Source organism: Astatotilapia calliptera, chromosome 23 (genome assembly GCF_964374335.1).
Source record: "Astatotilapia calliptera chromosome 23, fAstCal68.1, whole genome shotgun sequence".
Taxonomy (NCBI): domain Eukaryota; kingdom Metazoa; phylum Chordata; class Actinopteri; order Cichliformes; family Cichlidae; genus Astatotilapia; species Astatotilapia calliptera.
In genome coordinates this window covers 20,970,939-21,043,027 of record NC_137443.1, presented here as the reverse complement: position 1 = coordinate 21,043,027, position 72,089 = coordinate 20,970,939, and the positions used below count along the sequence as shown (strand labels likewise).

The window sequence follows — 72,089 nt, the reverse complement described above, 5'->3', positions numbered from 1 at the left end:
TCAGTCTCTGGAAAGATAATTAAAGCCTCATTATACTGACTAATACCAAATTTAAAAAGTTCCTGATCAAAACCTCCAAAAGTTTATTTTGTTCATCTGGATGTAGCGTTTTCAGTGGGAGAAACGTTTCAACATTTTCAAACCCCAAAACACGCTGCACCAAAAATATGCAAATTATATGTTGCATGGTTGGATGTTAAGAAGAAAAATTTTTTTGATCATGCAATTTATTGAAAACAACACTTCCTGCATATTTCAGAGTGGCCTTTTATTGTGGGCAGTCTAAGGCACACCTGTGCAATATTCATGCTTTCTAATCAGCACCTTGACATGCCACACCTGTGAGGTGTGATGGATTATCTCGGCAAATGAGAAGTTCTCACTAACACAGATTTAGACAGATTTGTGAACAATATTTGATAATAATGGGTCCTTTGTGTATGTAGAAAATGTTTCAGATCTTTAAGTTCAGCTCATGAAAAATGGGAGCAAAAATAAAAGTGTTGCGTTTATATTTTTGTTTAGTGTATGTTGTGTAATAAGATTATCATTTGGTTGCCTTAAGTTTAGTTATGTTTCACGTATGTCTTCCTTATTAGTCTGTCATGTTTCTTGTCTTCTTGTCCATGTTGTCATGTCTGCGTTCCATGCCGTTTCCTGTTTTATTGTGTTTTGCTTCCCCTTGTCTTGTTAGATCTGATTTGTTCCAGCTGTGTTCCCACCTATTCCCCATCCCCCCATTATCTGATTGCGTACTAGCCTTCTGTCTTCCTTTGTTCAGTGTCAGGCCATCTTTTGTCTTTTGTGCCATATTTCTATGTTCCAGGTATCTTTGTATCCATGCCAAGTTTCATGTTTTTTTTCATGTTTTTGTTTTTTATGTTTATCTTTAGTTTCCTCGGTTTAGGTTATTGTTTATTCTTGTCTTTGTTTGCCTTATATATTACTTTCTTCATTTCTTCATCAGCCACATTAAACGGCTCGCTTTTTGTTAATACTCAAATTTTGGTTCCACGTTCCTCTGTGTCTGCATTTTGGGTCCACTCTTCATAAATTCAAACAGTCTGCTTCGGCTCACTGTGACAAATGAATTATAAATATTATATCGATATTGGTCTACTTAATCATAAAGTAATAGAAAAAAAAATATTGCCATTATAAAAAAAAGCTACACAGAGAACTTTCAATCCTTGTTTGTGCAAAACAATCAAATAAAAATCCTAATGTGATATTAAATAAACCACTCTAGCCTCAAGCACAGCAGTGTGTGGTACTAAAAGTAAAAAAACAAAACAAACAAACAAACAAACAAACAAACCAGTGTTCATTTATTTAACATTCACACAAATGTAAGACTTGTTTTTCTTTTATATGGCTTGGAGCAAAAATTTATATATATAAAAAAAAAAAAGCTCCTTGATGAGTGAAGAAATTTCTCCTATTTCCTCGAGTGTCTCTTTCTCCATTGCCAGGCACTTTGGCTGCCAAAGGCCACTTCATACCTGAGTATGTCCAGTTGGAGCTGCTTCAGCAGCTTCACCCCTGCCTCTCCTGGATCATTGTAGCTCAGGTCGAGCTCTCTCAGGGTGGAATGGTTGGAGTTCAGCACTGAGATAAGAACAGTACAACCTTCTTCTGTGATCAAGCAGCCTGACAATCTGCAGACAGCACATGTGACAGATACTATAAGAGAACAGTGACGCAGTCAAATAGCGAGAAACAATACCTCCATTTAACAAATATGTGATCGATTGAAGCGCAGAGTTAGCTTTAACAGAGATATTTTGAGCTAAAAGTTTATTTGTTCAATTAATGAAACTATTAAAGTAAGAATTAGGACAAGCCCTACACAAAGTAGAACTGATGCTCATATGAGTGTCATTAGTTTTGTAGGGATTTAAGCACTACTTAAAAAGTTGACCAGATAATTACTCTCAATGAAAAAGCCTGGTGTGAATTACTAGTTGATTCTGAGGAAAATGTGAACATCTGTAATAAATTACATCAAATTACAAACAACAAATCGACGCTACACAGTCTGTGTGAAAAGAAATCCTGTTATTAGATAAAGTTTTAATAATATAGCAGAATATAGCAGAATAAATCAACAATAGTCCTGGTTAGCCATGGTTAGCCACATAGGTTAGCATTGAATATGATTTAAATGGACTTTATATGAAAAGTTTGAAGAATCCTGACCTGAATATTTCCAGTTTACAGTATGGACTCTCTAGTCCACCACACAGTGTTTTCACTCCCGAGTCCTTCAGGTCATTATTATTCAGGTCCAGCTCTATCAGACTAGAGGAGTGGGAGCTGAGAACTGAGGATAGAGTGTCACAGATTCTGTCCGAGAGGTTACAACCACTTAGTCTGTTGAGACAACAAGAGGTAAAAAAACCCAAACAAACACACAAACCAAAATAAACAAACAAACAAACAAAAAAACGTTAAAATGTGCAGTCTATACTGATTATTAACTGTGCACATGCTAAATCCTTGCTGGTCTATTCCAAATATCCTTAAGACATTTTATTATTTATACACTTTGTGCATTATTTGTACAAAATAAAATTTATATTTTTTAACATCCGACTAAATCACAGTGACGTATTTATGGTCATTTTATACTTTATACTTCATTTTTATTACAATAATATTAGCCCTCTGGGGTCCAGGGTATAACTGGCCGTTTTTGACTACTTTTGATTTTACCTCTATATTTCACCTTTAAAAACTGTTTATCTTGCCTTATTTTGTATCATTATTTTCAGCACAACCTCAAATATTTGAAATTTGAGTTATTTTTTCATTTTGGCATACTATATTAGCACAATTGATCTAAATTCAGACAAAAAAAAATTATCTGAGTAGAAAAAAGTTATATTTTTTACTGTAAAACCCACAAACATGTTTAACGAATCATTTTCATAACTTGAAATGCAAATAGAAATTGTACATTTCTAAAAAATATGCACAAGTTTTGCAAACAACAAAGTTATATGGTACTTTTTACCTAAAAATGCAGCCAAGGCCTCAGGCGTTTTTTATATAACCATTTAAATCTATTTACAGAACAATCATGTGTGCTGCATCAGATGAGAAGGCACACAAATTATTTGTGCGAGTCCAAAAAACTAGTTTGTGTTCAGTATAAAACAGAGGAGAACACCACAGGCCTAAACCCTGCAGGTCTGACAGCAGGAGGTGTATCAGTCCTGTTTTCCATGTGGGAACAGCGTTTACACTGGAATCTGCATTTGATGGCTTTTTTGGAGCAAATGTGACATTCAGCAGTATAACTGACACACAATACAAAACAATAACTACACAACACACTAACTCTAGCCTCCAAACACGCTAAACGTCACTAATGTCTCACATATGAAAACTCGCTCTCTCTCTTTCTTTTGCTCGCCCGCTTTCCGTCGCGGGTGTCACTCCTAAAACTTCCCCTTCTCCCTAAACAACCAAGTGCCGCATGGTAAACTCTAACACCAATAGGGAAGGGGTGTTTTTTCCTTTTTTTCACTCACAAGTGGCGAGTGTTTGCTAGCGCTGTCTGTAGAAAACACAGTTTTTACTGTTCTTCCCGCTGTAAACACCACTGTTTTGTTCAGAAAAAACATTGCGTGTATTTTTTATCATAACCCTGGCTTTACGTGGCCCATTGACACAATTCAAAAACTGGTATATCGTTTGAAGTCCGTACTCTCGACCCAAATTGAAATGGAGACTGAGTCGCAGCATCTTGTAGCTGTGTCGTCTTAAATTGGTCATGTGATTTTGATGCGCCGGTGCGTCCGTCGACTCCAGAGGGTGAATACAATAATAATCAATTGATTGTAATTTAATTGCAATAAATTGTTTTACCTGTATAACAAAGTTAAAGTCTAAAGTTGAGAACTGAAATACAAATTATTTGCATGCACTAAGGCTGGGCGATTGGAGGAATATATCGACTATTGACAATAGGCTCAATCGTTTTTACAAGGGTGATTTATTTATTTATTTGCTAATAATGTTGGCTGAAGCTAACAGAAGCAGTCAACAGAAACAAATAATAGTACTGTTTTAACGTCACCCTCCTTCAGCTGTGAGCAAATGCACCCTCCTTAGAGTGCTGGAGCGATTTACTCAAATAAGAGAAAGAAAGAACAGCAGTAGCCTATGTTAAAAAAAAACAAAAGCATTTTATCAAATAAAAAAACCCACTATGGTGGGGAAGGAAACAAAGAGAAACTGGCTTATTTTTTCCACTATAACCGTGTTTACAGGCATTTCCAGTGTTTATCTGTTTTACACACTCGACCAAACAACTCTTCACTGAGGTAACAGTCTATTTCTATCTGTGCCTTTTCCTCCAGTGTGCAATTTGGCAATTACTTTGTCCATGTTTGGACTTCATCTGTGTTCTAAACGCGCAAATCAATATGTGCATCATTACATTGCTCCGCCCATCAAAAAGTCTGTGCATACGTGAATATATCACCTGCATCGGTTGGAAGTTTTTTTACATATCGCCCAACCTAAGCATGTTCTTTGGAAATAGTGGTTCAAAGTAATGCAGTCCACTTTCAATCCTCCTTGTCCATATCATTAAAAGCAGCCAAATATAGTAATAAAACATTAGCAGCTTAGTCATTTGTAAAGTAGTAAACCAGTACAAAAAACAACAAAAAACAACAACAAAACAAACCCCTCCCAAAACACTTGGCATGGCTTGTTATCCAGAGGTGGTGGGGAACATAGGAATCCTCAAAACATACCCTCTGCTTATTCGGTTCGCATTTATATTCATAAGCATATGGACAAATAGGCTGCGTGAGACTACGAAGCTACAGATTCACAAACCCTTCACTTATTTCTTGTTCACGTTCAAGTAGAATTCCTATAATGAGCTAAATGAAAAAGGCTACTTTATGTGTGACTGTAAGAAAAACTTTCAAGATCATCTTCCTCTATCAGACACTGTGGCTGCAAACAGCCTCTGCACACCTGAGTGTGTCCAGTCGGAGCTGCTTCAGCATCTTCACCCCTGCCTCTCCTGGATTATTGTAGCTCAGGTCGAGCTCTCTCAGGTGGTAATGGTTGGAGTTCAGTGCTGATGTCAGAGCACTACAACCTTCTTCTGTGACTGAGCAACTTGACAATCTGCAGACAGCATACATGACAGAAACTATTAAACAATTAGAAAAAATTGAACTGGTGCTCACGTGGTAAATGGTAAATGTACTGGTTCTTAGATAGCGCTTGTCTACTCTACCTGAACTCTCAAAGTGCTTCATGAGTGTCATTTCTTTAATTAAAGAGAAAAAAAAGATCCTAAACAGACCACATGAAAAGAAAGTAGTGAGAAAGTCCTGATAATTTAATATGTAATATCTAGGATCTCAACTAGAACAATTTTACACATATCATGAAAGATTTGAAGAATCATAACCTAAGTTTTTCCAGTTTAGAGTGTGGACCCTCAAGTCCCCCAGACAGTACTTTCACTCCGGAGTCTTTCAGGTTGTTGTTACTCAGGTCCAGCTCTCTCAGACAAGAGGAACGGGAGCTGAGTAGTGAGGATAGAGTTTCACAGATTCTGTCTGAGAGGTTACATCCACCAAGTCTGAGGAGACAACAATGGACAAGAAAATAATAATATGTGACTGCACAGCATGAACTTTTGATTATACATGGACTATATAAATCATCAACTTAGCACATGCTAAATCGTTACCAGTTTACCCTAAGAAACCCGATGACATAATGAGCTTATACATTAAGTGCAGCTTCTAATTGGCACATAAATCTTACATCAAACTAGACAGCACACAACTGTGCTAAACAGAATAATAAAAACAGTGTGTTTAAATCATGAAAACTTTATGACTTACAGCGCTATGCTGGAGCATTTAATCACTGGCAGGAGCCTGAGGAAAGCCTTCTCTGAAGCAGAGTATTTCTTCAGGTCAAACACAAACAGATCTTTTTCTGATGATAATAAGATAAAGACCAGAGCTGACCACTGAGCAGGAGACAGTTTATCAGCAGCGAGACTTCCTGATCTCAGGGACTGTTGGATCTCCTCCAATATAGAATGTTCATTTAGTTCATTAAGACAGTGAAACAGGTTGATGCTTTTCTCTGCAGATAGATTTCCACTGAGCCTCTCCTTTATGTGTTGAACTGTTTCCAGATTGGTCTGTGAGCTACATCCTGTCTGTTCTAGCAGCCCATGTAAAAGACTTTGATTGGTCTGAAGTGAAAGACCCAGGAGGAAGCGGAGGAACAAGTCCAGTTTTCCGTTTGAACTCTGTAAAGCCTTATTCACAGCACCCTTGTACAAGCAAGTGTCTGCAGATTCTTCTTCTTGCAAATTCTGGGTGGTTTCCTGTTGCTTTTCCAGTAAATTCACTCCAGAGTTGATGAAAGTCAGATGGACATGAAGAGCAGCCAGAAACTCCTGAACACTCAGATGGATGAAGCAGAACACCTTGTCCTTGTACAGCCCTCTCTCCTCTTTAAAGATCTGTGTAAACACTCCTGAGTACACTGAGGCGGCGCTGATATCGATGCCACAGTCTGTCAGGTCTGATTCATAGAAGATCAGGTTGTCTCCTTGCAGCTGCTCAAAAGCCAGTTTTCCCAGAGACTCAACCATCTGTTTGCTCTCTGGACTCCAGGGTGGATCTGTCTCCATTCCTCCATCATACTTGACCTTCTTCACTTTTGCCTGAACCACCAAGAAGTGGATGTACATCTCAGTCAGGGTTGTAGGTAGTGCTGTCCTTGTTTCCTCTTTTCTCTTCTTCCCCACATCCTCCAGAACTGTAGCAGCGATCCAGCAGAAGACTGGGATGTGACACATGATGTGAAGGCTTTGTGATGTCTTGATGTGGGAGATGATCCTGCTGGCTTGCTCCTCATCTCTGAATCTCTTCCTGAAGTACTCCTCCTTCTGTGGGTCAGTGAACCCCCTCACCTCTGTTACCATGTCAATATACCCAGGTGGGATTTGATTGGCTGCTGCAGGTCGTGTGGTTATCCAGAGGTGAGCAGAGGGAAGCAGGTTCCCTCTGATGAGGTTAGTTAGCAGCACATCTACTGAGGTGGACTTAGTGGGGTCTGTCAGGATTTTAGTTTTGTGGAAGTCCAGAGGAAGTCGACACTCATCGAGGCCATCAAAAATTAAGACAACCTGGAAGTCTTCAAAGCTGCAGATTCCTACTTCTTTAGTTTTGGTAAAGAAGTGATGAACAAGTTCCAGCAGGCTAAAGTTTTTCTCTTTCAGCACATTCAGCTCTCTGAAAGTGAATGGAAATATGAACTTGATGTCCTGGTTAGTTTTGCTTTCAGCCCAATCTAGAGTGAACTTCTGTGTTAGGACTGTTTTCCCAATGCCAGCCACTCCCTTTGTCAACACTGTTCTGATTGGTTCATCTCTTCCAGGTGAGGCTTTAAAGATGTCTTCTTGTCTGATTGTTGTTTCTGGTCCATCTGGTTTTCGTCTCCTGGATGTTGTTTCAATCTGTCTGACCTCATGCTCATCATTGACTTCTGCAGTCCCTTCTGTGATGTAGAGCTCTGTGTAGATCTGATTCAGAATGGTTGGATTTCCTGCTTTAGCGATCCCCTCAAACAGACACTGGAACTTCTTCTTCAGTTGAGATTTAAGATTATGTTGACAAACTGGAGCAAATCTGCCTGAAAACAGACAATATGTTACCTGATTAAGTTATATATTAAATATCCCACCATTTAATTCTTCTAAAGAATGAGTGTTTACATATGTGCTGGTGTAATCCTTCAGACATTAGTAAATGTCTTAGTATAACCAGCAGCTTCTATGTTTAGAAAAATCCTCTTACTGCTCAGCAGACGGTCAGCCAGCTCATACTGCTTCATTCCTCTCAGAAACTGCAGTGTGATCTTTATAAATGCCTCTCTGTTGGTACGCCTTTGCTCTTCATCCTCACACTCCAAAATCTCCTTATCCTCCGTCTGGCAGTTTAAGCATTCTGAATAATCTGGATACAGAACTGTCTGGATCTTCTTTAACTCATTCTTCACAAAAGTGATGATTTTCTCCTCCAGGAGCTGGAACAGAAATTTATATGAATGACTCAATAAATCTGAAATCATAGATACAAACATCAGAACCATGTTGAAAACAATTACAATCCAGCTGGAATTAAAATCTGTTTTATTTATACATCATTCCAGGGCTTCGTGTGGTGTCAGTTTGCTGTTTTTAGATCCCCCTTAAAAGCTGAATAAATTAACTTTAGACCTTGGTGATGGAGGAAAATGTCTCAGGGAATGTTAAGATTCCTGCTGAGCACTGCAGGTCTGCATACACCATTTCTTTTGTTTTGCACTCAATGCTGCATTTATGTGGGCATTCACACCCATCAATCTGGGAAGAGTTTTAAAGCAAGTTGAAAACAATTTGAAGGCCATCATCCTAAAGATTATTCACAAGTGGAAAATAATAAGTCAGTTGCTAGTCTTCCAAGGTGTGGATGTCGCGGCAAACCTGGTTAGACTGTACAATTCTCAAAGAAACAGCAAAAAAAAAACACAAGAGCTAAAGAGTTGAAGTTTATGACAGTACATTTAGAAAAAGGAGAAACAAATATTGCAAGTTTAGAAGGGTTGTCAGGAGAAAGCTCTCCTTTCTGAGAAGAAAACAGCACAGCTTAGGTTTGTAAAGCTGCATCCAAACAAACCACAAGACTCTGAATGGATGACACCAAAGTGGAGACCTTTGGTCATACCACACAATTTTGTGAAAAAACACAGGATCAGCACTAAGGAGCCGAACCCCAACCCTGAAAAACAAACAAATCCCATAATCAAACCTCCACTAAACTTTACATTTGGCACAGTGCAGTCAGACTTTCATTTCCAGTTGCTTCCACTTTATTATAATACAACTTTCTGTAACGATTTAAAAGTATTTTTTAAATAAAACTAACAAGTGGTTTAGAAATATTAGAGCTTGAAATACAATGTAAATACCATACAGTTATATTTTTGCTGCTGCACCATCTGAATTTTGAAGCTATTTTCAAAAATAGTCACGCTTTTTGCTTCTGTGTTTGGTTGTAAGAACATGCATAAAATTTTTAAGAAATGACTGTGAACAGATGTAAAGTACTGTTTGTATATTTACAGACCATAAATATGGAGTCCAGGTGTGCTTGATGCTCCTGGGGAGGCTGATCACTGGGAACCTCTGAGGTATTCTTGTTCTCTCTGTAGAGATGAATAAATAAGAGAGAAAAAAAGACTTCTCAGAAAAACTATTTTACAATCCCACCTTCCTAATTAAGAGGAAAGGAAAACCATGTAATCATGTTTTACCAGTGTTAGAATTTTTTACAGTGATGATTTGAATTGTTGAATGATTTGTTTTAGCTTGATTACCAGCAGCTAAGACAGATGTTCATATAAGATAGAATCACGGCACTGATGGACTTCTTTGAGACATTAATAATTGATTTGTGGCTACTAGGTGCAAAATAGTCTCTTGGACTTTACCTAAGCCATCAAGAAAGAAACCTATAAGTGATTTGTGGCTTAGATTTTAACTTCAAAGGCTTCTAAAACAAAGGCTGCCAGTAAAATGGCAAAAGCCCCATAGCCCTTTGTTCGGTGGCTAAATGGTGGGGCAATTAGGAGCAGCTGGTTAAAAAAAAAAGAGTCTCTATTGACATCCAATTCTTAATAGCAGTAAGGGCTGCCTCCACTTAGCAAGACCTGATGCCACTCGACTGGTTGTTACCAACATTGTTTTCTGAGCCAAAGTACAAAGTTTACACCTGCTGGACCAGCTTTCTGACAGAAAAGCCTCTTACATCAGTGGTTAGGTTTTTGAAAGTTTACTGAAAAAATAAAAATATATACAGATATAGATTACCTTTCCACAGCAGAGTTTTGTCCTTTAAAATTAGCACCAATACTCTTTGACCAGTCACTCTTTAAGGACACACAGCTGGGTTCAGGTCCAGGTTGGTTCCTGTGAATAATGATGGAGCAGTGATGTGAGTGCTGAGCTGTGTGAGAATAGATTATCGTATTATCGCAGTAGTTGGGATTTAGTTGTTGAACCATGGTAAAGCATTATATTCATTATTCATTTAAGTAGGTCATAGGTCAAGTTACTAAACATTCACAGATCGAGCACACACATAGAATTGGAAGAATAGGTCAGAGATGTATGTGAGAAGCAGGAGCGACAGAAAGCTGCCATTAGTGGGATAAGGAGTTGGTAAGCCAAACTCAGGAGAATATAGTGTGCGAAGAAGTGGGCAGCAAGGACACAAGATGTTGAGAAAAGACAGGAATGGAATATTACACTGTTTCATGATACCTTATATTGCTGATTTATAAAGAAATACTGTTTGCATAGAATCACGGCCCGCTTTGTCTGATTAGGGAGAACAAAACATGCTGAAAGCCAAGGTCATAACTGAAGCTCACTAAGGCTACGTCCACACTAGCACGGAGATATTCGAAAACGGCGTTTTCATACGAAAATGCTCCGTGTCCACACTAGCGTTTTCAGTCATTTTGACAGAGTTGCCCAAAATGCAGGCGCTCAGACTCAAGGTGTCAACTCAAAGTCACAGCTTTATTGGCTGGCAGGGAAAAAAAAAAAATACAAACTAAACTAGGAAACACCAACCTAAAACGCACAGTGAGACACAGGGAGCTCCACACAGCATGAGGGACAACACGACACTGACTCAGAGAAACACAGGGCTTAAATACACTGGGAAGTAACGAGGGGAATGAGACACAGAAGGAGAGCACAGCTGGGGGAAATAAGAACTGACGAGACAAGGAAGCGTAAACTGAACACATTCACATAAGACACGGACCTTCAACGTAAAACAGGAAGTATGACACAGAGACGCGAACTAGACTAGGGGAGACAGAGCAACTAAGAAACACAGACAACACCAACAACAAAGAGACACAGAGGGCAGCTACTAAATACTCAGAGAACTAAACAGAATACAAGAAAACGAAACTAAGACACTACATTAAAGAATAAGCTGGGACAACAAAGAGAACTAAGAACATAATACAAAAAACTCAGAGGCGCAAGAAACTCAAAACACTGGGTCACTGACCCAGGACCGTGACAAAAATGCCGTCTCAATGTGGACAGGAGGCCAAAACGGAGAGAAAATGATGGACATAGCCTGAGAGGGAGAGAAAGAATGTGAATGTTTAGGTTTTATGACTCGGGTGGGGGTCGAGGCTATAAGAGTGTGTGTAACTGTCAGACACTTCAAGATCTGCAGGACCTCCTCCTCTGCACATCTCCCGTCCAGATGATTGTATTGCTCAAAGAGTTTGTATGGAATAAAGAGAATTGTATTGATTAAAGAGATTGTTGAGTGGGCATTAAAACACCGAGTGTTGTTCTTCCTTCAGCCCGAAGATCAAAGAATTGTTTTTTTTAACAGTGTTTGAAAGTTTACTGAAAAAATAAAAATATATACAGATATAGATTACCTTTCCACAGCAGAGTTTTGTCCTTTAAAATTAGCACCAATACTCTTTGACCAGTCACTCTTTAAGGACACACAGCTGGGTTCAGGTCCAGATTGGTTCCTGTGAATAATGATGGAGCAGTGATGTGAGTGCTGAGCTTTGACATGGATTAGAGTCGTGGACAGTTAGAGATGGTCATCTCACCTCTGAGCTTTGGTCTGGCTCTCATGTTCCCCACACAGAGTGGTTTTAGAGGGAGAGACTCCCTCCTCTCTGTCCTCACACTGATCCATGCTGCTGAATTCACATCCACAACAGCTCACACACACTTTCTACCTTCACCTGCAGAGGAAACACAAATCATTCGTGTGCACATCAACTGAAATCCTCCTGTCATGAAGCACAGCACACATGATACATTCAGCTTAACTGGAACCTCCAGTCCATTTTCAAACATTTCAGTTGATAACTGAAAGTATGTATCACTCTTTTTTTTTCTTTTGAAGGACATGCTGCAAACCATGCTGAGTGAAAACCTTATATTATGTCATTTTATTTAATAGACTAAATTACAGAAATGAGAACAAATTGTTTCTTTATCTTAACAAAATACCCAAAAATACAATTTAAATTTAATTTAATTTAAACTGGTTCTTTGCCAAGTTGATCTAACCCAAGGGTTAGATGCCTTTTTATGCTTGAATGATTCGTACGTCAGTCTACAGTGGCTTAGCAAAAAAACGATAAAAAGAAATTCTTCTGAAGGCTCAGGTATAAGAACTGGACTGAAAATGAGTAAAAAGTAGCTAACGTGTAAAGAAGAGCTTTCAAAAGACCTTTGGAAAGCCTGGAGAGCTATTTCTCAAGAACACTTTAAAAAAGTTGATTCTGTTCATCTGGACGCAGCATTTTCAGTGGGAGAAACATTTAGTCACTCATCCAAGTGACTTCTTCAGACTCAGCTGACTGCAGGTTTCCCCAATCTCATAAACAATACATTTGCATAAGGACTGAAACCAGCCCACTGAATGAACAATCGGCTGTGAGGTCAAACCAACAAACACGAAAACACCAGACATTATAATACAGGCTTATAATTCGATGTTTTTTCGAAATTCTGTACATGAAAAGTGAGCGCGAGAGCCCTCGGTGCACCTGCTCGCTGCTGAAGTCAAAGTAAAACTTTATTGTCATCTCCGCTATATAAGTACAGTATATAGAGAGACGAGAGGACGAGGCTCCAGTTACAGCAGTGGAAGTAAACAAACAATATATCCTCCTGAGACCCAGGAAAAAAAAGTATTTTGATTTTGATTTTTTTAATATAAATCAAGTATTGGCTTGGTAAAAAACACATTGCAAAAACAATTTTGTTTTTAACAGATTTTATTTAAATTTTACAACATGTGCACTCCAGTGCACAAGGGGAGTTCATTGATCCCGAATGTGAAACTAACAAAATTCAAGAGCTGATTAAAAAAATTAAATGCTGCACTGAAATCTTTGTAAGCAGGATTTTAAAACATATTTACATAAAAACATCACAAAACAGTAGATCATGGGTCAACTTAGAAGTCACTGACATTTCACTGGCTGTAGGCCATTCGTCTAGGAACAACTGATTGCACTGGGTTTTTTTTATTTATTTCACAAAAGTCCATTCATTTATGATATCTAAGAAAGCACTGTGATTTTTTGGATACACAGAGGAACATTTGGCACTTCACACATCTCACATATGTTTTACTGTTGCACCCAAGCATTCTGCACCTGAAAGGCCTTGGGCTGTTAACCATTTCAGGCAAGTGGAGTGCACCATATTTTCTTACACTCTCATCTGGTTGGGGCTTCCTTTTCTTGATTTCTGGAGAGAACTCTTCATCACTGGTATTATTTAGGTCTTGTTCCCATGTTTGTCCCTTGTTTATCAGTTCTTCAGCCAAGAGGAGCTTGAACTCCAGGTACTGTGTATTCTTTTCAGCTTGTTGCATGGCCTCGCTGTCTTGTCGATATTGAAGCCATGAGTTGGTGATGGCCAGATCAATGAAATGAAGTATGGTGCGAACAGTCCACTTCTTGGTCCGGCTAGATATTCTGTAGAAGCTGAGCATGCGATCACATAGGTCAACCCCTCCCATGTTGATATTATATTCTGCAACCACTGCAGGTCTTGGGACTTGGATTTGTCTCTGTTCTTTCTTTGACCATCTGGAACAGGTATCCTGGGGCTCAATTCCATGAGCAGTTGATGCCATGACAACAGGCTTGTTGTCCATCCACTTGGTGACTGCTATTTCATGAGGTCTCCGTACAATCATTTCTGACGAACCTCTTGGTTTTGAGCTCAGGATGTTGTCAGCAGTGAAGTGGCACTCTTTTGGGATTCGATTCTTTTGAATTGTTCCTGTACCTAGAAGGCCCCTTTCTTTAAGAGCATCTAGAAGACTGATGGTGGTAAAATACCGGTCAAAGTAGACTAGTGATCCTCTAGGAAGTGTCTCTGTTAAACGCAAGACTGCATTTCCACTTATTCCCATCTGTTGGACTTGAGTGAAGGTGTTCTTTCCCATGTAGGTTTCAAAATCAAGCACTAAACCACCTGGACTTGCAAGAACAAACACTTTTAATCCTGTTGGATTTGGCTTTCCAGGTACAAACTGACGAACTGGACATTGGCCAGTGAATGGAACGATCTGTTCATCAATACAGACCTTTGTTGGCCTGGGCAGATTGAGGCAACCTTGGAGGACCCTCTTTAGAACTGGTCCGACTTTCCACAGGGGATCCTTTTTCTTTTCGCTTTCTGGCACACTGAGATCGTCAACCATTTTCAGCGAGGACCTGATCTTGTAGAAACGATCACGTGTCATGGAATCAGCTATAATTGCGACTCTTGTTTTGGCAGCCCAGTACATTCTAATTCTCGGATATCCAAGGCATGCCATGTACACAGAGATTCCTAAAAAGGTATTGATCTCCTCTGGTGTTGTGTTTAAACTACACCCTGAATCCCGTACCATACGCTGGTTGGTGAAGAAGGACAAGTCCTGAATTAGTTTTTTATCAATGTACTGCTGGAAATACTGCTGTGGGCTCCAATCATTACGTGTCATTAGTGTGCCATCATCTCGAATTCTGCATTCTTCCAACACAGGCATGAACCTAAGATAAAGAAAAATTACTTAGCAAAACAAAAGTCAGAAAAATTATTTATACTCAAATATCCGATATAGTTCACTTAAAACACTTTTACACTATCTTTACAAGTTAAATTAATTTACTGTAAAACATTTCTGTATGTTACTGGTACTTTTGTACTCAAAATCAAAAATTCCAGATTCTCCTACATGTTGGTTTTGGACCAGATAGGACGACGGCAGATTTCAGCTGGCCCTGTGTCTTTCTCCATTACATCTGGCCCTGCATCTTGGTCATCTTCGTCTGGTCCCTCATCTGGGTTCTCACCCTCTCCTGTCTGGCTCACATGACTCTCATCTTCTGAAAGATCTATGTCTGAATCTCCCTCAATGATTCTGTTAAGAATTCTCTCTGCCTCTGTCAAAGAGCTGTCTACTAGAAAAATGTGAAATAAAAATAAGTACAAAGTCCTGACGTGCACTGGAGTACACATTAATAAATTAGTCATTTGCTCTGTGAAATTAAATAAGCTTAGTTCTGAAAACTTCCTCAAATTACTTACTAGATGTTTATTTTTGAAAATTTATCAAAATATGAGTTGCAAAAACACTTTAAATGTAAATATCATGCTTACCTTTCCTTCTTCCATAAAATGTGCTTGTAGGGATGCCAGCCATTTTGAAAAGGAGGGAAAAGGATAGTTGGCAAGGCCACACCCCACACATGTGACATCATTTTAAAGGTACACTTGTCCTCTCTAAGAAACAACAGGACTTAGCAGAGTGGCATGTAGAGTATGAGAGATACAAGCAAAAACTAAATGTGTACTACAGTGCACAAAAATGAACTGCTGGGTCTCAGGAGAATATATAAGAAGAGTAAGAAAATAAATATACACTTTAGGACTAGGGGTAAAGGGATCAATCACAATGTAAAATTTACAGTTTGATGATTTAAAGTCTCACACACAAGCCGTCGAAAGGACTGGAGGGGGCCCTGCTGCTTCCAAATAGAGTCCATTTCATTTATAATGTTGTAAATCCAAGTCCATTATGTATTCATGATTTGAATGAGGGATGGGTGTTCATACTGGAGTGCAAAATTAAAACCAATGGAAGATGGACAAGAAAAGTTCAAAGCCACCAGGTCCTCAGTTTAGAAAAAAAGAGAAAAGAAAAGGAGGAGAAACGAGCAAAAGATTACCCATATGGAAAAGATATATATAAATCTTATAAAGTTTGTATCTGTCTTGTGTGAAACTTGTATGAAAAGCATATAAGTGTGAAAACAGATATAAGATCCCTTGAAAAATTATATAATGAAACTTGTATGTTTTGGATACTTACTAAAACAATGTATGAAAGTAATGCGAAAGTGGCCACTTTCATGAGTAAATCATGTAAGCCTTATATGATTTACTCATGAAAGTGGCCACTTTCATGAGTAAATCATGTAAGCCTTATATGATTTACTCATGAAAGTGGCCACTTTCATGAGTAATCACATATAAGTTTTTACTATTTCTTTTCTGTATGGGTAGGGCTGCTTGATTATGGCAAAAATGATAATCACGATTATTTTCACTGAAATTGAGATCTCGATTATTTGACGATATTTATTTAACCCTTTAAGACCTACCATAGAACCAAGTCCGCCAGAGCTTATATTATTTTTTTACATGTTGTAGTGCCATTTGTGGGAGCATTTCAAGTTGCTATACATCAATACAACTGTTATAGCCCATATTTTAATAATATGTATGCATTAAGTCCATAGTAACTACATTAATGTTATGTTTTTATGTTAATGTACAATCCTTAATATGTTTTGTGTGTGTGTGTGTGTGTGTGTGTGGGGGGGGGGCAGAGGGAGTGTTCGCCCAGGGCGCCAAACAGGCTAGGACCGCCACCACCTACTACATTTGTCAGTGACTGCAGGGAGGAGGGACTTGCCACTCTTCAGTTTCTACAGGACTTGAACGCATGATAAGGCAGGCTGGGACTTGCTGGGAGTCCCCTCCCTCCTTTTCAAATAAACTTTACTGAGACCCACAAAATGCGAAACATGCCCCATACAGATAAAAAACTACAGACACAGCACAGACATTTCTCCTGTTTGCTCACAGACAGACGCGGATACGTCGTTATGTTAAGGAGCGGCTGCAGGGATTTATTAATCAAATCTGTCTGCGTCAGCCTTGGCTTGTCCTTGTACTTCCTGTTCAGATCATAAGGATAAAATAAATAAAGAGACGTTAAGTCTTGTAAATCGTTATCATAACTACCGCGAGTTACAAACGCAGAAAAGGTTTTAAGCTTCCGAAGTTTTAATAAAAGCAGTCCGAGGTTCTCCAGCGGCCAGCCAGCTTCTTCCCGTCTTCCCAGTTGCAGCTTTCAGTCCGTTAACGCCAACTGCGCAAACTGACGTGAGCTATCGAGGAAATCACGAAAGACTGATCCCTTACCTCCTACAGGAGACACATTTCTGTTCAATGAGCTCCATCGAAATGAAAAGAACCAATCAAAGAGGCGTTTGGGGGCAAACCCCGAACCATTCACTCGATCAAAGCCGCGCGCCCTGTCCAGTACGGTAGCGCGCGCGTTGTCCGATGCAACCAACCGAGTGGGTGTGCTACGACGTCTCCCTTTAGATTTCACAATTAATTTTACAGACTGTAGCCTTTAAACTTTCACCTGTAGCATTCATATTTTTTTAAATCATCCAAACGTTTAAAGAAATACAGAGAAGATTGATATGTGTGCAATAGCTAGATAAAAATATATGTTAACAAGATAATATGCAATGCAGAATTTGTTTTCTTCCAATCGGTACCAAAAAAAGAAAAAAAAAACCCAGTACAGAATATGTTAATTTTTATATTTAACAGCATTCTCAATACCATTAATCATAAACAGAGTTCTTATCACTTTTCATAAAATTTACAATGAGCTGCCATGGTATAATGAATTAATAATGTTAATAACCAACCATAAACAGCTGGTATAACAGAGCTCACGTCCACAGTTTAGCTAACAGGTTTTGTAGAATTCTTATTGTATTAGCTTGTTATTTACTTTTGAACTTAGAATATCACCTGCTTTCATTTAAAGTAACCCAGCATTACAGATATATTAGGGCATTTTTTAACCACTAGATGAAAGCAGAGACAGGGAGCAGGTCGTTTAATCCTAAAACAACTACAACACTACACCTGTTTTAACATAACAGTCGAGTCAGTCATTGCTTCTCAAGCTATGTGAGGTGCACACATCATGCACACATTCATATCAGGTGGATCTGACTCACTTTGACAACAGAAGCTTCACATTAGATTAAACCTATATAGATTTCTTCTTACAGAGGTGGATGGTGGCTATTGACAGACAATAGTGACATACTTAAGTGCAATCTGATTTCTTTTGCTTGTAAACAATTTTAAATGGTAAATGGCCTGTATTTATATAGCGCTTTACTAGTTCCTAAGGACCCCAAAACGCTTTACACATCCAGTCATTCACACACACGTGATGGCAAGCTACATTGTAGCCACAGCCACCCTGGGGCGCACTGACAGAGGCGAGGCTGCCGGACACTGGCCCCACCGGGCCCTCTGACCACCACCAGCAGGCAACGGGTGAAGTGTCTTGCCCAAGGACACGACCGAGACTGCCCGAGCCGGGGCTCGAACCGGCAACCTTCCGGTTCACAAGGCGAACTCCCAACTCTTGAGCCACGATCGCCCCTTTTTATACTATTTTTACAGTGTTAGTAAAATAGCAGACAACTTTTTACACAAGTGACCAATGTTCCCTCTAATTTTTCATGTGTCTGAGCGAACACACAAACTCCCTGAGCGATCCCTTGGACCACTGTGAGCGACATCAGACGTGTGCACTGTGGTCACACCAGCATCAAATCCATCCAAGTTACATGGTTTATTAAAATAATCAAATTACAATAATTTTATATACTGTTTTGTTTGTTTGTTAATTAGTCTGTTTGTTTGCTTGTTTTAATCAATTTTAAATCATGCTTTTTTATTTGTTTTTGTTTCTAATGTCTCTGTAAAGCACTTTGAATCACCTTGTTGTTGAATTGTGCTATACAAATAAACTTGCCTTGCCTTGCCTACAGCATTTACATTTATGTTAGACTATTTTTAATTAACTGTTTTAGCCCACTTACAATGAAAATTTAAAAAATCTTGTTCATGACCTGTGTAGTATGTTAACACTATTGGAAGTAAGAATAACTTGAACTCCAATTTTGAAAACACAACTTTTTTATTTATTTATTTTTATAAAGCTCTGACTTGTATTATGAGTATGAGTCTGTGGTCTGGGAGAGAGTCCTGTAACTCTGTCTGCAAAATATAGTATATAATGACCAATGTTGGGCAATTAATTATATAGTTACTTCTTCAAAAAAGTTTTGCAAACAAAGTTTTTGCAGCTGTTTACCTAAAAATGCAGCCAAGGCGTTTTTTTAAAATAAACATTTCAAACTATTTACAGAACAATCAGCTGTTCTGCATCACATTTGATGCCACACAAATTATTTGTGCCACTCCAAAAATAATTTCTGTCCACTATGAGATAAAGGAGAAAAACAGCCTGATACCTGCAGGCCTATGTTCTGTCTGATATTAGGCTGCTGTTGTGTTGCTTTGAACGTGTATTTTTTGGGGTTAAAAAATGTGGTTTATTTGTTTAATAAATAATTTTGACCAGTAAACTTTCCCTGTTTAAACATGCACCATGGTTTGGTCTTTCTTTGCTTGTGACTTCTTGATGTTGGTAAATACAATAATTGAAAAATACCACGTCACATATAACAAACATATAATAATGCACATTATAGAGTATGCTTCTGCTGTGAGGTCCTGCCTCCATGTACTTGTGCAATTAATCGCTAGACGGGTATATTTATAAATAATATTATATATGGGAAATTTTCCTATACATATTTTTGACCTGGGGGCAGAATTGATTGTGAAATGGAAAGGGAAAATGCTTATGAACTTGCAGATGCATTTAAGGTAACCCTTTTTCATTTTTATTTAAGAAGAGAATTTGTTCCACTGTACGAAGAGGATTGAGTGCAGAAAAAGTGGTAGAGATGCAGTTATACAGTCTACCTGGGCCCCACGAACTATCAGCTAAAGAGAATAAATAAATTAAATTGCTGCACATTTTGTAGACTAAAATTTTAAGATTATTTTAAAAATAAAATATATCTTTTTATAACATTAAATGTTACGAGTCAAATGGAAGTCTTTCTAAAGTTATTTAATGATATTTATATTATGAAAAGCAGATTTTTTGACATTTTAAGTTTTTCCCGTTTCCAGATAAAATGAACACGCACAAAACACAAGCAAACAGCCAGAACACAAAGCTGGAAAACCCACCCCATCGACCAAAATCAACTCAAAATACTCCCACACAACAGAACCTCCTATCCCTCGCTGGCTCCAAATCTCTCAGTGGAATGATCAGTGGTTCGCTATCTGTCACCATCAAAACACTCCACAAATCCCGCGAATGATTCACCTGCTTATAAACCGTTGAATCAGATACCGAAGCAGTTAGGTTCTAAATGAAGCTTCGGACGTCACTGATCACGTGATTCTGGCCAAACGAATCAAGCTTCGACACAGTGCTTCTGGAGCAGTGTGTTGATTTTTTTGACACAAGCACCGGAGCTTCAGCTTCAAGCGGGCCATCACTATTCAGGAGGAAAACAAAACATTGCATATATTTTTTATCACAACTCTGGTTTTACTGAATCTGCGCTAGTATAGTCTATGTCACGAGTTAGGGAGGACTCAGGCGCAGATGGGATTACATCCAATAAAGCGGTTTATTTACAGGTCACCAAAGTGCAAGCTATATACAAGTGAAGAGGGAAACCTCAGGGTCCAAAAAGCCAATTGGGGAAGGGGAAATCCTCTCACACTCTCCCACACGCTGTCACACTTGTACTCCACACAGGAAAGGCAGTTGGTCCGGGGAAACTGTTCACAAAAAGGATTAATCACTAACGCGAAACTCTCAAATTGGAAATTAGCTCGTAAGACGAGAAGTAATACTGACTTGTCTCACTTAATGATCCAGTGAAGACCCGTTCTGCTTCCCAGCCTTAAATATCAGAGACTCCTCAGCTGAGTAATTGAGAACAGACAGACAAGGCTGGGACTTGCTGAAGGCTCTTCCCAGGCAGAGTGTCGAGAGAGGGAGAGAGAGACAGGCACAAAACAAAAACAACAACCAATGAAGCCCTGTGGGGCCAGCGAGGCAGACACAGGGACCATGACATACTAAAAGTTCTCTTTAAAAACTAAACTAATATTTTCCACAAACTCCAACAAAGGTCCATCATTATCCAGGGTACCTCTCTTTCCACCCTATTCACTTATCCTTCAACGTGTCATCAGGTCCCTCTATGACCATTTCCATGAATAACAAGTAAAAGTCATTGTTTTCCTGCAGTTAATCATTTTAAGCTAAATGCAGAAAATCTTTCTCTCTCATGAAATTGATTGTTTTGGATTTCCATCTGCTTGTTGCCCTTTTGTTTCTGCCTGTTTGAGTTTCATAATTTCATCAAATACACCAGCCATTCCTGTTTCTGTGTCTGGTTATCGAAGGGTATCTTCACCTCTCATTATCAGTTCATCTTCAACATCAGGCTCACCTTCAACTACTTTTGGGCCATTCTACAATAACAAGATTTTGTCTCATCCATAATTTTTTTTAAAAATACAATTCAGCTCTCAGGAAGCACTCAAAGCTGAATTTTCACATGTCCGTACTTATTGAAAAAATAAGCTATCAATCCAATTTTTTGTTTTGATTTCATTAATATGAACTTCTAGTAATTGTGAAATAGCTCAACTGAATGGAAAAATGAACTGGATGTAGCTTTGTGAAATAGCTCAACATATTTTAGAGAACAGTAACCATGCACTGCAAGTTGTTCCCTACAAGATATGTACATCCCTGTTATTGAAACCTAATTAGCCTGGAAAATTAAAACAAAAGTGAGTGAAAAACAGAAAGGAGTGAGCGAGTCACATACTAACATGATGGGTTAACCATCATGTTAACCATAGCAGAGTGTCGAGAGAGGGAGAGAGAGACAGGCACAAAACAAAAACAAACCAATGAAGCCCTGTGGGGCCAGCGAGGCAGACACAGGGACCATGACTTACGTGCTAACACTGAGATATTTTTCAGACTAGACTGAGTGTGTCATTCTAATAATGCAACCCTGTTATCCATATTTCCAAAATAAAATAAAAAATAATGGCAAAGTACTTTTCCTTTCTCAATAGGAGTACATTTATTTTTTATTTTCACAGAAAATTATTTAACACATCTAGCATCTGTTTCTGAATAAACATTAATACTGATGTGCTACTATGTTACTTTTACTTACAGTCCTGTTGTCATACATATAAAACATTACAGACATATGAAATATTATTTAAATCACATTTCTTGTGTAAATCCCCTCTTGCTAGGAGCTAACTTCCTGTCTTGCTTCCATTAGAGCTGCCAAAAATGACTGAAACATCATATGGAGGGGAAAAGTACATTAAACACTTGAGAATTTAAAAAAACAACGACATTTCTTTGACCAAAAATAAAAAAAAACCCCAAACAAACCAACAAAAACAAACCAATGAAATAAACAGAAATAAAACATTTGGATTAATTTAATGAGCTCAGACTTGTTTGAGATGCAGATGAACTGGTTCAAAACTGAGCTCTGGTGAAACACAACATATTGATATCCACTGTGAAGCTTTAACAAGAAATATGCACAAAAATCTGGAATAATCGTTATAATGAACTTCAACTGATTGACCTGATGAATCTGAATACGTTTCTGAGTGATAGAGACAGAAATATACAGTGTTAATCTAACAGGAGGACACTCCTTAGGCTGAAGTACACAGACTTATTGAGGAACCAGAAAATAAAAGTCTAAATCCAGGATAAAGAGGTTCAGTGAATGTGGTGTTGAAGGTGTGGAGGTGGATCAGAGTGTCATCAGAGGAGACTCTGTAGAAGGACAGAGTGCCAGCAGGACAGTCCACATACACTGCTGCTCTGTTAGACACAGAGGAGGAGGAGATCGATGACAAGAGAGTGAGTTTTCTGTTATTGTGCCAGACATAACGAGGACCATCATCAAAGCAGCTCAGACTCCAGGATTGTTCATTCCTCCCAAACAAACAGTCGTTAATGTTTCCTCTTCTTGTGATTCCTCTGTAACTCACTGATATATGAGCTTCTCCACTCCACTCAACCTCCCAGTAACAGTGACCAGTCAGACCATCTCTACACAGCAGCTGAGGCCAGCGATCAAATCTGTCAGGATGATCAGGATATGGCTGATCCTCTTCCACATGTGTCACCTTCTTATTGTTATCAGATAGTTTAAGTTCTCTGTGTACTGTGTTTGCGTCGATTGTGAGTTGACAAGAATCTGATGGAGAGAACAAACACAATCCAGCTGCAGTTATTGATCCGTCATCTGTTCATTGATTGACACTTTGATGACGACTCCTGACATCAGAGATGTGAATAAGTGATGTGACAGTTTGAAGATGGTTGAATGTGTGCTGCTTTGTTTTCATGAATCACATTAAAAACACACTTACACTTCCTCAGACCTGGTCTCAACCATCGGACTCCAGCAGGCTCCACCCTGAAAGGAGGAGGGGGGTCAGACCAGCACAGTCTCTTTCAGCATGCACACATGGACATTACATTACTCTCATACACATACTGTTAGACACTGATAAAGGAACAGTCAAACATTTTGACTCATTCAAAATGGGACAATATGCTTCAGTTTTAATGTTCCTGTATAAGACACTTTTTCATTGTTTATGTTGACCCCTGACTGCTTTGTTCTCTATCACATTTGTGGTACATTTATATTTTTTCATCTGTCATTTTTACCTGCATGCGTTATGAATTTATGTAGCGATGCTGATATTGCTGATGTGTATATATATATATATATATATCGGTTTCAAGCATCCTGACCAGCTTCCTCAGGTAACCCCCTATGTTCATCCCTGGTGATATGCCCTATACTATACTATGTGGTGTTAGACTTGTTGTCATGATCCTGGAGCTTTGATCAAGAGTTTTTAGAGGTTTTCGTTTTAAGAAAATTATTATTTTTTATTTAATGTTTTTTTGGCTTAATTATTGTTTTAGTTAATTCATGTATTTTGATTCGATTTATATTGTGGTTAGAGCTTATTTAGTATAAGTGCTTATGTTATTTTATGTTATTTTTTATTATATGCAAGCTTTTCCTAGTATTTGACTTCCTGTTTTATTTTGAAAGTTGTCTTCTTTGACTAGCACTCCCCTCCTCCTTGCAAAGAGGAAACTTAGGTCTGGAAATTCATCACTGTGGTAGACCTTAGCTGACAATTCTCTCGACCTCTCTGCTTTTTTTTCTTCTGCTACTCTTTGGACGACCTCTGAAGAGGTCCTTCTTCTCTACTTTGACTACAGCAGGGTTTCTCCTCCAGTACTGGTTCCACATTCTGTCTCTGGAAAAGTCCCCCAGCACTGATCCACCTTATGGACTGTCATTGTCTTCTCTCTAGCCTCAGGCTACCTAGGCTATTTTCTTCTAAAATGTCACCTACAATCCTTCACTATTTGTGGTTTTCTTTTGGTAATTTTCAGTGTAAGTTTTTTTTAATTTTTTTTTATTATAACTTCTCTTTATTAGCTACAATTGTTACTGGTTATTTAAAAAAATTACTTAACAACACTTTTTCTGACCTGACAATTGTACAATTTGGATTCTTAAGCATCTTCACTCCAGAGTCCTCCAGGTTGTTGTTACTCAGATCCAGCTCTTTCAGAGTACAGGATTGGGAGCTGAGAACTGAGGACAGAGTTTCACAGCTTCTCTTTGAGAGGTTACAGCTACTCAGTCTGCGAAGACAATAATGGACAGAAAAATAAAATGTTAAAATATCTGGTCTGAACTCTTGAGGTCCAATATTTTCTATATAAAATATCTATACATAGTGAATTATTGTTGTTCTTTTCTAAATAAAAACACAAAAAAAACTTATTTATTTTCACTGCAAAAAGGCACTATGTGAATCTAAACTGTGAAAAAACAATTCTATATGGAATAGCTTTAATTCACAAGTTCACAAATTCAGGCAAACAGATCATACATCAAACTACAAAGAACATAATCCAACCTGAGTGTTTCCATTTTACAGTCTGGACTTTCCAGTCCAGTCAATAGTAGCTTCACTCCAGAGTCTTTCAGGTCATTGTCACTTAGGTCTAGCTCTCTCAGACTAGAAGACTGCGAAGTCAGGACTGATGAGAGAACTTCACAGCTTTTCTCTGAGAGGTTACAGACATTTAGTCTGAAAAAAAAAAAGAACAAGTACATAAGTAATACTGGTATTAAAACAAACAATTTGGGGTCACGACTAGATTTAGCAATATTTAATCTCATTTCAGGACTTGCTGGAATTTTAATGTAAATATTTTAAACTGATTCAGAGAAATATTTAATATAAATTAATGCATGTGGAAGATTTTTTATTTATTATTTATTTAACTTTATCTGACCTGAGAGTTTCCAGTGTACCGAGTGAACTCTCCAGTGCAGCAGATAGAAGCTTTATTCCAACATCAGTCAGGTTATTGTTACTCAGGTCCAATACTCTCAGACTAGAGGGCTGGGAACTGAGCATGGAGGACAGAGTTTCACAACTTCTTTCTGACAGACTACAGTCACTTAGTCTAGAATGACAAATAACCAAGTGGAAAGAGATTAATGTTTTTCTTGAAAGATATCAGTGTATGATAAATGATATATACAACTTTCAGTATACTTACAGAACTTTGTTGGAAGCCTTGACCACAGGCAGCAGCCTCAGAAGAGCTTCCTCTGAAGCAGAGTATTTCTTCAGGTCAAACACATCCAGATCTTTTTCTGATGACAGTAAGATAAAGACCAGAGCTGACCATTGAGCAGGAGACAGTTTATCTGTAGAGAGACTTCCTGAACTCAGAGACTGTTGAATCTCCTCCACTAGAGAATGGTCATTCAGTTCATTCAGACAGTGGAACAGGCTAATGCTTTTCTCTGCAGACAGATTCTCACTGAGCTTCGTCTTGATGTACTGAACTGTTTCCTGATTTGTCTGTGAGCAGCTTCCTGTCTGTGTCAGCAGACCACGTAGGAGACTCTGATTTGTCTGTAGAGAAAAACCCAGCAGGAAACGAAGAAATAAGTCCAGGTGTCCGTTTGAACTCTGCAATGCCTTATCCACAGCACTCTGGTGGAGAAACTGTAGTTTAGGTTTATTAAATAATTTAGACCACTTGGAGATTGTATTTCGATCATCCAGCAGATTAACTCCAGAGTTAATAAATGTCAGGTGGACATGAAGAGCAGCCAGAAACTCCTGAACACTTAAATGGACAAAGCAGAACACATTGTCCTGGTACAGTCCTCTCTCCTCTTTAAAGATCTGTGTAAACACTCCTGAGTACACTGAGGCGGCTCTGATATCAATACCACATTCTGTCAGGTCTGATTCATAGAAGATCAGGTTTCCTTTCTGCAGCTGCTCAAAAGAAAGTCTTCCCAGAGACTCAACCATCTTCCTACTCTTTTTATTCCAGTGTGGATCTGTTTCAGTTCCTCCATCATACTTGACCTTCTTCACTTTGGCCTGAACCACCAAGAAGTGGATGTACATCTCAGTCAGGGTCTTGGGCAGCTCTCCTCCCTCTATGGTTTTCAGGACATCCTCCAGAACTGTAGCAGTGATCCAGCAGAAGACTGGGATGTGACACATGATGTGGAGGCTTCTTGATGTCTTTATGTGAGAGATGATCCTGCTGGCCTGCTCCTCATCTCTGAATCTCTTCCTAAAGTATTCCTCCTTCTGTGGGTCAGTGAACCCCCTCACCTCTGTCACCATGTCAACATACCTAGGAAGAATCTGATTGGCTGCTGCAGGTCGCGTGGTTATCCAGAGACGAGAGGAGGGAAGCAGGTTCCCTCTGATTAGATTCGTCAGTAACACATCCACAGAGGTGGACTCTGTAGGGTCAGTTAGGTTTTTAGTTTTGTGGAAGTCCAGAGAAGGTCGACACTCATCCAGACCATCAAAGATGAACATAACCTGGAAGTCTTCAAAGTTGCAGATTCCTGCTTCTTTAGTTTCAGTAAAGAAGTGATGAACGAGTTCCACCAAGCTCATCTTTTCATCTTTCAACACGTTCAGCTCCCTGAAACTGAATGGAAAAATGAACTGGATGTCCTGGTTGGTTTTGTCTTCAGCCCAGTCCAGAATAAACTTCTGTGTTAAGATTGTTTTCCCAATGCCAGCCACTCCCTTTGTCAACACTGTTCTGATTGGTTCATCTCTTCCAGGTGAGGCATTAAAGATGTCTTCTTGTCTGATTGTTGTTTCTGGTCTGTCTGATTTCCTGGATGCTGTTTCAATCTGCCTGACTTCATGTTCATCATTGAGCTCTGCAGTCCCTCCCTCTGTCATGTGGAGCTCTGTGTAGATCTGATTTAGAAGGGTTGGGTTTCCTGCTTTAGCGATCCCCTCAAATACACACTGGAACTTCTTCTTCAGTTGAGATTTAAGATTATGTTGACAAACTGGAGCAAACATGTCTGAAAAGACACAGTAAATAAGTTACATAAGTCAGTATTAATTTATTTGAAATGTTAGATAAAACGTCTTATAACTTTTTATCTTTTAGGAGGCAGAGCCTTGGGCTTTCAGACCCCTCTTCTGTGGAACAAACTCCCAGTTTGGATTTGGGAGACAGACACTATTGAATTCTCTACTTTTAAGATTAGGTTTATAAAGCATATAGTTAGGGCTGGATCAGGTGACCCTGAATCCTCTCTTAGTTATGCTGCGATAAACCCACTGGCGTTTTTTCTTCACTCACCTTTCACTATGTTGTCATACCTCCCTTTGCATTTAATCATTAGTTTTTATTAATGCCCGGCCCGTTGCACAGCTTGTCTTTTGTGCCGTCTTTTTCCCCTCACCCCTAAGCAGTCGTGGAAAATGGCTTTCTGTCTCTGAGCCTAGTTCTACCAAAGGTTTCTTCCTGTTAGAATTGATCTTTTTCCTTCCCTTGTTACCAAGTGCTCGCTCATTGGGCGGGGGGGGGGGGGGGGGGGGGGGGGGCTGTCTGACTGTTGGTGGTTTATCTGTATTATTGTAGGGTTTTTACCTTACTATATAAAGTGCCTTCAGGTGACTTTAGTTGTGATTTGACACTGTGTAAATAAAACTGAACTGAATTTAATTCAATCAAAATCACATTTCATCACTCAAAATGGTGAAATTGTGGATATTTGTTGGTCAGTTTCATTCATTTCATTCCCCTTAAAGAATACATGTTTGAATACATACTGTCTCATACACTGAGATAATAAATAATATAATTATCCTGCAGTTTAGAGATATCGCCTTACTGCTTTGAAGATGCTCAGCCAGCTCATCCTGCTTCATTCTCTTCAAGAAGTGAAGCGTGATCTTTACAAATGCCTCTGTGATGCTCCTCCTCTGCTCTTCATCATCACCCTCCAACATGTCCACAATGTCCCTCTGACCCTCTAAACATTCAAGGTCATGTGCACCAAGAACCCATAGGATCTTATTCAGCTCATTCTTCACAAATGTCAAAATGCTGTCTTCTAGCAACTGTAACAAAAGCAGAGGTGGGAAGTATGTGTTTTGTTATATATATTATATATATTATAATATATATATTATATATTTCTTCTCAGATTTGAAGACAAATATCTGAACTTTCAACTCCTTACAGGCTCTTTGCTTTAGATTTAAGACATTTGAGGGAAGTTATGTTATATCCTATGGTATTCGCTTGTATTGTTTCATTATGACATCAGTATGACATGAAGTCCAGTTTTGTTGGTTAAAAAAAATCCCTTGAGACCTACTTTACTTTTATATTTAAGTACATTTCACGTGGTGTTGATTTCACTCCTAAGAAACTTAATCAGTACTTCAATTGTTGGAGTCAAATTGTTAAATGTTGTCATTGTGTTACTTAAATTTGTAAGTCTTAGTTCAAGCAGCATGATCAAGGATATTCCTTTGTCTCTGACCACCTCTCCAGCCAGTTTCAATAAAAGGCGGCAAGCGGAGGCCTAAGGTGGGGTCAGTCTGCGGTTGGATTCAGAGCGCTTTTCTGAGACACCGACCGGGGCCTCCCTTGCTAGCAAGTAAAATCGATCGATCGCTGATTGTCCAGTTTCTTTCGTTAATGAGAATAAGTTTCTAAACCAGCGGGGCCTGTGGAAGCACAGACCCAACATCAACTTTCACCAAACACTATTTTAGTACCTGTCCTTCTACCTAAGTGATTGTGATTGAACAGAATACTATATGAATGACTCAGTTGGACTGAATTCATGGAGCCAAACATCATATCCATGTTGGACACTAAGACAATTCACTGGTCTACAATGTGTAACATGCAGATGGTTTTGAATAGAACAAATGTAAAAGGAGTTGTTGTACATGTACAGACCACAAATATGGATTTCAACTGTATTTTATGCTGCTGGGCAGACTGACCACGGGGAACCTCCAGGAACTCCTGGCCCACACTGTGGAGGAATCATGAAAAATCTGTTTACATAATCTCTCCATATTTATTAGCTTTTTCAAAAATATTTTTAGCACAGTTTTTTGTGAAGTCAGAAGTTAATCAAACGCAACATGGAATAAAAATAAAACATTTTTTTCTGACCGGGAAAGCAAGTCAATAACTAATAAAATAATTTGTACATATTTTTTTTTACTATCTTTTTGTTTTTAAGTTTTTTTTCTGCTTTTTTGCTAAACAGTAAATTTCAAAATTCATGGTTGACAAGAACAACTATATTTTAGCATGAAAAATATTTTGATAAAAGAACTTTATAGAACCATAAAACCATCATCAATTTAGGGCAGCTGTGGCAAAAACACTTACATTGGGTGGTGGTCCACTAAATTTGTTAGTCACTGTGCATCATTTGGTTCTGTTTCTCCAGGAAACTTATTTTAGGCAATAGAGAGATTGTTTTTTCTACAAATGGTACATGGTTTTTGTTTTCGCTACTATAAGATCAATGTTGGGGAGGAACGGAATACATGTACCGGTGTTCTGGGAATCTATCCTACCTCACAAACCATCCTACCTGTTGTTTCTGTGCAAACGCTGTGTATGGGCATAACACAAACCCCTAATTTACATAATTTTTTTTAACCCATTGTGAATATTTCTTATGGTTATGGTTAGGTTTATGGTTAAGATTAGAGGTTGGATTAGTCAGAAGTCGCCGGCAAATTATAATACGGGTAGGACAATTTGCCAAAGTAGGACTGTTTCTCAGAACACCGGTGTTACATATTTAAAATGCAAAATATGAGTAACTGTATTCCATTACATTTACCGGTTAAAAAAGGTGATATTCAGAATACAGTTACTTTGTTGAAATAAATAGATTACACGTCTTTTCCTGTTTCATATCTTATGCTATGCCCTCTCTAAGTTTTCGGTAATTCCACGCCAGTGGAAACCCAAACAAAACACACATTAACAGTCTCTAATGCCTGTGTCTCAATCTTGCGGTCCATAATGAGGTGAAGAAATATTTTTAAAAATTATTATTCAAAAATTATTTAATATGAAGGCAATAGGCAGAGTGTTACAGGCATAGCCCTAAAGAATGTGGCCTCATGGGCAGTGTAGTCTGTGCTGCAGCGAGAATGGACTGCCATACCCGTTATGTGTCTGTGAGCGTGAGGGAGGGAGAAAAAGGAGCATCGAAAAGTATGTGCTGTCACAGGCCAGAAATGGGAGATGGAGGCATGTACAATAATAATACACACTGCAGCCAAAAATAGGGCCTGCCTGTAATCTGTTGTGGAATACATTTTAAAAGTAACCTTCCCAACACTGAATAAGATATAACAACCACCGCTATCAGTCCTGGCGATGGGTTTTGCCAGGGCCTCTGCCCTTGACTGCTGCCCGCTATACATTGCACCAGACCTCTATGACACCTCCTGTGGGTGGTGGGCCTACTAGAGGTGTTGTAGGGATCCAGCCAAGTCCTACAGGGAGGAGGTCCTGAGGTAGACCCAGGACATGCTACAGAGATTATCTCTCTTAGCTGGCTGAGAGATATAATTCCTGATAAACTGGAGGAGGTGGCTGGGCAGTGTGATGTCTAGGTTTCTCAACTTAGGCTATTACCTTCATGACCTACCCCCAGGTAACTGAAGAAAATGGATGGATGGATATAACAATAATCCTCCCTAAAGACAAACTTCCCAAAAAGACATCAAAAAGTGCTCAGGAAATCATCATGGATGCACAGTGTTTGAACCAAAAGACAAAGGTGACATCCACTGGTCAAACCGGAGTCCCACTCCTACTCTTTCACTGCTGCATCTCTCCTCCAGGTGTCTAATTTCCTTGATTAAGGATTAACTAAATGCTGAGATATGCTGAGTTTTCAGCTCAAAGTTTTCTTGGGAATCACCTTGATTTGATTTGATTGAATCTTTATTTTGAACATGTTGAAAAAGTACAACATAATAGAATTAAAAGAGACAAATGAACACCTTGTTGGTGCAAAAGTAATATTTATGTCTGTCAAACTGTGTTATCAGTTGGTGCATTTACTACAGATTTGACAAAAGAAATGGAAATAAATGACATGTTTTTGCCACAGACTTTTTTTTTCTACTAAACTGTCTGCTATTTGTAGACAAAACACGGGTTCACTCTTAGATGCCTTTTTTATGCTTAAGTCATTTATAGGTCAGTTTTTAACTAAATTAACAAACTAAAAGGAAAAAGATCAGGTGAAAATTAACCCTGTACAAAGAGTCTGTAGAAATAACATATATTAAGAAATGAGGAGTGGCGTTCAAACTTTTGCACAGTGTTGTAGACGGGAAAAATAGTGTGCTGGATGCATCAGTTACATTTAGACAGACAGATTACCTCACTGCAGGAGAACGTTGTCCGTTAAAATGAACCTCAAAATCCTTTGAGCTGTTGCTCATTAAAGATGAACAGGTTGGTTCAGGTCCACATTTGATTTTCTGATGGATTCTGAAAAAATATTAAAACTTCTTCATTAAAAATGTCACTGCACATGAATGGATGATAAAACAATTTTGATAGTTATATTAATTACATTTTATCATTTGACTGTCTTTGTTTAAATTTTGTAATGAGACCCTTGGACCGGTCGCTCTTTAAGGATGGACAGCTGGGTTCAGGTCCAGGTTGGTTCCTGTGAATAATGATGGAGCAGTGATGTGAGTGCTGAGCTGTGACATGGAGAAGAGTCGTGGACAGTTAGAGATGGTCATCTCACCTCTGAGCTGTGGTCTGGCTCTCATGTTCCCCACACAGAGTGGTTTTAGAGGGGGGGACTCCCTCCTCTCTGTCCTCACACTGATCCATGCTGCTGAATTCACATCCACATCAGCTCACACACACTTTCTACCTTCACCTGCAGAGGAAACACAAATCATTCATGTGCACATCAACTGAAATCCTTTCCATCATGTGTGCTGTCCATTTATCAGCTGCTTCTTTTCTGCTTCATCTCAGTCTCAGCTGAATGCAGTCAGACAGCAGTGTGAGGCAGATTAAGCTGCCATCAGCGGCTCTACTTCTACTATCAGTCCGCTAGATGGAGGCATGAAACACACACAATGCATTCACTAACACATTCGCAGATGTGATTTGTTTTCAGTCCATTAATATTCAATTAAAATTGTTCAAACACGGCTCGAATCACAGAAACAGATGGAGACACGGGGGAACATCATGTGACAGAGTTTAGTTTTCTTCTTCAAACAGGTTTAACAGGAGTTTTGAATGATTTGGGATGTTAAGTACTGCATAGTCATCAGCTATTGCAGACCTTCCCAAAGTGTGGGGCCCGCCCCTAGAGGGGGCGCAGAGCCATTGGGGGGGGGCTTATGAAAAGGGGAAAAAAAACAAACAAGCAAACAACGCTTGGACACTGCTAGCACGGGGCTCCCACACAAACTCAAAGCAGGAGATGAAGCATAGCTGAATATATTTCCAAACCAACTTCATTCTAAGCCAAAGACTAGAAAACATTGTGAAGCATCTCTTCCCTTTGGTTTCACCTGCACAAGTACCAAGGTAGGTCTCCCCTGCAGAATTGGTCTTTCCTTTGTTGGGAGCAGCACTGGGCTGTTGAAATCACGGACAAACAGTATCCCACATTCTTGATTTTTAGTTCACAAACACTTCTTGTAATGACTAACTACTCCTGACATTTTGGAGATGTTAGCTCTTTATACAGTAAAGTTATAGTGGGATACAAATAATATCAGACTGATCCGGCCATGATTTGTTCCCCCGGTTCAAATCCTGGACAAACAGTATCCCACAGTTGTTTATGTTTTTAAACCCATTTTGCACAGAGAGGCATTTCTGAAAAATGTATTGATAGCAATGTTGACTATTATTACACAGGAAAAAAACAACTACACATAAAATAATCACACCGTGACGCCTCTGCCTTTGTAAATAGAGGGACAGTAACTGCATGCGTATATGTAAGCATGTAAAACCTGCAGATAGTCAGATTAACAGTATTTTGTCTCTATCTGCCATTCTGCAATTCATCCATTCATTCATTGGTGTTGCGTGACGAACTCTGTATTCCTCGTCCACACGTAAACGCAAAAAAGGAGTTTTAAAAAATCTCCGTTTTCGGTGATTCGAAACGCCGTTTATGTGTGGACGAAACAGCTGCGTTTTCAAAAATACCCGTGTAGGTGCGGACCTAGCGTAAAAGAGTTAGTAGTTTATTTTCTTACTACCTGTAATTTATTGTAATTTATTGCAGATTACTTGTATTTGCTTAATTGTTTACTAAATGTTTGTGGTGTGAAATAAACCCCAAACGAGCAAAACATGGGTGTGTGTGGTTGGAGGATGTGTTTGTGCGTGCGTGTGCGCATGCTGTGGGGGGGGGGGTGCGAACATTTTTCTTGAAAAACAAAGGGGAGCCTAGCAAAAAAAGTTTGGGAACCACTGAGTAATTGCATTTTTTTGGGTTGGATTACTATTATTTGCGTCATACTTTTTGAATTAAACATATATTTTGGAATAATTAATAATTTTTTCTGCATTGTTAGTTTGTTGTATAAGGTAGTTTTTTCATTTATGTTTTATTGGTTTTCTTTTTATACAGGGAATATAACACTACAATTTAATAACAGAACAACATTGGGAAAAACAAAAACAAACAACAAGATTATACAAAATCAGGCCTTCCATTTTGTATTTAGTTCAACCATTTCGACCAATGTTCTTTAAATAAGAGCACCTGTGACTTCAGTCTAAAAGTTATTCTTTCCATAACAAATATAATGTATATCAAATCAGTCCACTCATTTGTAGTAGTATCTTCACTAAAACAACGATTGGCTTTTAGAAGCCACCAACAGCACTCTGAGCAGATTTTTATCCGATTTACACAATTTAACCTCCTAGGACCTGGCGTCCACATATGTGGACATCACATTTTGGGTTGTCTAGACCAAAATACTCAATTTAGCTCCACAAGGGCCTGATATCCACTTATGAGGACATTATACTGCCTCGGTTTTATCAAAATTTAAAATGACTGTCTTCATATGTGGCTCTCATTTTTCTTAGAAACAAAAATCAGGTAAAAAAAAAAAAATCTGGTGATTCTTTGTTTTTACATTCATGAGGTCCCAATCAGCCCAAATATCAAAGAGAAATTAAAAAATGCATGCCATGGAAGAGTTCGGGTCTTAGGAGGTTAAGACTCTCTAAGTTTCCTAAGTACAGTACAGTGAAATGAAATTTAAAAAAAAAAAAAAAGACTGTGTCCAGGACCTTATTTATTTCCTTCCAAAATGGTGCCACATGAGGACAATCCCAAAAAATATGGAAGTGATTTGCTACTGCGTGCCCACACAGCCACCAGAAAGTTGTCTGTTGAGAATCTTTGGATTTCTGCGCTGGGGTACAAAAGTAACAAGTTACATTCTTCCAGCAGAATTCCCTCTATGAGGGGGAGCTTGTTACTGACAACTGCTGCATACAGATTTGATCCCATTCCTCTTTTGATAAGGTTAGATTGCTCTCTGTTTCCCATCTTGTTTTTACATTTTCTCTATCATGACCCTTTAGATTGGTCAGTGATGAATATAATTTTGAGAGAAGTTTTTGATAGGGTGCATCCTTATATGCATTCTCGAATATATGAATAATTTCTTCATTCCCCATCAGTAACTGGAAGATTTCATTTTTTATTCAGAAAATCCCTCAGTTGCAAATATAAAAAAAAAAATCTTGATTTTTGCAACCCAAAATTATTCCTAAGGTCCTGGAAATTCATCACTTTTCCCTCTTTTAAGAAGGTACTGTATGTGGTGAGACCTTTATTACACAGGAGATGTCTGCTGACATCTCCTGGACAGACAACATCTCAGCAGTCGTCAAGAAGGCCCAACAGCGGCTGCACTTCCTGAGAGTCCTCAGGAAGTACAAGCTGAACTCCAACCTGCTGCTGACCTTCTACCGCTCGTCCATTGAGACCCTGCTAACCTACTGCATCATGGTATGACAGCTGCACCATGGCGGATAGAGTGAGGCTTCAGAGTGTAGTCAAGACAGCACAGAAGATCATCGGCTGCCCTCTCCCTTCCCTGATGGACATGTATTCCTCCCGCTGCCTCAGCAGAGCAGCAAACATTATCAAGGACAGCTCCCACCCTGGTTTCAACATGTTCAGCCTGCTTCCCTCAGGGAAGCGCTAAAGGTGCATCAGCACAAAAACCCACAGACTCAAAAACAGTTTCTTCCCCAAAGCCATAACCACCCTGAACTCACACATGCACCGATAACACCCCCCCCCCCCCCAATTTTTTTTCTTCCCACTTCCTCTATGGACCACCACTGTGCAATACCAATTCTATGTGCAATAACTCAACTGTATATATACAACACTATTTATTACTAGGGATGGGTACCGGTGTCCGGTGCCATGATGGCACCGGTTCTGACATAAACGGTAGTAACCAGACCGAAAAGCAGCGCACATTTCGGTGCTTTATTTCGGTGCTTTTTTTTCCTGAGCTGTGATACACTTCTAGCCAATCATTTTACGTTTCCGAGGATAGTAGGCGGGGCCAGGTACGTACGTTCTGTTAGAGCAGAGCTCCAGATTAAAAATGTCCAAGGCGAAGCGGTCAAAAGTCTGGCTGTACTTCACAGCAAAATATGCAAACTCAGCAGCCTGCAACAAGTGCTTTAAGGTGATATTGTGATACTGTCAAAGGAGGTAACACCAAGAATCCGATTAAACAGCTGGTGACGCATAGCGTTTTTTTTTAAAAGCCGAGAAATGCACCGTATTTGATAGCTTGCTGCGAGACCTCACACTGTGCACGTTGGGTGGGTTGCCAGTTATCGGACCCGGAGCAACATCCCCCAAAAACCCGAAGAATAGAGTCCTGGCCCCTAGCCCTGCCAGTGTAGCAGAAATGATGAGGATGATGATGCAGCAGCAGCCGTTCTTCTCTGCGTGAGTAGCTTAATGTTGTTCATGTGTAATTTACGTTGAGTAGGCTAAACACGTTATTACATTAATGCAGGTAAGGTGAACTAGCAAACATCATCATAGCTACATGCGGCTGTCTTCTTGTTTGATGGCAGATACTCCCTTCACCCTGGCCAAAAAGGCTAAAATGACCAAAGAAAAAGTGGGAAACAGTTAAACATGAGAGGTTTTTGGACAAAGTTTGTGTTTTTTCCATTGTTTAAGCACTGCTTCCAGCCAAGAGTGATACCATATATGCCACATAGCTGCAGAAAAGGCTAACATTGTTATATTTTTACAAAAAACAGCTGAACATGAGAGGTTTTTGGACAAAGTTTGTGTTCTCCATTCTTTAAGCACCGGTTCGAGCACCGTTTAAGCACCGGCACCGTTTCAAAAGTACCGATTTGGCACCGGTATCGGATAAAACCTAAACGATACCCATCCCTATTTATTACATATTACTTAAAAAAAAACAAAAAACGGCTTGTATATTTGTACATTATATATATATATATATACCCCCCAAGATGTTTACACTGAGTAGGAGATGCTCTGTATCTCACTGTACAACTGTATAGTGACAATAAAGGCATTCTATTCTATTCTATTCTATTCTATTCTATTCTATTATTAGCCCATGTTTTAAATGTCGAGTCAGTCTTACTAAGCAAAAACTTGTATGTGACCCACCTAGGGGGTCCAGCCCCCTGTTTTAATTAGAGATGGACCGATCCGATATTACGTATCGGTATCGGTCCGATACTGACCTAAATTACTGGATCGGATATCGGAGAAAAATAAAAAATGTAATCCGATCCATTAAATATCACGAAAGCACCTCACAAAACTTGCAACACGCCGTAACTCACCTCAGAACGTCGGAGCAGTATGCATCACGTGATAGAGCAGCTGTGGCATGCGGCACCTGTTGGTGGTCTGGATAGCATTTGGAGCTTCGCTAGCAACCCGGCATTTCATCTCCGACAAAGTTATCCCGAGAGAAGTAAAGCAAGTGTGTAAGTCCATCTCTGAATGTTTGTAAAGCATTCCTGCGTTAAGCTTAACAAGCGACTGCCTCTCCTGTTGCTACTTCAATCATGAAACTGCTTAACGATCAGCTGATCGGCTTTTCTGTCGCAAGTCCGTGTCTCTAGTTTGCTTTTGGCCCACTTTGCACCAGAAAGAGGAAACCAGTGGCTGAACAACAGCAGCACGTTTAAGCTTGATCAGCTATTGTTAGAATGTATTTAATATTTCTTTCTACTCGAGGATCTTTTTCTACGTAGCTGACGCTGGTAACTGTGCAGGGGCGGATCTAGCAAAGTTTAGCCAGGGGGGCCGATAGGGCATTAACAGGGAAAAGGGGGCACAAAGACATACTTTTCTTTCTTATTCTCATTTAAAATGTCTAGCTTTTAATAAATAATTATCTGACACCCAAAGTTTTAATTTGATGTAAAATGAATAGAAGTCAATTACTGTATATAGTAACTTTTAAGTCTAATATATATACCCTAGTAAGCTATAGTACTTTTTCCTTTGGGAAGGTACCATCTGTGCAGTCTGCAATTTTGTTGAAGAAAGATGTTGAATCTATTTAATATTTCTTGAAAAATAATTGATTTCTGTGCATTTTTTTCACACTGCATCAAATTAAGGTTGATTACGTCGATTAAGCATCATGAGGTGGAGCGTGAGGGGTGGTTCCCTATTTTTTATTTATTTATTTTTGTTGTTGCTGGGAGTTGGAACCCTATTAGTTAGTTGCTTAATATTTACGCTAAGTACTCTTTAAAATACCAGAATAGGGAGGATGGTGTAGGTTTAAGTTTATTAGATTGATCAGTATTGCTGAACTATGAAATATTTTTTTTTGCATACAGGTATAACAGAATAGCTTTAGTGTAGTTGTTGTTTTAAACTTGAGTATGAACTTATACAAAATGCAGCAAGATGTTTAAAAAACAGTTTTGTTGATTAAAAAACACTATATCGGATTCATATCGGTATCGGCAGATATCCAAATTTATGATATCGGTATCGGTATCGGACATAAAAAAGTGGTATCGTGCCATCTCTAGTTTTAATTGATACTTTTTAAGTAATCCATTCCATGTCTTCATCAAGCTTATTATCCAAGGGTTACCTGGGTCTCTCAAACAACTTGACATTGAGGGGTCTCCTATCAGTGCCCTAACAGGAAGGTTACCGCCCATATAAATCTGGAGAAGATTTGATTCCTTCCTGCAAAGTATTGATCCGGGTTTTCTATAGGAACACACTGGAACAAGTGTAACATCTTTGGGAGTGTATTCATTTTTATGCTATCCACTCTAGAAGAGATGTTTAGATAAGAAATTAATGTCCATCTACTAATATCTACAATAATATCTTTTTAAAGTGTAGAGTAGTTAATTTCTTCCAAACTAATTAGATCCATTGATAAATTAATGCCCAAATATTTAATAGTTTTTTTGTCCAAACCTATTTTGTATTTGCTACGCACATTTTGGGGGGGACTGTAATGACTATTGAGAACTTTGGAAATTTGGTCTATATCCCAAGCAGGACCCGTAATTCCTTGGAACTGACATAAGCTCCGTAAATGATTTGGTAGAGTTTGTGTCATGGTCTGGTTGGGCACCTGCAGGTCTCAGACAGCGGCTCCTCCTCCTTTAGGCGGAGTCCGGTTGCCCCTCCCTGGCTGACCACCTGTGAGCAATCGTGCCAGCGGTATATCAGACCTGCGCTCTCAACCACTCATCGCCTGAGTATCTGCTATTCCCATGTTAGTTCAGTGGAGCATCCTAAAACCTTGTCTTAACGCCGTGTGATGACTGACCTGTCTTTTCTTGTCCTCAGCGATAGCGCCCGGAGTGGAGATCTTGTTCCCCACGCTCCCGTCCTCCTGGACCTGGGCCGCCAGCTGCTCACACAACGTGGCCTGCCGACCCACTGCTCACCTGCCTGCCTCCCCACGCCTCGACCGCTTCCGGGTTTTCCGCTCCACCTGTCCCCTCCATCTGAAACCAATGCCCCGGCCCCTACCTAGTCCTGTTTCTACCTCCCCGCTGTCCCCGCTGTTCAGCCGTCTCCTAGAGGTGTCTAGGTCGCCCTCATTTTCACAGACGAATCCTACGCGCCACTAGTGTGGTGGCGTCGCTTTGTGTTTCACCTTTGTTTTCCCTGTGGGCGGAAATAAATCATTTGTTTTCTGTCACCTCGCTTCCGGGTTGGTTTCTGCGCCTGTGTCCATCCCTGTTCCCTCGTGCCGTTGAGCCGTGACAGTTTGATAAGTAAACCAAAACATCATCTGCAAACAACGGCAATTTCTGCTCACTTCCAGCTATATTAATCCCTTTTATTGTGTCAATCTGCCTAATCCATTGAGCCAACGGCTCTATAAAAATAGCGAATAAAAGTGGATTCAATGGGCATCCCTATTTTGTTGACCTTTCAAGCTTGAAAACATCTGAAAGTTCACAACTGATCTTCAATTTTGCGGTTGATCTGGTGTATAAAGCCCACAATATTGTAATAATCGACCCACTAAACCCAAATTTAAGCATTACTCTGAATAGAAATTCCCATCTCACGGAGTAAAAAGCTTTTCCAGCATCTAGACTCAGTAATATTGCCGGTATTTTATTTAAATTAATGTGTCAAGTAATTTGCAAAGTTCTCCTAATAATATCGTGGGTTTGGTGCAACCTAACAAAACCAGTTTGATTTAAATGTATTATTTTTGGCATGATTTCTTTAAGTCTTTGTGCTATGTTTGATGTAAATAACTGATGTAAATAATCTACATTTAATACACTTACTGGTCTATATTGGGGCTCTCTAATTTGTCTTTACCATCTTTAGGTATACTAGAAATTATAACTTGTTTCCATGAGAGAGAAGCTTCTCCCTTGTAAGGACCCAATTAAATGTTTTAAGTAACATCAGTGTCAGAGCGTCTCTCACTTTCTTATATCACTCTGCAGTAAAGCCATCTGTACCTGGAGCCTTATTTGCCTTGAGTTTACCAATCACCAAGTGAAGTTCTTCCCTTGTAATTTGCTTCACTAAAGATTTATTTTTTTCTTCTGTAGGTTTTGGGATGTCTAACATGTCAAACAAACTCTTGATTTTTCCATTATTATTCGTGAGTGGTTTGAATATAGTTTTTCGTAATATTTCTTAAAGTAGTGCTTAATTTCCTCTATATACTGCATTTCCATTTTGGTTTCCGGGTCTCTTATCCTGTACACTGTTCTATCTGCTTGTTGCTTCCTTATATGCCAATTGTTTCATATATTTAGTTTCCCGCTCATAATATCTTTGTTTGGTCAACATTAGTTTCGTTTGGACGTCTTGAGCGTATATCTCATCAATTTGATTTCAATTTTTTGCAATTTTTAATTTTGTCTTAGTATCCATAGTATTTTTGTATGTAGCCTCTAAGTGTAATAGTTCCGGCTGCAGCATCGGAAGTTTTGCAACTTTGGATTTTTTGCTAGAAGGTGTGGGGGGGCCACAGCCCCGTCCTCCAGGGCATGAAGCAGGTATGGAGGAGATCAAAACTCCAGACATCCAGAGGCCCCCAGAACACAAGAGACCAAGGAAGACCAACAGAGGGGCAGCCGCGCCACTGTCCCAGAAAGAGCTGAGGAGAGTCCCAGATGAGGGCTCACTCAGCAGCCGCGGAGCAGAAGCCAGGGGGAGTTGCAGTGACGCGCCTGTGAGCTCCGCCGGCAGCCAGCTGTGCCTGAGTGACCGAGCCCCAGGCCAAGAGGCCGGGGGCACCCCACCTCCGAAGTGGCCGGAGCGAGCCCCAGGCTCCAGGCCCCGATAAGCGGCCGCCAAGGAGTGAGATGGTGTGTACCTGGACGCCCATCCCCAGACACAAAGAACCACCAACGCACCGATGTCTGAGGGAGTCTGCCACCGGCAGGGGAAGTGGTGGTAGGGGGAGATAGGCCTCCAAACCTTGGAGGGCCTGAGATGTCCCCAGAGAGGTGGCGTCTGATACCCAACCTGACATATAGACACAGACATACAGGCACACACAGATACAAACATCCATTCCCACCCTCATGCTCTCATATGCACTCACTCCACACTCAACCAACGTGGAGACAGACATAAAGAGACGCTGTACACACGATCACACTCCCCAAGCGTACTCTACGAACCGGGTCTAGGTACCCTTGCCCCTGGAGGGGGGAACTGCACCCAGACCCAGGTGGTGTTACCCTTTTCCCTGCGGTGGGGAGAGGCAGACCGCCCCGACTCCGCAGCAGCAGGGAGGCCCCACACTCCAGACCGCAGTCGGACGGCCAACTCCTCTTCCTAGCCCCCCCGCTCCAGCAGGCCGCAGAGAATGGGGGTGAGAGAAGACTCCAAACCTCCCTCCACCCGCTCATTGTAGTGTTGATGCATGTGTTCTAAGGTGCATGTAAAACCCAGGAGGGCATGGAGCTACCTGCCAGAGAGCAGCAGGTAAGCGCATAGTCCCTCCTGCTAGCCCTCAATGTCTACGTGTATTTAAAATTGAGAGGTGGGCAACGACGCCAGGGGTGAGGTGTACACCCTGATGGTAATTTGGATTCCGTGTATCGTGCCCAGATCATTACATGAAGGAACCTTTTAAAAAAACAAGCGCGTCCATGCTCAGAGATGTACACACGGGTGCTCACACCCACAAACTACACCCTTTTTGGCTCCTACCTCAAAGCACACTGTGTTCTGTTGATCTTATGTGCTGCACAATAATGTTTAATATTTAGTATTTACTGTCATATTCCCATATATCATTGTGATGTTGTTTATTCTATTACTCTTGTTCTCTTCTGCTTGTTTTCTTTTTTCTTTCTCAACAGGTGACCCAGGTGATCGATATATGCATTTTCTTTTTCTTTTTTTCTTTTTCTGCCCATTCTGTTGGTTTTTGTTTTTTGCCCTTCTCCCCCGTCCCTCTTCTCAGCTGTTTCTCTTTCCCTCTTTCTTTCTCCCCTTCTTTCCCCCAGTCAAGTCTGTCCCGTATTCAGCAAGTGAAAATAAAATAAACAATAAAAGGTGAATCAAATGGACCATTATGGCAAGGCTGGGATGGTCAATTTGGTAAAGTAAATCCGTTGGGCATCTTTCTTTGCCTTTAGACAATAATTCTGATGGCAAAAGAGCCAAACGGGACAGGCAAAAAAACAAAAAAACAAAACAAAAAAAAACAACAACTTTGGATTTTTTAATACTAGAGCGGTGATGAGAGGAAGATATCCCCACAATATCAGTGGGGATATCTTATCTCTATCACTGAATTCCAGGTACTCGGTAATGTCTTTTGTTAACTGTTCACATGTCTGTTTATTCAATATACTAGAATTTAATTTCCTGTTAGTAATTCTTCTCCTTTGAGAAAGTTTTAAAGCTAAATACAGAAAGTACTTAAAAAAAAATCTAAACATGTACAGGACGTCAGGACCTTTAGACTAAGCAGGTCCAAACTTGTAAACCCACATAGTAGAAAGGTTATTCTCTTCTTTCTTCTCAGCTCAATGGTCATTTTTACCTGTACATTTGACACTTGATAAATTTTTTATTTTCATTTCTAAACTTTCAAGTGTAAGACAATTGGTAGTTGGTTGGTGTTGAAAACATCCCCTTTCCTTGTGTTTTTGTTAGAATGTTTTTCTGCAGTTCCAACAGGGACAGTATTTTCTTATCTGTTAGGAGAAGCTGATGTGTCGGTGGCTTAAATTGCTAATTATTCTACTGAAGTTGCACAGATTCAGTTGTAGACAGATACAGGTCATTACTTTGGAGTATGTTTGAAATAAAGTCAAGTGTGCACAGACATGCACTGTATTCGAAGTTCAGTCAGTTTTTACTCATGTGATCTGGATCCTCAGTACAGCTGTAAGATGTCTATACGACTTGTGAGACCAACTTAACACTTAATACTTCTCATATTTAATGTCATCAGTGGCTTCTGCCAAGAATTTCCTTGTAATAAGTGCCCACAACAATTTTGAAGTACAGATCTATTTAGGATGTATAATTAGCCTATCTGGGATTAGTCAGTTGATGAGTTATTCTTAAGTAACATTTCAGAGAGCAGAGAAGACATTTTCTTAGCATTTACACAACACCCACAGTAATTTAATTATACTGTCCTTCCTTCTCTATCACAAGAAATCCTCATATTTAACATCCATTAGTGTCAATATTAATTCAACATTAACATAATTTAGAACACAAAACTTGCTTATTGCAAACTCAATAAAACTGCAGCATAAGTTTGCTTTCTTGCATTATTTGTGCTTGGAGGAGCAAAGCAAAAGAACCAACAGACAGGCATGTAATGCACCTACAGCACTTTTCTAGTCTTAATGAACACTCAAAGCACTACTAGGTACAAGTCCCACTTTATCCAGACATTCTTGCAACACTTTATCTCCGTCACTTCAAGGAAAATATTTTAGAATAGCCAGTTAACCTGACATGTATGCTGGAGAGATTCAAACATGCAACCTAAACCCAGAAAGGTCCCAGACAGAATTTAAACCACAGACCTCGTTGCTGTGAGGCAGCTTTTCTAATCAGTCCACAAACACTGAGTGCTTTACCACAGAGCACCACCATGTCATCCTGTTTCAGATCTCGTGTCTGTGTCAAGACACTCTCAAGGCACCATGTGACTTTTGCATGAACTCTGCTCCTCATGTGCGCTGCATGTGATCACTCCTACTCTGTTTTACTATTCCACTGTTTGGAGATTTCCCCATGATCTTTCAAAGATCAGCAGTGGTGCAAACACCAACAATATGAGTGAAAGTGTTAAGGGACCTCTGGAGGTCTGTTAACATTGTCTCATAAAAGAATAAAATGCACACAGACATGGCATGTAGAGTTTAAAGACCCCCTAAACACACCATTGTGGTGACAGCTTAAAATTTTAGAATATTTTCATTTTGTTTGTTTTTGAATCAGGTTTGGACAAAGACATTTTTCTGCAGCCAAAACAGGTCGAATTATCACGAGCAGTATGGAAGGGTTAAAGTGTCTTCCACTTTTGTTTTCCCCCTGTAAAAGCGTCATTGTTCTGACATGTTTTTATTGTGCAACAGCTTTAACTTTTAGTTTTTTTGGCTTCGTTTTGGACCAAAATGAACTTCTAATGCCATCATAACAGCAAGATTTCAGAATATTGGAGCACATAAATAAGTAAGTCGTACTTTTGTAACTGGTTGAAGTAAAAATTGTCAAAGCACAAAAAGAGAAATATTCAAAAAAAGGCATAAATACTTTAAGAGAACAGTGAAGAACAGGAATTGAGTAGATGTTAAGTCATAGAAGCAGACCAGACATTTCTAAATAGAGCAAAAACTGCCTCGAACATTTTGATGGAAATGTGAATCATTCTCTTTAAACTCACACAAGATGTCAGACGAGCTGCTTAAAGGTTGCCTCCTTCTCGGGTCCAGCTGTGAGTCAGTCAGCGTGATGTATGGAGTGGCAGATTTCTTTTGTTTCTGCTGGAATTAATCTGAACAAAGCTGGTGTTAACAAGAAGAACAACTATTACCATCACATGGAGCTTCACATGGAGAGGATCATCTGACAGCAAGTCCAGGAAAGTGAAGTGAAACTTTACAAAGAAAGAAAACACAGTGAAGAGCTTAGGGAGAAATTGTGAAAGAGGAAAATCAGGAACTGATCAGTTTGAAATGTTTGAGGTTTTACAGAAATCTGCATTTCTGTACTGTTATTGTTTGTACTGAACACATCCTCCAGAAATGTTCTATTTAAATTGTGGTGTGACAGGATACATGATGTTTGCCATTTGACAAAAAAATTTGCCATGTTTTTTTTATTCTTTATGTTTTGGTGTCTGACTGTGATATTTTTACCTGCAGTTCGTCTCTGTGACCACACAAAGAAAATAAACAGTTTTTCCCTGCTGACGTCAGTATTTCTATCAGTTTAATATCTGCGTTTACGTACTGCAACATTACCCCACTGAAGAACACTAGTGTTGAAACACTGCAGTAAATGTGTCATAAAGACAGTATATTGTATTTGAGTTGTAGTTACTGACAATGACCAGTGGAGGGCAGTGAATGGTCCATTTCAACCTCATAAATATGAGGCTGTTGGTATCAGTGTTGTTGATGAGCCATCAGTACAATTATAACACAATATTAATATAAAATAATTTGATAATTTAAACACCCATGAAAGAATGAGTAAAGCAACATCATGTAGTTTGTTCATTTATTCATTTGTTTAGTTTTAATAACACAAAGAAAGCTCCCTGACAAAATGGGAACATGTAAACAAAGTTCCTTCAGAGATGGTGGAAATGATCATGTAATGTTGTCTTCACAAGTAAGCGAACAAGAAGAGATTAAAAACATCTAATCAGTGAAAGAAAATCCATAAATCAGTAAATAAAAAAACAAAAACATGTAAAACATGAACAGCTCAAAGTGTTATGCAAACACAGACCGAAAGAGTTCGACTTACAGGTTTGTATGTGATATTTACTCAAAATAAGTCTAAGGTTAACGGTGCATGAATATATTTAGCATTAGGGTTCTCCTTCAAAATTAAATGAGATATTAGTTTTGTTAGAGCTTCATAAAACAAAAAAGTTTCACTGTAATGAAACATTTAAGACTTGGTTTTTTATTTGGACACTGAACAGGCTCATGATAACACAAAACTAAAGTCCAGAGAAACAAAATAATGTGAAAATGTTTTTTAACAGTTTGTTAATTCATCATTTAAGGCACTGCAGCTCAGTGATTCCTCCTTGATATCACAGTTGGTCACCTCTGTTTCAGAGAAATACAACATACTGATATTTACTGTGAAGCTTTGAGTGGAAAAAGACAGAACAACAACATGTAGGTCCTGGAATAATCGTAGCTTCCATCTTTAAAGGACTGAAGGGGAAGATGTTTACAAGGAAAGGAAAGAGCAGTTTATTAATCTTTTATCGGTGGAGTACCCTCCAGGTCATTGTGAAAATTAAATCCTGTTGAATTGTACTGTATTTCTTTTACTTGACAGCCAGTTATTAACTATACACAGACTTTGATCTAACTGTTGTGCTACATTAAAATATATTGCACTAAATTATAATGAATGTGGAATTTTATGATATTCTGGACTTTTCTTGCTGTATTTTCTCTTGCTGGATGTTTAATTTGAATTGAATACCCCTACCTCATCCTAAACTGTACACAAATTCACTGAGGAAGTAGGAAACAAGACTGTAAATCCAGGATAAAGAGGTTCAGTGAATGTGGTGTTGAAGGTGTGGAGGTGGATCAGAGTGTCAGAGGAGACTCTGTAGAAGGACAGAGTGCCAGCAGGACAGTCCACATACACTGCTACTCTGTTAGAGACAGAGGAGGACGAGGAGGAGGAGATGGATGTTTTTTTATTATTGTGCCAGACAAAATAACAACCATCATCTGAACAGCTCAGACTCCAGGACTGATCATTCTCTCCAAACACACAGTGTTCTCTGTCTCCTCTCCTGTTGATTGCTCTGTAACTTACTGATATGTTAACTCCTCCTCTACACTCAACCTCCCAGTAACAACGACCAGTCAGACCATCTCTGCACAGTAGCTGAGGCCAATAATCAAATCTGTCAGGATGATCAGGATATGGCTGACCTTCCACCACACGTGTCACCTTCCTGTTGTCTTCAGACAGTTTGAGGTTTGTGTGCACTGTGTTTGTGTCGATTTCGAGTTGACAGGAATCTGACGGCGAGAACAAACACATCCAGCTGCAGTTATTGATCTGTCATGTGTTCATTGACACTTTGATGATGACTCCTGACATTAGAGATGTCATGTGAGAGTTTGAACATGGTTGAATGTGTGCCGCTTTGTTTTCATGAATCACATTAAAAACACACTTACACTTCCTCAGACCCGGTCTCAACCATCGGACTCCAGCAGGCTCCACCCTGAAAGGAGGAGGGGGTTCAGACCAGCACAGTCTCTTTCAGCATGCACACATGGACATTACATTGCTCTCATACACATATTGTTAAGTTTTTATTTTAAAATTTTAAAGTGCATTATTTAGTTCATTTAAATCAAACTGAGGTTCATTTTCTCCTTTGGAACAGTCAAACATTTTGACACATTTAAAGAAAATGTGTCTAAAGTCCCTTCCTGTGGTTGTCATGTAAGTATCTTCAATCAGACCGTTATGTTTTTTTTTTTTTGCTTTTATTACTTTTAAAAAATATATATAACCTAGTCAAATAAGTTTAGATATTGCATAAGTAATCATAAGTAATCATTTCAACCTGACATTTTGGTATATTTTATTACTGATTAAATGAATCAAGAGGCCTCTCCCTACCTGAGAATTTCCAGTCTTAGCTGCTCTAATAGTTTTACTCCTGCCTCTTCTGGATGATTGTAAGTCAAGTCAAGCTCTCTCAGATGGGAGTGGTTGGCCTTCACAGCTGATACCAGAGAGGTACAACCATATTTTGTGATCAGGCATCCTGTCAGCCTGAAAAAACAACATGTGACAGATACTGTTAGAAAACAGCATGGCAGCTAAATACAAAGTGTATTCTTTATATGGCACTGTTAGGAGAAACAAAGTCGCTTTGATCTAAAATCTAACGCCACCAAGAGCCAGATCATTTGATGGTCACGAAAATGATCAATCTAAGGAGAACTGAATTCCAAGAAAACCCCAAAAATCTACTAAAAAAAGCAACATGCTAGTCCATTTTGTTGAAATTTCATTGCAGTAACTCAAAATGGTACTCTGTAGTGTGCGTTTGAGAGCATGTCTGACAATATCAGGTTTTAGATATTTGTTCAGGGGGATCTCCTCCCAGATCTGGACAAGGGTGTCACTGAGCTCCTGGTCAGTTTGAGGTGTAACCTAGTGACGTCGGAGGACCAAAACATAATTTCCCAGAGGTGGTTTATTGGATTTAGACCATACACCAAGAGAACCTAGTGTAGTGTCTGACAGTGGGTCCAAGTGGGTTCATTCTGATACCCAGTGCAAGTCATGGTGTCTTGCTTGTAGAGGTCCTTGGATCCCTCAGTGAGATATCACTGACACACCACCAAAATGATCATGCTGAATGATGTTACATGCATAATGTTCTCTGTCATTTCTACAGACCCCTTTCATGTATTTTACACTTGCATAGGGAGAACTTGCCCAATCTACAAATACCAATCGGGCTTCTCATGCACACTTTGTAGGTTCCAATTTGTTAAGCTCATTTATAGCAAAGCAGCTGAAATTGATTAACAACCCCCTCTGCTACTTAACTGACCTGGATTCTGCTGTACTCGAGCAGTGAGTTGCTATGAGCCAGAGAACTGATCAGTATTAACTAGTTCATTTAGTAGGTCTGAAAGCAAATGGTACTTAGATAAAAGAGGTCAGTTTGATTTGGTGAGAAGGCAGTTTCCAGAATATTTAGGACACTTCTCAGTGTGCAAGGGACAAGCTACAAACCAGAACAGCTTTTCAGTCTCTCTTCCTATCCTCAAGAAGTACTGACTGAACTCAGGGGAATTGAATCCAGAGAACAATCCAACAGGAGTTGGTAAGAGTGGGTTCGGCTGGCTTAGAGTTGGTTCCAGTTGATTCAGAGTAGTCTAAACAGTTTAAGTATGGAGCTAATCTGTAGATAGGAGAAAAGTGTCTGCCAGAGGACTCCAGGAAACATGCCTGCCACTGAAAAACATTGGTTGATACCACTCATATTCACACTCACACAGGCAGGGTAGAGAAAAGTTAGAGCAATAAGGAAGAGAGAGAAAGAGAGGAGGGGGCTGTACCTGGAGGACAGGGTAACCATGAGAAGTTGTACATTTTAAAATCGCTGACCTGAGTGTTTCCAGTTTACAGTGTGGATTATCCAGTCCAGAAGACAATATGGTCATTCCAGAGTCCTTAAGGTCATTGTCACTCAGGTCCAGCTCTCTCAGAATAGAGTATGAAGCGCTGAGAACTGAGGACAGAATTTCACAGCTTCTCTTTGAGAGGTTACAGTTGCTCAATCTGATTGGAGAGTAATGAAAAAGAAAACAAACATAAACCGTCTTACCTGAATTCTTGAAAATACATAATCTATGGACATTATCATCCCTCTTGCATGCACATGTAAAAAACAAAATATGTGAATCTAAATATGCCATTGTAAAATCGAAATTATTATTTATGGAAGGGAAATTCAAACATTTGGCTGATAGGCACATAGATCTGACAAATATGATCTGACCTGAGTGTTTCCAGTTTACAGTATGGAATTTCCAATCCAGCCAACAGCAGCTTCAATCCTGAATCCTGCAGTTTATTGTTACCCATGTCTAGAGATCTCAGTCCACAGTCTTCTAATTTTAGAGAAGAGGATAGAGCTTCACAGCTTCTATGTGACAGATTGCAGCTACTGAGCCTGAAGAGACAACAATAATAAAATAGACCAAGTCATTGCAGTTCAATTCAGCTTTATTTATATAACAGCAAATCACAACAGCAATTGCTACTTTTATATTATAAGGCGAAGACCCTACAATAACACGGATAAAACAGAGAAAACCCCAACAATCATATGACTGTCTGATGCTTTCTCGTTAAAATGCTCATTTTAACGAGAGTGGTAAGGAAAAACTTCCTCTTTTCTATGTTTTTTTTTAAAAGGAAAAAATCCCTTTTAACAGGAAGAAACCTCAGGGAGAACCAGCTAGAGATTGATAATAACAAATTATTAAATGCAGAGTGGTGTATAAACACATGGTACGTGAAAAGGGTTGAAAGAAGGAGAAACACTCAGTGCATCATGGGAATCCCCTGCAAGCCTAGACCTATTGCAGTGTAACTAAGGGAGGACTCAGGGTTACGTGATCCAGCCCTAATTATATCCTTTGTCAAAAAGGAAAGTCTTAAACCTAATCTTAGAAGTAGAGATAGTGAACTATTTCTACTTCCAAACTGTTAGCTGGTTCCACAGAAGAGGGGCCTGAAATCTAAAGGCTCTGCCTCCCATTTTACTTTTAAACACTTTTTACACAAGTAAGCCTGCAGTCTGAGAGCAAAGAGCTCTAATGGGGTGATATGGTACTATTAAGAGATGGGCCTTAATTATACAAGACCTTGTATGTGATTATAAAGATTTTAAATTTGATTCTGGATTCACCAGAGAGCCAATGAAGAGACTCCAATATCGGAGAAACATGCTCTCTCTTTCTAGGCCCTGTTAGTACCCCTACTGCATTTTGGATCAACTGAAGGCTTTTCAGGGAATTTATAAGCAAACCTGATAATAACAAATACAATTTTGTGTTCTGTTAAAGACAGGCATGTGTTTAAAAATAATTGATGATTTCATGATAACTTACAGAGCGTTTTTGGAGGCTTTGACCACTGGCAGCAGCTGCAGAAGAGCCTCCTCTGAATCAGAGTATTTCTTCAGGTCAAACACATCCATATCTTTTTTGGATGACAGTAAGATGAAAACCAGAGCTGACCACTGAGCAGGAGACAGTTTATCAGTGGAGATACTTCCTGAACTCAGGGACTGTTTGATTTCCTCCACTAGAGAACGATCATTCAGTTCATTAAGACAGTGGAACAGGTTGATGCTTTTCTCTGTAGATAGATTCTCATTGAGTTTTTTCTTGATATATGTTTTCTGGTTGAACTGTGAACTACTTCTAAGCCGTGTAAGCAGGGATGCTAGTAGAGTCTGATTGGTCTGTGAACTTCTTTCGGTCGTTGTCAGCAGGCCTCGTAGGAGGGTCTGATTGGTCGGCATTGAAAGACCCAAAAGGAATCGGAGGAACAAGTCCAGGTGTCCATTTGGACTCTCTAAGGCCTTATCCACAGCACTCTGGTAGAAATGTGTTTTATCAGACCTACTGGAGATTGTTTGTGCTTCTTCCAGCAAATTGACATCAGAGTTGATGAAGGTCAGACTGACATGAAGAGCAGCCAGAAACTCCTGAACACTCAGATGGACAAAGCAGAACACCTTGTCCTGGTACAGCCCTCTCTCCTCTCTAAAGATCTGTGTGAACACTCCTGAGTACACTGAGGCTGCTCTGATATCGATGCCACACTCTGTCAGGTCTGATTCATAGAAGATCAGGTTTCCTTTCTGCAGCTGATGAAAAGCCAGTTTTCCCAGAGACTCAACCATCTTCCTGCTCTCTGGACTCCAGTGTGGATCTGTCTCAGCTCCTTCATCATACTTGACCTTCTTCACTTTGGCCTGAACCACCAAGAAGTGGATGTACATCTCAGTCAGGGTGTTGGGTAGCTTTCTCACCTCTGTGGTTCTCAACATTTCCTCCAGTACTGTAGCAGTGATCCAGCAGAAGACTGGGATGTGGCACATGATGTGGAGGCTTCGTGATGTCTTGATGTGAGAGATGATCCTGCTTCCCTGCTTCTCATCTCTGAATCTCTTCCTGAAGTACTCCTCCTTCTGTGGGTCAGTGAACCCTCTGATCTCCGTCACCATGTCAACACACTGAGGAGGGATCTGATTGGCTGCTGCAGGTCGTGTTGTTATCCAGAGATGAGCAGAGGGAAGCAGGTTCCCTCTGATGAGATTTGTGAGCAGGACATCCACTGATGTGGACACTGCAACATCAGTCAGAATCATATTGTTGTTGAAATCCAGAGGAAGTCGACACTCATCCAGACCATCAAGAATGAACATAACCTGGAAGTCTTCAAATCTGCAGATTCCCGAGTCTTTAGTTGTGGTTATAAAGTGATGAACAAGTTCCACCAAGCTGAATTTTTTATCTTTCAACACATTCAGCTCTCTGAAAGTGAATGGAAATATAAACTGGATGTCCTGGTTCGCTTTGTCTTCAGTCCAGTCCAGAATGATTTTCTGAGTTAAAATTGTTTTCCCAATGCCAGCCACTCCCTTTGTCAGCACTATTCTGTTTGTTTGATCTCTTCCACTTGAGGCATTAAAGAATTCTCCATGTTTGATTGTTCTTTCTGGTCTGTCTGGTTTCCTGGATGCTGTTTCAATCTGTCTAACCTCATGTTCATCATTGACCTCTGCGGTCCCTCCCTCTGTGATGTAGAGCTCTGTGTAGATCTGATTTAGACGGGTTGGGTTTCCTGCTTTAGCGATCCCCTCAAATACACACTGGAACTTCTTCTTCAGCAAAGTTTTAAGATCATGTGTACAAATTGGAGCAGACATTTCTGAAAACACATAAGAAACAACTTAAGTTATTGTACAGCAAAGAGGAAGTGATGAATATACTAGCCATCAAACACCTGGGTAGTAGACAGATGTGTCATTACTGAACTTATGCACAAGCTTCATTTGTGTCTTCAGCTTCCAGAATCCAACCTGCAACCTTTCACTTACTAAGTAAATGTATAAAACACTACACTAGGGAATTATTCTCTTGAACTATTAGAAAATTTCTAATTTTTCCAGCAGATAAGATCTTTAGAGAAATACTCTTACTGCTCTGCAGTTGGTCAGCCAGCTCTTCCTGCTTCATTGTCCTCAGGAAGTGTAGTGCGATCTTTAGGAAGGGTTCTCTGCTTCTCTGCTGTTCATTCACTCCAAACACGTTCTCATCCTTTTTCTGACGCTCAAATGGTTCCATGTAGTCTGGAACCAGAACTCTTTGGATCGTCTTCAGCTCATTCTTCACAAAAGTGATAATGTTTTCCTCCAGTAGCTGGAACAGAATACTCTATGATTCACCTGATCATACTGAAATCCCGGAGCCAAAAATTGGATCAATGTTAGACACATTGTCCTTACACTAGTCTAAAAGGTGCAGCATAGAGATCACTGTGAACAAAATAGAAAATAGCAAAAGTAGTTTTTGCACATGTACTGACCATAAATATTGAGTTAAGTTTTATGTGGTGATGCTGCTGGCCAGACTGATCAGTGGAAACCTTTGAGCTCTCCTTGTTCACCCTGTGGAGAAATCATGAAGACTTGGCTCATGTTATGGCTCTCCACAAAAAAAAACAGGAATAAATTAAAACTACAAGAAGCGATGAAACTGACTGTGCCCATTAGATTGTGTATAAGAAAACCAATTACATCTTATTTTGCTGTGTATTATCTGGATCCAAAATTTTAAATTTCATATGTGATTTTATCAGTTAATATTGATTTCCCGGTGCCTGGAAGTAACATTAAGCATTAGCTGATATTGGCTTGTAGATGTCTCTGGAAACAGAATACCATCTTATATGTTAAATTTGGGATAGACTGGACAAAGTACATTTAAAATATGACAGTTTAACTCAAAAGCTTTACAATTTAGCATCACCAAAGCCTTTAGATTAGGCTTGTTTATTCATTCCAATTTCGAGGAGAAGTTTGATAAATACAAGACCAGAAAATGGCAAAAATTGAACCAAAACTTGCATCTTAGATTGAAAATGACTGACTTCCTGTTATGTTTAGAATAGCTGTGAATAGATTAACTAATTAAAATTAACTAATTAATCTCACAATTTTCTGTAATTAATTGCGATTAATCACAATTACTTGATCAATAGCCTGGCTGCAATTACACTTTTTCAACTTTATATTTAAGCTTGTAACTGACATTTATGCAATATAAAGAAGTAAATGGAGAATAAACACAAAGAATGTATGCTGCAATTCAAAGAGAATTTAAACAGTTTTCTTCTGTCTTTTAGCACAGTTTCTCTCCTGTGAAATACAACTTTTTAAAAAACCTATATAGTAATAGTATACACTAATATATAATATATATTATATATTATATATATATATATATAATATATATAATATATATTAGTGCTCTCAAACAATCACAGTTTTTAATCAGATTTATCACAGGGTTACTGTGGATTAATTTTGATTAATCACAATTAAATCTCATTCATTTTTAATCTATATTAATTGCATTTCATTTTCCATGAGCAAAAAAAGCACCATCCCCAGCTAAGGTATGCTTCGCGTCAATGGGATATTTTAAGCTGGAAGTGCTTCGGTGAAAAGATAATTCCTTCCAGCACTATGTGCATAATACTTTATGTTGGTCGACTCTTCCGTCTGGTTATTTTTTTAATACTCAAATTTCCCATCGAGAGGGCCAGTGTGTGTTTATCATCTTCCATATTGAGTTGATTGGTTCAGCTGCCCGTCACTACCAGATCAACTGCCCATTTGCACATGTACAAAGGTAACTCTACGCGGGCAAACTGTCTGAAATGCGTTGACAGAAAAATTACAGGGATTTTAAGGCATTCTACACTCCAGATGCGTTAATAGCATTAAATTTTTTTATCGCGTTAATTGTGATGACAGCTTAATCTGCGTTAATGCGTTAATTTTGACTGCACTAGTTTAGAGTATTGATCAAAAAGGTTTTTTTTTTCTTGAGCTATTACATCAGGCTATCAAATTTCATATATGCAGATGAAACAGTTTCGTAGATGCCTCATTGAGATTCTGTAGGTGGTGCTGTAAACCCAATTTAGCATCTCCACCATTAGGACCAATTATCACAAAAGCTTCATCATGACAGAGGTTTTAAGTTATGATTTTTTAAAGCTTTCTTAACTTCTTAACAAAAACTTCCTGTTTCATTAGGGAGTCATTATGCCACCAGAGCAATGAAAAGTTTTAACTTTCATCATTAATTTATTTAGACCACTATTGGGGTGGTTGTGATCAACTTGTGACAACCTCCCCTAAATATTCCTAGCACTCTAACTATCGATCAGTATTGGCCAGTGTTGGGGAGTAACGGAATACATGCACCGCCGCTACGTATTTAAAATACAAAATATGAGTAATTGTATTCTGTTACAGTTACCGTTACTTTGTTGAAATAAATGGATTACACGGCGGTCTTTTCCTGTTTCATATATTAGGCTATGCTCTCTCTATTTTTGGTAATTCCACCCTGGTGGAAACCTAAACAAAATGCGCATTAAGAGGCTCTAATGCCTGTGTCCCCATGTTACCTCTACTTGCAGCCTGCATAGTGACGTGAAGAAATACTAAAAATACTACTAATAAACGGAGCACATGCAGTGTGACCTTTGCAATGTCAGTGCTTGGGCCTTGATGACACATAAGTATCCTGTTTATCTTGCTATCATGTCAAAATGTGAGGCTGCTTTGGGGCTTGATGTCTATTTCTTCTCTAGTTCTTGTGTTGACACTTTTAGAAGATGAACCAGGTAAGAAAATACACACTTTATGTATTTAAAAAAATGTGATAAGGACAGCTCACATTAAATCTGCCCACACAGAGACTTGAGCCAAAGGTCCATGAAGTGATGTGTGGAAATGAGCACTGAGTCATATCATTGTGGTAGTAAAGGTTTAGTTGTCCTGATGATGCCATTGAGAACCACCAACAGAGTCTAGAGCTGTTTGAAGACTTCATCTCAGTTTGGTTTATTGACAAATACCTCATACATCATAAAGCTTTCACATGCTTCCCATGCCATGTTTCTGGAAAAAAAAACCCTCACTCAAGACTTCATACTACATTTGATTATAGATACGTGAAAAGCTGATCTGGCATTAACCCTTTTTGAAAGTTTACTGAAAAAAATAAACATATATACAGATATAGATTACCTTTCCACAGCAGAGCATTGTCCTTTAAAATCAGCACCAATACTCTTTGACCAGTCACTCTTTAAGGACACACAGCTGGGTTCAGGTCCAGGTTGGTTCCTGTGAATAATGATGAAGAGTGATGTGAGCGCTGAGCTGTGACATGGAAAAAGTCCTGGACAGTTAGAGATGGTTATCTCACCTCTGAGCTTTGGTCTGGCTCTCATGTTCCCCACACAGAGTGGTTTTAGAGGGAGGGACTCCCTCCTCTCTGTCCTCACACTGATCCATGCTGCTGAATTCACATCCACATCAGCTCACACACACTTTCTACCTTCACCTGCAGAGGAAACACTAATCATTCATGTGCACATCAACTGAAATTCTCCCTCTGCATTGTATGTTGTCCAAACACCGAGATGAACCAGAAAACCAGCAGTGTCAGCTGAATGCAGTCAGACAGCAGTGTGAGGCAGAGGAAGCTGCCATCAGCTGCTCTACTTCTACTATCAGTCCACTAGATGGCGCCATGAAGCACACGCGATGCTTTCACTGACACACAGATTCACTGTGACTGGAAGTTTTATTCAATTAATGTTCAGTTAAAAACAGAAACAAACAAACACATGACCTCAGATCTCTGCCTCAGATTCTCTTCTTAATAAGAAAAATGACTTTTCACTCACTAAAACTCAACTAACAAAAGAAAAGCAACCTGTTGTTTTAGTTTGTTTTGTGAACCTTTAATTTTTGTTTCCAGAGATATTTCATCAAAAGGAAACATACACCGAACATAGCTTGATGATGCACATTAACTATAGAGGGAAATAATCCTCATAGAGGTCACAAATTTGTATCATATGATTTACAAGCCTGAACTATTCAAAAATTCATACACAGATTTTTTTGTGATTTTAACACAACATGTCCATGCACACTGCAATTTCAACATTAGATACTGAAGGCTACATTAAGAACTGGACTCAGTACTGCTAACACACACACACACACACACACACACACACACACACACACACACACACACACACACACACACACACACACACACACACACACACACACACACACACAGACACATTTTTAAGGTTAACCTATCTGATATCTGATAATTTTGATAATATCTGATTATTTTCACTTTCAAAAAGATTCTCAAACCTATAATGTTAGCAAGGAAAACATTACAGGCTTCCGTTACCTTAACACAGAGCTTCACATGAAGAAAATCATCTGGGACACCAAGTTCAGGAACGTGAAGTGAAACTTTTAAAAGGAAGGAAATGCTTTCTGTAAAGTTCTAAATGAGCAACATCCGAAGCCCACTCACATGCCCTCTGTACTGGAATCAGAATCTGGAGATGAGGGGGATGACCCACTGACGTACTTTACCAACTATCCAGTTATTCAGCCAGTGCGATGGATTCACTCTTAAGGCTGTCCTAGTGTAAATGCCTGTACGATGCCTATAGGACATACCGGACACACTAGGAGAGCTGACAGGGTGGTAGAAGGGCATTTACCCAGCTGCAGGATTGGTACTTGGACCTTTGTGCAAAGAGGAACAGAAGTTACACTCTGAGATCCTTCAAAATGACCTCCAGCAGGCTGTTTATGTTTCTGACCAAACTGTTAAAAACAGAGTCCATGAGGGTAAAACGAGCAAGAAAAATGTTATTACATAAGTGCCAATGAATATCTGTACCCATTACATTTTTCTTCAAGCATGTGAGTCTTGACATAAATATAATGTCATACCACTGTCTCTCCACCTCATATCAGTCCATCATCCAGCTTCCTGCCAGGCTCATGCTGACTGATTTTCATCATTTATATACCTGTCAGACAATTTTTCCACTCAATTTCAATGGTTTCAGTGTGTTTGTGTGTTTGTAGCAAAGAAACTTAACAGGCACAAAGGGTAGAGGCAGGGCTAGAATTAAACATGTCTTTATTAAAGTCAAAAACTAAAAATCAACCTTTAACTTTAAGTAATTACACAATGAAACACAATGTACACAGTGAAACACACAGCTCCAAACATAAACTACTTCATATGTCTGTGAAGGTTCTCAGTCATCCAGGTCATCGTAGTCAAAGGAGCTTGCAAAGAAAAGCGTCTGGACTTCTTTAAGTTACTTGAAGACGTTTCACCTCTCATCCGAGAAGCTTCTTCAGTTCTAAGGTCAAATGCAACAACAACAACAACATAGTCATCCCCTATGTAGCCGGTGTATCAGAAAAACTCAGGAGAGTTTTCTCCAAGCATGACATCCCAGTGCATTTCAGACCCAGCAACACGGTCAGACAAAAACTGGTTCACCCGAAAGACAAAACGCCAAAACACAGACTTAACAATGTGGTGTATGCTGTACAGTGCAGCGAGGAATGCCCAGACCTCTACATTGGAGAGACCAAACAGCCACTTCACAAGCGCATGGCACAACATAGAAGAGCCACCTCCACAGGACAAGACTCAGCAGTCCATCTGCATCTTAAGGATAAAGGACACTCTTTCGAGGATGCCAATGTTCACATTTTGGACAGAGAGGACAGATGGTTTGAAAGAGGAGTGAAAGAAGCCATCTATGGCCACTGTGAGCGACCATCTTTAAACAGAGGCGGTGGTTTACGACACCAACTCTCTGCCATCTATAATCCAGTTTTGAGTTCCCTCCCCAGACGCCTTAACGCCCACTCACATCCTGGGCCATCTGACCTCAGGAATTCGCATGATAAGGTGGGGCCAGGTTTCACAATGAACTCACCCGAAACTCTGGCTGATTGGGACCCACACCCAGTTTCACACCTTGGCTCAGGCGATTAGAGGATCATCAGGGGGTCCTTTTGTCCCTCTGTGGGGGGATACTCCCACTAGGTTTAAATCTGGGACTCTCCACCATTTGACCTTAGAACTGAAGAAGCTTCTCGAATGAGAGGTGAAACGTCTTCAAGTAACTTAAAGAACTCCAGACGCTTTTCTTTATAAACTACTTCACTTCTTTACATATTTAGGTAGCTGATAACAATTTAATTTAACTCCCAGAAATGTTTAATATCTACTAATACAGACTTTAGCAGGATAATATTGTGACTTCAAGGAATCACTGTTAGTATCAGTATCAGTACAATTACAAAAAGTAGAATGAAAAACAGTTCTGTCATCTGCGTTCATTAAACTGACTTCATGTAATTCATCTTCCCACTAACAGAGTGCAAGAAATGATCATCAATAAAGAGTTAAATGAGATGTTAGTTACATCAGACCTTTTCACATTTATCTGATTAATATTAGAAGTTATTGTTTCTTTCATTAGATTATTTTTAAAAGCAGTAATTTTCATAGAATGGCAGAGACATGAGTGATCATGAGTGATGAATATCTTCAATTCAGATAGAATTGTTGAATGTCCGTTTATTTAGTCATGGAACATCCACACAGGCTGGTTGTCATTATTTGGGAGAAAATAAAAACAAAACCCAAAATGTCCTCTTATTGTGAAAATCTCCCTTAATTCCTGTCCTGCTTCAATAACAGTAATAATATGTGGAGAAGTTGAAAATGAATTTTTTTAAAAAAAGAAATAGCAAACAACAACGACAACAACAACAACAATGAATGAGCTCAGGCTTGTCTAAGATGCAGAGGAGCTGGTTCTTGACTCAGATTCATAAAAAACGCTACATAATAATATTCACTGTGAAGGTTTGAGTGAAAAAAGGACAAAACAAAATCTGCTTCATGAAATAATCCCAGCTTCCATCTTAAAAGGACTAAAGACAAAGAAGTTGACAAAGAGTCATTGTTTAAAACTTAATTTATCCATGTGTCTGAAAACATGTTTCTGATTGATATACTACACCAATCAGATGAATATCCAGGTGTGCTAAACTTCACAAAGACTGACTGAGGAACCAGGAGACCAGAGTGTAAATCCAGGATAAAGAGGTTCAGTGAATGTGGTGTTGAAGGTGTGGAGGTGGATCAGAGTGTCAGAGGAGACTCTGTAGAAGGACAGAGTGCCAGCAGGACAGTCCACATACACTGCTACAGTGTTAGAGACGGAGGAGGAGGAGATGGACATTTCTTTTTTACTGTGACATACAGAACGAGGAGCATCATCAGAGAAGAGCAGACTCCAGGACTGGTCATTAACTCCAAAAACATATTCAAAATCATCTTGTATCCTTCCAGCTTTGTAAATCACTGCTACATTAACGGTTCCTCTACACTTGACCTCCCAGTAACAACGACCAGTCAGATCATTTCTACAGAGCAGCTGATGATAGAAGTAAAATCTGTCTGGATGATCAGGATATGATTGAACCTCCTCCACATGTGCCACCTTCCTGTTGTTGTCAGACAGTTTGAGGTTTGTGTGTACTGTGTTTGTGTCAATTGTGAGTTGACAGGAATCTGATGGAGAGAACAAACACAATCCAGCTGCAGTTATTGATCCATCATCTGTTCATTGATTGACACTTGGATAACTACTAACATCAGAGAAATGAATGACTGATGAAAATGTTTCAGTGTTTTTTGTGTTCATTAATCATATTAAAAAACACACTTACACTTCCTCAGACCTGGTCTCAACCATTGGACTCCAGCAGGCTCCACCCTGAAAGGAAGAGGGGGGTCAGACAAGCACAGTCCATGTGCATGCTGAACATGCATTTAGTGTGTGTATGAAGAATGTATGTTCATACACACAAGGACATTACATTGTTCTAATATGCATACTAGTCCCTGTTAGCTCACAGTAGAGGATTTCTGGACTGACTTAGCAAGAAAACAGTAAGACTGGAAGGTTCATCCAGGAGAATGAACTTCTGTTGGACTCCCTGGCTGCAGAGGGCTCTTGCAATCTGGACAACCCTATGCTTCCATATCTTGGTGCCCCAGCAAACACAGATCGGGAGTCAATTATGGTTACCTCCATTCACGAGGAGGATCAATTAACCAAGCTTGAACCCAGGCCAAAGTGAGCTGAAAACCATCAGCTATGTGTCTCACCAGTTAATGTCCTGGGTATTTCACCAATAGGTTGAGAAGCAAAGAGTCCACAAGATTTTGCCCATAGGAGGTGACAACTCTCCCCACTGGTGACTGATTTGGTCCCCCACATGTTGTCCATCGGAACGAGCTGCCCAATGGCTTGAGGTCTATTACAAATATCTCAAAACCCTTTTTAATATCACAGGCTTACAATTAATACGTGTGTGTATCTAAACTACAGTTTAAAAGGTCATAGTTTTTTTTTTTATTCTATGGCAAGCACCTTAATTTAAAATTCATTTAAGTGTGAAATATAAATCAAACTCACATTGACATTTGTTGTTATTGCTAAACTTGACAAGTTTCAATGAATAGTCATAACACACACACGCATGAAACAGGAAATAAGTGAAGCACTTTCTGCTCTATTAGACATTCTTCCCCATACCTGAGAGCTTCCAGCCTCCACTGTGGATCATTCTGTAATGCTGAAAGCATCCTCGTGCCAGAGTCACCTGGATGATTGTAGCTTAGGTTCAGCTCTTTCAAACGGGAGGGATTGGAGCTCAGAGCTGAGGCCAGATAAGTACAGCCTTGCTCTGTGATCAGGCAGCCCGACAGACTATAGACACAAAACAACAATCTATCTGTGAATACTTCACTCAAGATTTGCTTTCATTGGTTTGCGTTTGTTTTTCACATACAATGTCATACATCCTTTCAATCTCCAATTCAATTTAGCTTGATTTAGAACATGACAATCCCCATAGATGACAACAGTTCTCAAGTAAGGCCTAACAATATTAGAAAGTTAACTCCAGCAACTGGATGAGCCCCAGAGAAAAGCTCTTGGTGATGGTGGGGAGAAGGAATTCTCTTTAACATGCCAGTGTCTCTGGGCCAGCTGTCCAATTTCAAACTACATACTTTGAAGCAGACCTTTAGAAATGCAGTTTCAAACAAGAGATATACAGGCATTGTACAAATAAAATCTATGTGGTACTTTGGACTGAAAGTAACTAACAATAATTTGTCCTAAAGTGTTATACTAAGGAACCTTCAGGTTTAGATACCTTTAACAAATCATATCTTAATATGCTTCTTTTGGCTGCTCTCTCAAGTGGTCACCACAGCAGATGAACCTACATATTTATTTTGGCAAAGATTTTTTTATAATGGAGTTCTAAATGAGTTTGCAGTTTATCCACTGATAAAACTCAGCTTTTAAATTGTTGTGGGTGAAAAAGTCTAAAGCCTGACCTGAGAGTTTCTAGTTTACAGCGTGGATTTTTCACTCCAACAGACAGCAGCTTCACTCCTGAATCCTTCAGGTCATTGTTGCTCAGGTCCAGCTCTCTCACACTGTTGGACTGGGAGCTGAAAACTAAAGACAGAGCTTCACAGCTTTTCTCTGAGAGCTGACAGTCATTCAGTCTGAAAAAAAAAATCTAATTAAATCACCTTTAATGTTGAATCTGCACAATTAAATGGAAAAACAAAACAATAAATACTGAGGACAAATGTGAAACACTTCAAATTTTCTTAGCAAAAACGAATGAAAACCAATGCGGAACTGGTAGATTTAATTGTACTAGGTTGACCAGTATCCAACTAGACAGGTCTGTAGTGCCATTTGTGACTTTCCAAATTTTAGTATGTATGATGTATGGAGGTAATCGTACACTGAAGTAGCTCAGACAAGCAACAATGCACCTATTCATTTAGTGATTCATTTAGGAGCTTTTGCAGAAGTGACGGTAGGAGCAATGTTTAGCAATCATTGTGTGAGCTGAATGAAAATGTTGTGCTGAAAGTTTGCTGTGTTTTAAATGTTTGGTAACTTAAAAATTAGTATAACAATCAGCATGTGCAGGAAGCACATGGGGCAGGACTGAAAGAAGATGAGTGGAGGAAGGATGATAGCAGACGACATGGCAAATAAGAGAGATAATGTGTAAGTAATTTTTCCAGGGAGACTACAGCCTATACACTCAAAGGATATTCAACTGTAACTGCAGCATAAACAGGGAAGGAGGGGATGAATGGACTTGAGAAAAATATAGCATGCCGGTGAAATTTATAGTTCTCACAAAATAGAAAACCTGTCAGATAAGAAGAAATAGAGGAAAAAGTGAAACAGCGATGCTGGAGGCAGTCATGAATCATTGAGTGAGATGTTACTCAGATCTCACATGGAATGACCAAAGGAGTATGATTCAGTTTGATGGCAGCTGCAAAGGATGTTCAGCCATGGGTGGGGCACTTCTGTATGGAGATGGAATGTTTCTTTGGTTCTTGCTTCCTCTGGAAACTCCAGCTTACATCAAAGAAGTGAACGTTGCCTAACTGCACCTAAACTCTCAAAACAGTTTTCTATTTTCTCTCTCTCTCTCTCTCTCTCTCTCTCTCTCTCTCTCTCTCTCGCTGTGTGTGTGTGTGTGTGTGTGTGTGTGTGTGTGTGTGTGTGTGTGTGTGTGTGTGTGTGTGTGTGTGTGTGTGTGTGTGTGTGTGTTTATCACAATAGTATCAAATAAATGCTGAAACCTAACCTCTGCAGTGTTACGGTTTACTGTCGTAGAACAGTTAACAAATTAACTTTAATTATTTAACTTCTGAATACAAATTGTGCCAAAGATAGAAAGTGATGCCAACACCAGTGATGCACCAGTGAAAAAAATAAATCACTGACTCAAATTTATTTTAAAACTTAAGGTATGAACACACACTCACTTACATGACTTTTTTGGAGGCTTTGACCACAGGCAGCAGCCTCAGAAGAGCTTCCTCTGAAGCAGAGTATTTCTTCAGGTCAAAAACATACAGATAATTTTCTGATGACAGTAAGATGAAGACTAGAGCTGACCACTGAGCAGGAGACAGTTCATCTGTAGAGAGACTTCCTGAACTCAGGGACTGCTGGATCTCAACCACTAGAGAACAATCATTCAGTTCATTCAAACAGTGAAACAGGTTGAGGCTTTTCTCTGTGGACAGGTTCTCATTGAGCTTCTTCTTGATGTACTGAACTGTTTCCTGATTGGTCTGTGAGCTACTTCCTGTCTGTGTCAGCAGGCCTCGTAGGAGAGTCTGATTTGTCTGAAGTGAAAGACCCAGGAGGAAACGAAGAAACAAGTCCAGGTGTCCATTTGGACTCTGTAAGGCCTTGTCTACAGCACACTGGTAGAAGACTTTTTGCTTGTGTTTAATTCTAAACAGTTTAAATGACCAAGATTTCTTTTCTTCCAGCAGATTTACTCCGGAGTTGATGAAGGTCAGATGGACATGAAGAGCAGCCAGAAACTCCTGAACACTCAGATGGACAAAGCAGAACACCTTGTCCTGGTACAGTCCTCTCTCCTCTTTAAAGATGTGTGTGAACACTCCTGAGTACACTGAGGCTGCACTGATATCGATGCCACACTCTGTCAGGTCTGATTCATAGAAGATCAGATTTCTTTTCTGTAGCTGATCAAAAGCCAGTTTTCCCAGAGCCTCAACCATCTTCCTGCTGTCTGGACTCCAGGGTGGATCTGTCTCCGATCCTTCATCCTTGACCTTCTTCAATTGGACTTGCACCATCATGAAGTGGATGTACAGCTCTGTGAGGCTTTTAGGCAGATCACTGCTCTCATTATTTATTGTAAGAGAATCCAGAACTGTAGCAGTGATCCAGCAGAAAACTGGGATGCGGCACATGATGTGGAGGTTTTCTGATAACAAGATGTGGGAAATTATAATACTGGCCTGCTCCTCATCTCTGAATCTCTTCCAGAAATATTCATCCTTCTGTCGGTCATTGAACCCCCTGATCTCTGTCACTATGTCAACAAACTGAGCAGGGATCTGATTGGCTGCTGCAGGTCGTGTGGTTATCCAGACATGGGCAGAGGGAAGTAAATGGCCCTTAACTAGGTTTATCAGCAGCAAATGAACTGAGGTGGCCTCTCTAGGGTCAGTCAGGATCTTGGTGTTGTTGAAGTCCAGAGGAAGTCGACACTCATCCAGACCATCAAAGATGAACACAACCTGGAAGTCTTCAAAGCTGCAGATTCCTGATTCTTTGGTTTCAGTAAAGAAGTGATGAACAAGTTCCACCAAGCTGAAAGTTTTCTCTTTCAAAAGATTCAGCTCTCTGAAAGTGAACAGAAATATGAACTGGATGTCCTGGTTGGCTTTGTCTTCAGCCCAGTCAAGAGTGTATTTTTGTGTTAAGACTGTTTTCCCAATGCCAGCCACTCCCTTTGTCAGCACTGTTCTGATTGGTTCTTCTCTTCCAGGTGAGCCTTTAAAGATCTTGTCTTGTCTGACTGTTTTTTCTAGCATGTCTGATTTCCTGGATGCCATTTCAATCTGTCTGAGCTCATGTTCATCAGTGACCTCTGCAGTCCCTCCCTCTATGATGTACAGATCTGTGTATATCAGATTCAGAATGGTTGGGCTTTCTCCTTTGGTGCTCGCCTCAAACGCACACCGGAGCTCCCTCTTTAGTTTAGATTTGAGTTCTGACTCACACTTTAGAGGACCATCTGAATGACAAAACAACATTATAAGATTATTTGACAACTTGTAGTCAATTGTTGACCTTCCAAAACATTTCTTTAATTCACTGGGAATCTGTGAGTCAATTAAGAAAGTATTCAGATCTCTTGTTTTTATGCCGTAAATTCATTTTAAATGAATTAAAAAACATCGACACACAGAAACAGTGTCTCATCAGATCCAAGAACCCTTTTCCTCTCTGAAGTATTACTGCTGGTTAACAACCTGAAGCGTATCTGACTTAAAGGAGTTTAAAAGATTCATTGGTAGAAATTGTGAGGTGGCCCTTCCAGCAAGTTCTCTTTGAAAACAACAAGAGCTCTCATCGATCAGTGTATACATGTTTCCGTGTTAATGACAACTCCTCAGACAAACTATTGATATCCTACCTGTTGGTGAAGCCTCTTGAGTTGAATTGTCCATCTGTTTATATTCAGTAGGTTTCTCCATTCTTAATCTATAAAAAAAAGAGAGAAAACATGAAGCACATTAAGTACTGGAGATGTTTTGGCATAGTTACATATTTGAAAAAGCCTACACACAGCATATCAGCACAAAAAGCTAATACCAACTATCACTCACAGTGGTGGAGGGGTGATGGTGTGTGCTTGTTTTGGCCACCTTGAAGTCACTGAATCAAAGTCAAAGTCCAATTCTCAACCTGACCGAGAAGAGAGCTGTGCACAAACAAGTGTCCACAAACATCAATAAACTGAATAAACACTGTAAAGAAGAATTGGCAGAAAATACATAAAATATTTACTTTAAGTTATTACTGCTTAACGTTTTTCTATAAGTTGAAGCATAGGATGTAGTTTTTCACACACTGTGTCTGCATTTTGCCTTATATGACATAACATGTCATTTGATTTTTATCTCCAGTTGTTTTTATCTGGCAGATTTCATAACAAGGTTATTATTTTATTTCATGTGAAGAATAATGACCAACATTATGAAATAAATACCTATGTCATGCAGAATTACTGCATAAATACATGTCATACCAGAGTAATAAACACAATAGTATCATCAAAATACTATGCACACCAAGAAAAGAAGTCAAATTTAATATTTTAGAAATATGTCAACATCTGATTTCAACTTAGATAATCAAAGTATGATTATATTTAAAATATATTAATTTTAAGTATTATAATTAATTATCTTAAAATGGTTTGGATAATTTTAGACAGAGGTTAAAAATATCCACTTTTGGTTGGTCAAACCCAGTTTGGCTGTGTAACAAATGCACCACATGTTGCAACAACCGCTCCAAGTATTGGCACAAACTGTTAAAATTACTTCCTCTTGGAGGAGAGCCAACAGTATTTATTTCGAGTAAGAGGCCTGCATATTGAAACTATATCTGCAGGAGATAACAAATGATCATTTACAAAGCTCAACCTGTCCTCCATCTACCTTTTGCTCTGTGTTTCTACAACAGGCTGACTGATTCAGTCATCCATTCAGATCCAACACAGCTTAAGAATTATAGGCCTATCTCTAAACTCCCATTACTGTCAAAAATTCTGGACAAAGCAGTTGCTGATCAACTTACTGCTTTTTTAGAAAAACGTGACATTTATGACAAATTTCAGTCTGGTTTCCGTAAGTGTCACTCAACAGAAACCGCATTAATTAAGGTCTCTAGTGACATTATGATGTCGGCTGACCCCGGAGCATCCACAGTCATGGTTTTGCTGGACTTAACATTTGCCTTTGACACTGTTGACCATACCATCCTGATTAACAGGCTCCGGGACATAGTCACTGTCAGTGTGTCCGGTCTTGCGCTGGAGTGGTTTCAGTCATACCTTTCCAACAGATCTTTTAGTGTCTTTGCAAATCAGTTTATGTCACACTCTAAGGACCTGACATGAAGGGTCCCACAGGGTTCAGTTCTGGGACCAATTCTTTTTCTCCTGTACATGTTACTCCTAGGACTTATAATTAGGCAGTTCCCTAATTTGTCTTATCACTTTTATGCTGATGATATTCAGCTCTACTGTTCTTTTAAGCCGATGGAAGTCCATAAAATGTCCTTTTTTCATAAAATGTTTAGCTTCCATTAAACAGTATCTTGGAGAAAACTACTTGCAGTTGAACTCTAAGAAGTTAGAAACATTAATTATTGCCCCTGAAAGCCAGATAGCTATAATCAAAAAGCATCTTGGTTCTCTTGGATCATCTGTTCACCCGAGCCTCAGGTATCTCATGTTGTTTTTGATTCTGCCATGTCTCTAGAGCAACACTCTAGATTAATTAGTAACTGTATTTTTCAGCTATGAAATATTTCCAAACTGTGAACTTTTTTTTGTCTAAATCAGAGTTAGAAATGATTACCCATGCTTTTATTTCTTCTCACTTAGATTATTGTAAAAGTCTTTTTCTTTGTTTGAGCAAAAGAAATCTTGACCGTCTCCAGTTAGTCCAGAATGCTGCTGCAAGGCTTTTAACTAAGACACGAAAAAGAGAGCACATTACACCAGTGTTACGCTCATTACACTGGCTTCCAGTACATTTTAGAATTCATTTTAAAATCTTAGTCCTGACTTTTAAAGCTTTGAATCATGACGCTCCTGCCTATATTTCTGATCTTTTAGAACCTCACACTCCCTCTCGCAGCCTGAGATCATCTAATCAAAGGCTGTTGGTAGTTCCCTGAACATGTTTTAAAACCAGAGGTGATAGATCTTTTAGAGCGGTGGCCCTCAGGTTGTGGAATTCTCTCCCTCCATCTCTACGCTGCCTGGATTGTATTTATTCTTTTAAACATCATCTTAAGACTCACTTATTTAGACTAGCTTTTAATTAGATTTGCGCTGTATGTTTGATTGTACCGTATTATGTTTATCTGTTTTATATTATTGTGAAGCACTTTGTGTTTTTTATCCTGTGAAGAGTGCTCTATATAATCAATAAAGTAAAGTAAAGTAAAGTAAAGTAAAGTAAAGTAAAGTCATCAGTAAGTGGATCTGCAGCAACAATGACTGAGTAACACTTCTGCTGCTCTGATTCTTGGATTGTACACACACACACACACACACACACACACACACACACACACACACACACACACACACACACACACACACACACACACACACACACTGAGTGAGAAAAGGGTAGGATGGGGAGCTCTAGAGTTTCATAATCAGATAACTCTGTTCTTGCAATAACTGAAAGTTACTGTGACGGTCTGTGGTTGTGCAACTTTGTGCTTTTACAAATGTTACGCAACTTAGTCTATTTTTTTCTGATCTGAGCTGGTGATCTGAAATAGATCAACAGCTTTAAAAGTTATGTAACACCATGTATTGTTTCATAACTTCTAAAGTTACAATAGTGTTTTAGGACAAACCTTAAACTTCATTTTCATTTTCAAATCCAGCTGTAACATAACATTGTACAAAAAGTAGCCCGTGAGATTCCCTTAACTCTCTTATTACCCAGCAACTAAGCATCTTTTCAAGTACAGGTATACCTACACTGACAAACAGCACAAAATAGATCCAGAATTGAATAAGTGAGCAAAGAACAGTCCCGATACATTAAAAAATAAGCAGGAGTAATCAAACATGCAGCAAATCAATCAATAGGATAATGAAGCGCAGGTGAAGACAATCAGACAGAGCAGACACAAAAGAAAGCAGTAAAACAAAGGTTTTCAGTAAAACATGAAATAACTAAAAGACAGGTAACACAGGATAATAACAGGAAAGGGACAAACATTCAGAAAAAAATTAAGAAGGTAAGAAAACAGAACAGAAGCATAAAAAAACAAGAACAATTATAAAACAGAGAAAATATGAAAACTGTGAAAAGTTGTAGAGTAGAAAAAAGGAACTATTCAAATAAAACAGAAGAATTTCAAGAGAGTAGAAATTCTCAGGTCTTTAGATCGAAGCTTAAAGGCAGTGACAACAAACAACAATGGACTCCTCACACATTGGTGAAAACTAAACACACACTGAAGTGGATGTAAATGTCAGTCGCCTTCAGCCCACATTCACAGGTCCAGCTCTGACTCCCTTAACATGAACTACAGAACTGTTAATGAGAAAAACAAAACTGTCTTCATTACCGTCACATGGAGCTTCCCCCGGAGACCATCATCTGTAACACCGAGTTCTGGCAAGGGAGGGAGGCTAAACGTTATAATAAGGAAACACCCAAAGAGGCATTTTTGGGGGAAGTTTTGCAAAATCAGTCCATTTAAAATCTTGAAATCACTGTTTTGTTACTGAAGGTAGTTTAGTTTGAGTTGTTTTTGGCTGAGCTGTGCCCTTAATCACTGATGTGCAGGAAGCAGGATACACCACTCAAGATTTCGGTAAATCTTGGTTTATTTTCCACAAATCAACCAATCAATAAAAAAAAATAAAAAAATGTTAAAACCCACAGGAAACACAAAGAAGCAGAAAACACTGTAAATATAGATGATTTTTAGACTGTAATTCTGTTTTGTTTTCAAGTTTAATTGACTTGGAAAAAAGTCCAAATGTAACACACTTCATCTCTTCCAATTACAGGTATGTAGGAATATTTACAAGAATACCAAAGTTGAGAGTAACATGGGAACATTACTGTTATCCACCAAATCAATTCAACATCATAGGAAATAAATGAAAGTGTCTAAATATGTAAGGAAAGCCAGTAATGAATCTTAGAGTGTAGTTTTACAAGAACAGAGAGACCAACCATCAACTTCGAATCAGACACATTTACAATTAAAGAAGATGTTTGTTAAAATTATTTTCAATCACATGGTGGAGAGAGGCAGCACGGTGGCACGGTGGTTAGCACTGTTGCTGCACAGCAAGAAGGTCCTGAGTTCAATTCCACCATCAGGCCGGGGTCTTTCTGTGTGGAGTTTGCATGTTTCCCCCGTGTCTGTGTGGGTTCCCTCCGGGTACTCCGGCTTCCTCCCACCGTCCAAAGACATGCAGCTTGTGGGGATAGGTTAATTGGATAATCTAAATTGCCCCTAGGTGTGAATGTGTGAGTGTGAACGGTTGTCTGTCTTGTGTGTTAGCCCTGCGACAGACTGGCAACCTGTCCAGGGTGTACCCCGCCTCTCGCCCTATGACAGCTGGGATTGGCTCCAGCGACCCTGAGAGAGATTTTCTTTGTTCTTAAAACAGGAGAGTCTCGCCGTAATGTGCCTTGTAGTCAGGCTCAGGTTTTTTTTATGTGGACACTGAAGAATGAAACTAAAAAACTGGCCCTGCTGCTGCATTCCTGCTACATTTACTGACTGACTTTAAACACACTCATATTTAATAAATACACCGCATGAAAGTTTTTAGCTATTTCCCCCAAATTGATAACATTCACAAACACTAATGTTGCATGGTTTGGTAAACCATTCCAGATGATAATAGTCACATGCTTAAAATGCCCTGTCTTTGGATTTGGAGTATTGCTAAGCTTTGTACAGGGTGGGCCATTTATATGGATACACCGTAATAAAATGGGACTGGTTGGTGATATTAAAGTCCATTAGTATATGTGAGGGGGCAAACTCCTCAAGATGGTTGGTGACCATGGTGGCCATTTAGAAGTCGGCCATCTTGGATACAACTTTTGTTTTTTCAATAGGAAGAGGGCCATGTGACACATCAAACTTATTGGTAATGTCACAAGAAAAACAATGGTGTGCTTGGTTTCAACGTAACTTTATTCTTTCAGGAGTTATTTACAAGTTTCTCTTTGTTTACAGCCATTGACATGTCGAAGAGGTTAACACGTAATGAGCAGATCGAAATTGTGTTGATATCTGGTGAACGCAGTAACTGGGTCATTGCAGCAGATTTCAATGCAAGACACCCTACGAGACCACCCATCTCCCATTCTACAGTTAGCAAACTACTTGCTAAGTTTCGTGAAACTGGTTCAGTGTTGGATTTGCCAAAATGTGGACGCAAGAAAACTGTCACTAATGAAGGAACATCAGTGGCTTCATTCAGCAAGAGCCCACAGCGTAGCACTCGCCGCATGTCACTGGAGAGTGGCATTAGTCAAACATCCCTTCGGCGGATATTAGCTACTCACAAATGGCACCCTTACAAACTCCAGCTACTGCAGCATCTCAACGAGGATGACCCAGATCGGCGCACAGAATTTGCAGAATGGGCAAAACAAAAATTGGAACAGGACCCTCAGTTCACGCAGAAGATTTTGTTCAGTGATGAGGCAAACTTTTATGTGAATGGTGAAGTTAACAAACAAAACCACCGCTATTGGTCTGACACTAACCCACATTGGATGGATCCCTCCAAGACTGTTAGAACAACAAAAGTGATGGATTGGTGTGGTATATGGGGTACAACAATAGTGGGTCCATTCTTCATCAATGGAAACCTCAAGGCCACTGGATATTTGAAATTGCTACATGATGATGTGTTTCCCTCTTTATGCACTGAAGCTGGCACGTTCCCTGAGTTTTTCCAGCAAGATGGTGCACCACCACATTATGGGTGCCAGGTCCGAGCATTCCTAGATGAACAGTTTCCTGGAAAGTGGATTGGTCGTCGTGGGCCAGTTGAATGGCCCCCAAAGTCTCCCGATCTGACCCCCTTAGACTTTTAT

At 39.4% G+C, this 72,089-nt stretch overlaps 3 protein-coding genes across 7 annotated transcripts in view; all 3 read right to left on the bottom strand.

Annotated features, from left to right (window-relative positions):
- The window catches only part of LOC113015761 (protein NLRC3-like), a 19,874-nt gene extending 2,125 nt beyond the window's left edge, over positions 1-17,749 (bottom strand). The window contains exons 1-11 of one of the 3 annotated variants that reach the window (XM_080297571.1): positions 17,102-17,749; positions 11,704-11,841; positions 11,521-11,619; positions 9,914-10,012; positions 9,171-9,249; positions 7,860-8,088; positions 5,886-7,695; positions 5,444-5,617; positions 4,999-5,154; positions 2,200-2,373; positions 1,503-1,658 (exon numbers count right to left, since the gene is read on the bottom strand). In XM_080297571.1, coding sequence (XP_080153697.1) covers positions 1,503-1,658; positions 2,200-2,373; positions 4,999-5,154; positions 5,444-5,617; positions 5,886-7,695; positions 7,860-8,088; positions 9,171-9,249; positions 9,914-10,012; positions 11,521-11,619; positions 11,704-11,792 — 3,065 coding nt within the window. In that variant the 5' untranslated portion in view covers positions 11,793-11,841; positions 17,102-17,749. Of the gene's footprint in view, positions 1-1,502; positions 1,659-2,199; positions 2,374-4,998; positions 5,155-5,443; positions 5,618-5,885; positions 7,696-7,859; positions 8,089-9,170; positions 9,250-9,913; positions 10,013-11,520; positions 11,620-11,703; positions 12,007-17,101 lie in introns of those variants that run through there. The other 2 variants (XM_080297573.1, XM_080297572.1) reach the window with 2 other exon arrangements.
- A 4,207-nt stretch (positions 17,750-21,956) lies between these two features.
- On the bottom strand, positions 21,957-45,288 carry LOC113015760 (NACHT, LRR and PYD domains-containing protein 3-like). Of its 3 annotated transcripts, none has more exons than XM_026158000.2 (12): positions 44,765-45,288; positions 32,095-32,232; positions 31,912-32,010; positions 31,716-31,826; positions 29,247-29,325; positions 28,165-28,393; positions 25,545-27,345; positions 25,275-25,448; positions 24,893-25,066; positions 24,459-24,614; positions 23,309-23,355; positions 21,957-23,133 (listed from the first exon to the last, which is right to left on the bottom strand). In XM_026158000.2, the coding sequence occupies exons 2-12, from the start codon at positions 32,181-32,183 to the stop codon at positions 22,583-22,585; spliced, it is 3,510 nt and encodes a 1,169-aa protein (XP_026013785.2). In that variant the 5' UTR covers positions 32,184-32,232; positions 44,765-45,288; the 3' UTR covers positions 21,957-22,582. The 3 variants fall into 3 exon arrangements, with proteins under 3 accessions (XP_026013785.2, XP_026013786.2, XP_080153700.1); XM_026158001.2 differs by having other exon boundaries at positions 25,275-25,391; XM_080297574.1 differs by lacking the exon at positions 44,765-45,288 and adding an exon at positions 43,902-44,029.
- A 301-nt stretch (positions 45,289-45,589) lies between these two features.
- On the bottom strand, positions 45,590-71,106 carry LOC113015718 (uncharacterized). Its single transcript, XM_080297201.1, is given in 19 exon segments — positions 45,590-47,108; positions 47,271-47,317; positions 47,722-47,877; positions 49,228-49,401; positions 49,622-49,795; positions 50,739-52,569; positions 52,841-53,060; positions 53,227-53,308; positions 55,967-56,139; positions 56,141-56,251; positions 57,440-57,508; positions 59,854-60,377; positions 60,536-60,582; positions 61,408-61,581; positions 62,220-62,393; positions 63,694-65,485; positions 65,888-65,955; positions 66,081-66,175; positions 69,583-71,106. Coding segments are annotated over 17 exon segments (6,351 nt in total). The 5' UTR covers positions 65,949-65,955; positions 66,081-66,175; positions 69,583-71,106; the 3' UTR covers positions 45,590-46,566.
- Positions 71,107-72,089: the final 983 nt, after the last annotated feature.

Coding starts and splice junctions, on each gene's coding strand:
- LOC113015760 (XM_026158000.2), bottom strand. CDS start 32,183: ATGGATCAGTGTGAGGACAGAGAGGAGGGAGTCCCCCCCTCTAAAACC. Junction 28,394..29,246: donor AGTTGAAATCCATATTTGTG/GTCTGTACATGT, acceptor CTTTTGTTACAG/TTGCTAGAAGACAGCATTTT. Junction 23,356..24,458: donor CCAAATTGTACAATTGTCAG/GTCAGAAAAAGT, acceptor TCCTCCTTTCAG/GGTGGAGCCTGCTGGAGTCC.